Raw genomic sequence first — 71,689 nt, 5'->3', positions numbered from 1 at the left:
ATCTATAATATATTAATTCCAGTGAGTGAAAATTTAAGGACCAACTAGATATTTATAAAGTCACAAAGTATCACCACCCCAAATATTTATGAAATCCAAAGGGTAAATAAGTACAAGGATTATCATGGACCAAGTTGGCAGACACTTCTTAACCAAATAATTATCCAACACTAACCTGTGATGGAACAAAGTAACACTACATACTGCCAGTTTCTTGTGCTTTTGTTATTCAGGCTCCAGATATTTGCTTACTCATAAGTAGAGGCTAAATCTAGATTCTAGAAATTGTCCACCATCACCAGAGGATGACCATAGTGTGTGACCATGTTTGTCAGTGCTGCCAGAATATGCTCTAGTGTAATAACTAGGCATCATATGCATGATGGTCTTTCTCTAATGGCATAACCTAAATCCACTCATGAGAACACATCATGTGATTCTAAACTGAAAGAAAATTTACAAAACCATTACTGATATACACCATTCAAAGTCATAGATATCATAAATAGCCCAGAAAAACTCAGGAATTGTCCCAGATTAAAAGGGAGACAAAAAAAACAAGACCACTGGACACAGTGAATAATTGATATTAAAATTTCCCAAAATTGGATTTATTTTGGTTCAAAAACAATTGTTGAAATAACGGGCAAATTTTGAATAAGGTTTGTAGAGTAGATATTCATAATTTAATTTTTTTTTATTATGTGACTTTTTTTTTGAAATGGAGAAAAAGAGATAAAACAAGTTAACAAAATAATAACATTTGAGAAATATATCCTAAGGATTCTTTGCACTACTATTGAAAAATCTTTTATAAATCTGAAACTGTCAAAAGAGAATATTTCTGAAAGAAAAATATTTCTTAAAAATATTAACAAGTAACAGCATACTCAATTAAATAAACCATGGATCTGTATAGGTATAATTAAATAAAAAATTCAGAGGTGGATGACTACAAAGATATTTACAGTCTCAAACTTTCTCCCTACAAAAAAATTAATTGCAAAGTAAAATACTGTGAATACCACCTTAATAGTCAATATTAACATCAGCAGTAATGAGGATATTATAAGTCACATAATGTGACTCAAAGAGAAAATCAGGGAATTGATTCTGTGATACTCTTGCCAAAAAACATGTAATCTAGTTCCAATCATAAAGAAACCAGAAAATCCATCTTAAGCACATTCTACCTGCTTTCTCCCTGAAAAGATTCAAGGTCATGAAGGTAAAGAAGAGACTGAGGAATATTTGAATCTGAAAGCATCAATAAAATACAACGCTTTATTTAATTTCATGGATCTGAATGAAATATTTTCCTATAAAGAAAAATATGAGGCTACTAGCAAAAAATGAGAATAATTTGAGCATTAAGTGGTTGAAGGCACTATGATACAATGTATTAGTATTGATTTGAGATAAAGCAATTGCTTAAAGTTTTTCTTGCCTTTTCTCTTCATACAATCTTGAAAAATAATAGTAAAGTTTCAGGTTCTAATATAAAGTACTTTTGTATACTGAAGCATTTTAAAGTGAATTGCTGACATATGCCATCATTCATGATACATTTAGTTTTTACTATAAGTCAGAACATATATAAGAATATAGTCTTTAAAATAAAACTGATATGATTAACAAATATTCTGTTACTTTTTCAAATATTTTGATATTTGAAAAACTCATTCATGATGAATGAAGGTTGTATTTTAGTTATGTAGCCTGTTCTGACCTGTAGAAAATACTAAAACTATCATGAATGACAGTGTATGTCAGCAATTCACTTTAAAATTTTTCAGTGAAATAAAGTACCTTATATTAGAACTTGAAACTTCACTTTTATTTTCCAAGCTTGTATAAACAAAGAGAAAAGGCAAAAATAAAACACAAAAAACAAAACAAACAAACAAAAAAACAACCTATTAAGCAAATTCTGTTTTCTATTAGAAAGAAGTCTTAAGGCAATGCTTCAAATTAAAATTATAAAAATTTAAATGTTGTATGTTTGATGGAAGTATAAAAATTAAAATACATTAACCCATTAGTCAATATAATAACTTGCATACCAAAAAATGTTGCCTAAATCTCTGGGTCCATATTCAGGGATACATTTTTATAATACAAATAATTCATCATTAATGTGATATTTAGATTCACCAAATTAGTGTTGACCATTTGCTTGTTGAATGAAGTTTAAATGTTAGCATTATATGGTTTAAAAACATCTCAATAAGAACTGGTTTGCACTTGCACTTCAAATTTTCTTAAAGATGTAAATGAATCTTTATATTTTGAGATTTTCATCATATATATGATACACACTTCCATTTCAATAAAGTTTTTATATCATACATTTCAGCAAACAATACAAATATTATAACAATAGTCTGAAAAAAACACAATATTATTTTTCATATGATTTTTCTTAATATCTCTGTATATCTTTAAGGTTTTTTCAAAAGTTGATCTTGTCTTGGCTTATTAGTAATTGTTCAGGCAGAAGCTCACATAGTCATGATTCAAATTCTGTAGCAAGTGGAGAGAAAAAAATATAGTTTGTTTCAAAGATTTTGTAAGCATGAATGAGTAAAAAAGTTGAGAACTTTTCATTGCTCATAAGAATGCAAAATAGATATAAATGTCTACAATTCAAAATTACTATAAAATGCAATGTGCCTATATTTTCATACACAGTTATCATTATGACTGTTTCAGAGCTTTTGATATTCCACCCCTTATGCTTAAATTTGACAACCATAAACTAGGGTATTCTGGCAAGCACTGGAATGACAACATGAAGATGATAATGGACACCCATCAACAGCCATATTTCAGAGCTTGAAAAGCAGGCAAACAGACAATTTCAATACAGATTCATTGGCATTATGACAGGGATAAAAGAGGATACTACTGGAAAACTTCTAAGGCACATCTTTCGCAAATTTCTTTCAGTGTTTGAGGTCCTCCGTGAAGAAGATATGTAGAAATTGTGATGGAGAAAGAAGAGGTGCATGAAGACAGTGAGATAAGAAAAACACTTGTGGAATCACCTTGGGTTCAATGTCACTAGAATCTAGAGCAAAGTGAAAGTGAAGCAAGTGAGGGGAGAGAAAGGTGAATAACCTTAAAACAACCCAGCTGATTTGGTGTTTCAACTTTTTCCTAAAAAAAATTATACTTTTCTTGAGGGCAAAATGTAAACTAATGACAGAGTCATTTAAATGCTTGACTGTTACTAGGTCAGTCTAGGCTTTTGGCCATAAACCACAGAAAATGGGTGATGCTGTTTTTTTTTTTTTTTTCCACAGAAGACTTCCAGCATACAGGCTGAGAGTTTTATAGTGGGGCAGAAGCCATAAAAGAGGCAGTTTCAAACTTAAGATTTTTTATAAGTAGACTTGGAAGAAATTTATAGCTCTTTAATTGTAATTGATTTCTTCTCAGTAGTTATGATGAAAATTTTTGAAGCATTGGGCTCATTATTGTTGTGAACTTGATGAGAAATGTGTGAAAATACAACTAACTTTTTGTACATGGTCATCCAATTTCACGACTCTCAACACTTCAAATCTGATTCTCTCATTTTTTTCTGAAAGATATTTATGTAAGCTAAGAACCTGAAATACATATATGTATGTATGTTATTAAATTACATTGTAATTTATGTATTAAAACCTATTTCTTTGTGTCAAAATTATTTAACTGCACCATTGTTTTTAAATCTCAGATTTGTTCCCCTGTGATATTTTTAGGTCAAAATTCCAAATAAAAGATTAAGTTTGAGGCAAATTTAAATTAAACATGCACAGCTTTACTGTTTTTTAAGAAGATCATTAAAAGTTCATGGAAGCAGGGCATGCTGTTGCACACCTGAAATCCTAGTGGCACAAGAGGCTGATACAGGAGGATCTGGAGTTCAAGCCAGCATTAGGAGCTGTGAGGCTCTAAGTAACTCAGAGAGACTCTGTCTCTAAATAAAATACAAAATAAGTCTGGGCATGTGGCTTAGAGGTTGAGTGTCCCGTAATTCCTGGTTAAAAAAAAACAAAAAAAACAAAAAACATGGAAACTGTAAACCAAATGCCATAAAATGGGTATTCTAACAATAATAACACACAATGAAAGCAAGAGGCTATATATTATTGTTTTCATTTTCAAACAGATATTTCATTGTTGTAATATTTGTCCTGATAAAAAAATGATTAGATAATATAGAAGTATCTTCAAATGGGTTCAACATAATTGAATGTTGTTTTTTTTGTCATATCTTAAAAAATATAGCCTATCATTGTTGGAATAAGATTTGAAATTCCCAAATGAAGTTGTAATATGGAGTAAATCACATAGATATACTGAAACTGCAACCCTAACCCTAACCCTAACCTTTACCCCCAACCAACCCAGGGAGTTAGGGAAAGCACTCAATGTGGAATAGTGAAATGAATCTGATCAAATTTTTATCTGTATGCATATAAACGTACAACACTGAATTTCATCTTCATGTATACTCATAATCCACTAAAAATACAAATAACTATAAGATCAGAAGAAGAAAGAGATAGATAAAGAAGAAGAAAGATAAAACAAAGAGAAAGCAGGGGAGATAATGTGGAAGAACTGGTAACTAAATTAGAACACTTTTTATTTCATTCTTTTTCAATTATGTTGAAATTAACCTCAACATTATGTATATCTAAGTGCACTATATTTTTTATCAAATAAAAAAATAATTTACAAGTTGCCATAATAGTTAGTGGAGGGATTGTGGTGAAGTGGTAGTGTACTTGCCTACACATGTGAGGAACTGGATTCAATTCTAGCACCACATAAAATAAGTGATGATTCTAGGATCTGGTGGTGATTCTAAGATCTGATAAGATAAATTTAAAAATAAGCCTTAACATATGAAGGAGGAAGAGAATGAAGCATAGAAGGAGACTCACCCAAGGTGTCCCACATGTGGATTCCTGACAAATGACATAAGAACTAAAGTAAAAGATCCTGAAAGAGTGAAAGCTGAGCAATAAAAAAAAAACCTTTACAGTAAATTATAAGTGTAAGCAATAAATGAATATATATTTACTGATAAAACATAAATTACTTCATTGATAAAAAGTGATGGGAACAGACACATCTTTCATATAGAAGAGTTCAAAACAATGAAGGAGAATAGCATCCCCTCCTGCATGTGGAGGTTAGTATCCTTGTCATTTTATGGGTGGGCAGATTCAGTGACTTGATTGCAATAAATAGTGAATGAATAAGGCAAAAGTATTACATTACCAAAGGATGAACCTGATACAAACTACCTTGAAAATAAATGGACTGTAGTACTTTAAATATTTCAGTGACCATCAGATAACCTCATCATGCTCTGACAACAAGGCATTTGAAATCCATACTATTCCTTCCAAAATTATTTAATCAGTTCTTTTTATAGGTGACTAACAATGACCATTTTCACAAACAGGAAACAAACCATAAGGATACTCTTTCCCTCAGTGTTGAGTGAATACCTTTCAGTGATCAAATAGAATATTAGTTTCAATTTGTTTTTAACTAACACAGTGATCATATCTAATCATCTGTCTTCTATTTTCATCCCTTGCCCTGCCCCAGCACCCTTCCTACTCTCCATAAATTACTATTGTGCTCCTTTATTACTTCTAAAAAATCAACTCTAGTGTGTACGTGGCAAATATAGTAATAGAAAAGAAGATTTCTGCAGCCACAGAAAACCATTTGCAGAAATGAACTCTCCCCACATCTCAGAGATCATAAATGTTAACACCTGGCTGTCTCCCTTTATCTCATTGTACACAATCATAAAAACAATCTCCAGCTATTGCCTTCACTATGCTGACCTTAATTTTTCCATAAATCTTCCATTTGGCTTCTGTTCCCACCACCTGAGGACAGGGGTTCCACTGAGATCATCAGAAAGCACTATGGCACCAAATATCAAGGTCTATCATTTGCCACCCTGTAGTTGACTTTTTGTGGTTTTTAGAACAGAAAGTTCTGCCTTTTTTAAAAAAATCATCTCTTCCAGAAATCCATGTCATTACATTTTCTTGGTTTTCTATCTCCTTAACTGGGTGCCCTCATTCTCTGTCTCCTTCATATAATTTCCTTCTCCATTGCTAAATATAGGTGTGTCTCCATCTCAGAAAAATGCTCCCTGCACTTCTATATCTTCAACCACACCCAGTATCATTCTGTGTCTCATTGCAATATTTTCCACATTACCTGCCTTTCAAATATTAATTATCTTCCCAGTTCTCTCCACTCACATTCAGACATGTTCATGTGGATATCAAGGAGAAATCACAAACATCAACACAGAAGTGTTCTTCAAGACTAGCACCCTTTTCCCTGCCTCATGTGTTTTTTCTGCTCCATACAGGATTGGGTATCAACAACTATCCTAGTGTTCTCAAGTGAAAAATTCAGCAATTTTCCTTGATCTTTTCACCATTACACTCACACCAATCCATTCCCAAACCTGCTTATCCTAAAGACAATATTATAAACATATATGTGTGAAAGAGAGACAGAGAGATACACGTATTCAAAATTATTGTTTTATAAGTATATAATTATATGTACATTAAATGTTTATAAAATATATGATTTTAAACAAATAAATCAGGTTAAAGCACTTTTATTTCTGTTACCAAGTCATGCCATCATGTTATATAATACATATTCTATTGATAATCATATCATGGGGACAAGTTCTGCTAAATAGCCACAAATCTTCCTCATATTGAGGGACTTAAAAGATGCTTTTGCCAAAAAGCACTGAATTTTTACTTAGGCCTACAGATGCCCCATGGACAACGACAAGTGAGATAACACTTGGCATCTCTGAGATATATTTATTCTATGTAATGGCTTATAATTATTACAGCATAGAAAAGAGAAAGAAATACCTGCAATATTCGTAAGGACTCCTGAAGCATCCCAGGAACAACAGATGTAGAAAGAGGCCATGACTGAATTGAAACCCTTATCTCACTTCTGAATAAATTTAGGAAAAAAAAAAAAGAAATATATATATATATATATATATATATATATATATATATATATATATATATATACACACACACACACACACACACACACACACACACACACACACATACACTGGATAGTTAGTGTAATACACCCTTTCATAGATGTAGCATTAATTTCTACGTACAATTAATGAATATTTCTATGAAAAAAAATTAAAAAGCTGCTTGTAAAACAAATACTGAAGGGCTTTCTAAAATGTTTCTTAACCATGCTAGCCAATACGTAGGCAGATATTCTGGTGGACGCTAGAAAAAAGTCAAAAGTACAGTTCTGGCGCCATCTAGTGTCTAATTAGGAGTTAGCACTTCTAACAATGGGAAAGTACCCACATTAAGCTGAGCAGTAAGTACAAGTAGGGATGAGACAAGAATTCTTGAAACCTCAGAGAGAGGTGGGGAGATGCAACTGGAGAAGCCAGAAAAGGAGGGATTCTTAAAAAAGGCCTTTATCTCATAGGTAGCAAAGGATTAGGGCAGCTAAGTGACATGGTGAGGGGTGTGTTTTAGAATAATTGAGAAGGTAAAACATTGCCATGGATGGTAACATTAGATAAGATGCCTAAAGGGGGTCAGTACTCCATGTACCTTTAGTGCCTGAATTCTTGCTCCAGACCAGGGGAATGGTAGCCCCCACGAGAATGAGAGCAGAGATTCCTTGCTGTTTTGCACATGTCTCTGTCCTCTTTGCCTAGAACAGAGCCTGGCACTATAGTTTTATTATAAAATTCAAGGGGTTATGTTTCCATATATAAAACTAAATGAAGGCTGTGGTTTTTCATAGATGTAGAGTGTTCCCCTATTACCCATGAGACATTGGGTTCAAGACTCACCATCACATAAAAATAAAATAAATGTATTGTGTCCACCTACAACTAAAAATAAATGTTTAAAAGAAAAAAAACCTAAATGATAATACTGTCAAAATAGATCCCCTGCCCCATGCATGCCAAACTGCCTTTCAGGGAATTATGAAGCTGGATCATCCTTAGAGGCAGGCATCACATTATGTTCTACTTTACAGATTTAGAAAGTTTCCCAAAGTCGCCCCTGAAAAGGGGTAAGGACTCCTCCCCATCTATGTCTTTTTCACTGCCTAGGTGCTAGAAAACACTTCCTAGCATGAGTGAGTGAGTGAAGTGGGCCGTGCTATCCAAACTAGACTGCAGTAAATTATGGCTGCATCACAGGGTTACCCTCTCTGGACCTCCAAGTCTCAGTATGTGCACAGCAGGCACCAAGAGAAGTCTCTCTGAACATGCCAGAAAAATTTTGTTCCCTAAAAACAAAGTGTCTCACGTGATATCCCCAGGACCTCTTCCAGAAACCCCATGGAACCCAATCAACCTGAAAATATGGAAAGAGCACAGCATCCCATGGGAGGGAGAAACAAGAATGGCTGTGCTGTGACATCTTCAGCCTCCTTCCATTGCCTCAGTGTGTAAGAGGGGAAAGTGAGATCCCCAATGGAGCAGACCCTGAGGTCACATTTCTATCTCAGAGCCCAAAGATCCTATTTCCCCACTGGGTCCACAGTGTCTCCTGACAGAATTTTCAGATGCCTCACTTGACTCCATTTGCCTCCTGTTGACACGCCCATCATGCCCTCTACTCCTGCACCACTCCACCTCCTGGTTCCTAGGCTGTGCTTACCTAAGGATTCCTGGATGGGGTGCTGCCTCCCACATGCTTCCCCTGTCTCCTCCCCACCCACTGATCTTATGTCTTGGGCTCCACTCACTCAGCCTGACTCTGCCTCACCAGCTCTGCCCAACATTCAAGCCCCATTAGGTCCTCTCCACTTTCATTCAATGGGTTCCATCCAATATCTTCCCTTTTACCTTCTCTCTTATGCAGAGCCATGTCCACTTCATCCACTTGATCCTCTGCATTCTGTCCACATGGCTCATCCTCCACTGACATATTTAACACTCTGGGATTGCAGGTCTTTCCCTCTAGCTCTGGAACATTTGCAGTCTGGCTTGGCCCAATTCCACCAACATCCACTAACATACCAAATGGCTCTGCTCTTCTTCATTAGCCATGCTTTCCCATCAAGTTCACTCCTACGCCAGCCTCCCTGTGTCACCTAGCTGCTCCACTGCTCCTTGAAAACTTTACCTGAAAAGAAAAAAAGGCATCTCTCAGAGATGCCCATGGTTGTTACATCACTGAGTCAAAGGGACAATTACCTTTGGGCTCTGGTCACGGTTGCACCCCACATCTTTAATGTTAGACCTTGAACAACTCTGCTAACTTAAGTCAGAGTATCTCCATTTACAAAATAAAGTATTATTACAAAATAATACTTTATTTGCATAAAGGTGAGCATGTTCTCAGCACTATGTGTGTATTATGGATGCAGAAGAGGTACTGGCAAGCAACTATCAAGGTCCATGCCCTATATGTAAAAGAGCCCAGCCAGAATTTAAAAAGCATGTTTGCAAAGAACATGGCATTCTGCTTTTTTTTTTTTATCTATGTGGCCTTCAGCACCTTCTTTTACCCTTTCAGCAAAGGATGGGCACAGCTACTTGGCAAAAAAGAGTCATTGTGATCTCTTCTCCAGCCAGCCTGGGGCATCGCAGAATGAGGGAGCATATGTGCCTGATTATGGCCATCTTTCTCAAGGTTCAGTCTCAGAAGAAAAGCCTCTTTATGATGACTTATGTATTATAATAATATAATAAACTATAGTTATACATAATGACTTATGTATAACTATAGTTTATTCTGACAGCCTGACTCAATGCTGTAGAGATAAAGCAGCAGTTGGGGACTTGGGTTTCAAGCTGCAGAAACTGAACTGGGTGCTTTTGAAAAAATGCTCTAGATGACACTGGAGAGGTCAAGGGAACCTGATGGCAAAATTCAATAAAACCAGTGCCGCAGTCTGGCTGGGCACAAAATAACCGAGCCACCACAAAAACCTTGTAGATTCAAACAAATATTCCCGAACTCTCACTGACACTCTACACACACTACCTGGGAAATACTGCCTCTACCCGGCTCTGCACACCAATTCTCTCATAACCCCTTGAGAACTCAATGGGAACTCCAAAGGAGTGGGCCCCTGAGGCAACAGGATACACCCTAATCCCAGCAGGATCCACCCTAATCTTGGAGCCACCCTATTCCCAGCAGGATCCACCCTAAACCCGGAGCCACCCTAATCCCTGAGCAGGGTCACCTTTCAACCCAAAATGCCATGTGTCATTCCTACTTGGCTATGGCTCTCAGCATCTCCCCCCTTCTGATTAATTAAACAACAAGCAATGTGGCTTAGGGACTGTGCCTGTTAGGATGTCCAATTCAACATATGGTTCTTACCCATCATCGGATGAGCTGACCTCTAGGCGTCAGCCTCCTGTCTTAGGTTGGTACCACTGCAATTGTAGTTAATGCTGTAGTATCTCTTGAAGATGCTGGTAGAATTTCCCCCTTCTTCTACTGTTTTTTCTTTGTTTTCCACTATACAAAGTCTAATCTGGGACAGAAAAGATCCATTCTTTATAGGACATATTAGGGTACATACAGGATTGCCTGGAGCCCTTAGTTTGGGCAATGATTTAGCAGATAAAACTACACATGACATACATATTTTCTCTACACTAGAAGAAGCTACGAATTTTCATAAAAGATTCCATGTTAATGCTAATACTTTACAAAAGCATTTAAAAATAACTAAGGAACAAGCCAGACATATCATAAAACAATGTCAAAATTGTGTGACCTTTTTACCACAAGTTAATCTTGGAGTCAATCCTAGAGGACTGATACCTAACCATATTTGGCAGATGGACATCACACACTTGCCAGAATTTGGAAAATTAAAATATTTACATGTTACAGTTGATACCTCTTCCAGATTTTGATGGGCTCCCTTCATGCCGGAGGAAAAAACTAAAGATGTTATAGCTCATTGCTTACAAAATTTTGCCACTGTGGGCGTTCCTAAACAGTTAAAAACCGACAATGGTCCTGGTTATACTTCTACCTCTTATAAACAATTTTGCTCATCATTTGGTATTACTCATATAACAGGAATCCCATACAATCCACAGAGACAAGGCATAGTTGAAAGAGCTCATCAAACTATGAAAACGTACTTATTAAAGCAAAAAGAGGGAATTGGAAGGGGGTATATATCCCCCAAAAATAAACTTTAAAAAATGCTTTTTACTCTAAACTTATTAAATTTGGATTCATCAGGACTTAGTGTTGCGGAAAGGCATATGTATCCAAAAAATGTTCATAAGCCTAAAGTACTTTGGAAAGATATTCTAACAGGACAATGGAAAGGTCCTGACCCAGTGATTGTCTGGAGTCGGGGCTCTGTTTGTGTGTTTCCACAGGGAGAACAGCAGCCAATTTGGATTGCAGAGAGATTAACTAAAACAATTTCTACAGATCGAAAAGAAGATGATTTGACTCAAATCTATAACAGCTGATATCCAGAACTCCAGCTTGGCCATTCTTACATCTGCGACAGTGATTAACCAGGATGCTTTTTTCAATATCTATTTTATTATTGCATTTTTCCACATCATAAGGTTCTATTTTTATTTTTGAGCTCATACAAACCTAGGTTAATGTTTTTCTGATCAGTTTTATTTTTTGAGTGTGGAGTTTTTAAACATTGCAATGGAGATTTCACCTAGGTAAAGCTACAAGGCCTTTATTATTGTCTTATGTGTTGTACTCTTGTGTTTTGTGTTGTATGTCTGTGTGTGCGTATGTCCATATTTCATATATGAGGAGCGCTCATGAAAAAATGGATCCGAATTATTTAATTTTTATTCACGTGATTTAAATGGCTTAATTTAAATTAGGTAAACAGCTGTTAAGGATTGTTTTTAAAGGTGGTTAACAGATCTGTTTGTTTACTAATTTAAATCAGGTAAACAGCTGTTAAGGATTGTTTTTAAAGGAAGTTAACAGATCTGTTTGTTTACTTTCACCTTTCCTTTTCATTATATTTAATAATTCTTTTCAGGATAATGACTTTTTAACAACATTGCCAGAATTTCTGTCTTTATCCCAGTGCCAGTGAAGACAAAGATAAAACCAAACTACAGCTTCTATGATAGCTATCACAGTAAACCGTATAAACTGATGCATCAATGAATATAACTCAACAAGTAATGCTCAATCAAGGAGTCAACTTACTTTGGGAGGAAACGGACTTTGGGAGGAGACGGACATATTGATAGATTCCTCCACTTTGAACTGCTTGCAGAACTTGCCTGGGCTATGTAACTATCGTTTGGTGCAGCGAATTGTGGTAACGCTGGCATATCTTTGCTGATGGTGTCACCAGTGATGCAATTTTTATTTCCTTGTCAGCACACCCCATGTTAATTGTGGTATTGCTGGCATATCTTTGCTGATGGTGTCACCAGTGATGCAATTTTTCCAAAGGAGCCGTCAATTGGCTTGGTGTCGTGGCATTTCTGTATCCTCCTCCCTTCTGCTAGTAATGGTCTAAAATTTGGGGGCCAATGGCTATATGGTGAACTGGTAGTCAGTGACGGGTATGATCCAATTGCAGTTGTATCAACCTAAGACAGGAGGCCGATGCCTAAAGTTCAGTTTTCCAATGACGGGTAAGAACCATATGTTGAATTGGACAACCTACCAGGCATGGTCCTTAAGCCACATTAATCTCACTCCCCCACTGGCACCAAGGTCAAATTTGGGGGCCAACAGAGGTGAGGCAAAGAACCTCACCCCCCTACTGGTGCATAGACCTATCCACAAGTATGGCTGTATGCTGGACCGGTAGTCAGTGACAGGTATGATCCAGTTGCAGTGGTATCAACCTAAGACAGGAGGCTGACGCCTAAAGGTCAGTTTTCCGATGACGGGTAAGAACTATATGTTGAACTGGACAACCTACCAGGCACGGTCCTTAAGCCACATTACTTGTTGTTTAATTAATCAGAAGAGGGGAGATGCTGGGAGCCATTAGCCAAGTAGGTATGACAATTTCCTTGCCAGCGTACCCCATGTTGCTTAGTGGAAGGACTCCTGTAAGGTGACCTTGCTCAAGGACCAGGGCGGATCCGTGTTTAGGGCGTTCCCGGTTTAGGACAACCTGGGTTTAGGGCATTCCCGGTTTAGGAAGGTTATTCCTGCTGGGAATAGGGTGTATCCTGCTGCCTGAGTTCCTCTTGAGTTCTCACGGGATTCAGACAGTATTTTGGGGAGACAGTGGAGGTGTGGATTTGGGCAGAGAATGTGGATTTCCCCAGAATGTGTTTGTAGATGGCTGGTGTGATATCGGGAATAAAGAATTGCTGTTTGAATCTACAAAGCTGTGAGTGGCTCGTGATTTGTGCCCAGCCAGACTGCGGCAAACCAGGAGCTGGGTTTTGCCAAATGATCCCAGTGCCCAAAACCCCTTTATAGTCTTTCCTGGCTGGAAGCCTTTCTGCTCTTGCTTTGTTGCTGTTCAGAGAAAGGGTCTGATTGGCTGGGTATAGGTATTGGCTGTGAGTACTAATTCTTCACATTAAACTAGGTATTGAAGGATGAATTGAAGTATGCTAAAGGACATAGGGAAGAACATTACAGGTAAGAAAACCATTTGTGACCTAACAATGAAATTTGTGTCTTCTCAGAATCACACAACCACACTATGCCAGGTGCTTTTCTAATCATGTCATTCAATGTCCACAAAACTTTCAAAAATAGTGGCATATTTTGGGCAACTGTTTGCATTGTTCTACAAAAATGCTAAAGGCTCCTATAAAGAATTCAAAATAAGAATTCAAACTATAGTATACCACAGAATACTGCAAAATGGGCGAAAGGGTGGGAATCTTGCCAAAACCCAGTGCCCCAAACACCAGAATTAACATTAGGTAGTATCATTTCTCAGGCCTTTTTAGTCACATAGATTGGAGGGTGAATTAAAAAGCAAGGGTGGGTAGAAAAAAATGAAAAAAAATTGATTAACATGGGGTTAAATGTGGGCTGGGTTTGTGGCTCACTGGGAGAGTGCTTGCCCAGTGCACACGAGGTGCTGGGTTATATCATCAACACCACATAAAAATAAATCATAAAATAATGGCAAAAGTTATAAAAAAGTTATTAAATATAAAAATAAACCATTGTCACTTGAATTTAAGGAAAAAAAAGAAAATCAGTAAAAGAGAAGTAATTGATACCATGACATATTTACTTTGTGACCAAAGTGCTTGTTAGATATAAGAATACGCTAATATTGTGATTAACAATGTGTCTCAAAAGTTAAAAAATAACATTAAATAAATCTCAGAAGGAGGTTCAGTGCTATGTGCCCCTAGGTTCAAATCCTTGTACAAAAACAAAGAAAGAAAAAGAAAAAATGTGGTTCCTTTTTCTTATGTTACATATTGCAATTTTAGCATTCATTTTTACCTATTGTGGAGGCTGTGAAAAGTCAGTCTCTCACACATATGTTCATGCCCACACCTGACATTTTGCTGTCAGGCTATTGTTTTATGTCAAGGTCTATACTTTACCTGCCACCTCACTTTAATTGGAATTTTTTTTTTAAATCCTAGGTTTCTCTGGAGGCAGTGTTCATCTTCAGTCCTTGGACCCTGGCTTCTTCCTTCTATGTTCATTTAGATTCAAGGCTTTTTTGGAGAAGACCCACTTCAAAATTGAGAACAGTAAGGCGTGCTTAAAATCACTTTCCCAATGGTCCATCAGTGCAGGAACTGATATTGGGACCAGTGTTAGCCTGTTGTGGAACAGTTTTCAGGAGAGTCATGGGAGCCCTAAGATTTTGGACTTGAGTGTTAGCATCAAAAGAAAAGATACTAACTCTCTGAGAAAATTCTGTCCCAAGTGAGAGATCCTGGAGATGACTCAGGCCTAACTCTGCCCCAAGGGCTCAGATTTGGTAAAGTCGAGGTTTTGTGTTGTACTTTCTTTTCATCCCAGAGACCTGAATAATAATTGGTGACAAAGATGGCTGGTTCTCTTGTCTTACATTATTCCTGTACCTGAGGACAATGAACAGAAAGTAAAATAAGGGAGAAAAATCAATGCATCTGTCTTTTGACTACTAGAAAAATATACCCATCAAATACTGAAAAAGATTTCCTTTTACTTGAAAATCAAAAAAGCCCAGTGGTTGGTATTTTGGGTTGCTATGGTTATCCAGCTATGCCATCATGCCCCAGAACACTTTCTGGTTTTCATTCTGCCATCCATTCAATACAGCAATCAGGGGAAAGGGAAGAAGAAAAAACAAAGATCTAAGAGGCCCAGTGGCTTCCACTGATATCTCACTGGCCATGGCCAGCACAGAATCATAGAGACCGCTACCTGCAAAGAATATTGGGGGATACGTTTGTTTTTCACTTTTAGTTTGGGTTTGGTTCTGTTTTTGTTTGTGGGGACTGAATCTAAGATTCCTTAAACACTCAACAACCATCCCCAACCCTTTTTGTAGTTTAGAGAGAGTGTCTCTAAGATTTTTAGGGCCTCACTACATTGCTGAAGCTGTCCTTAGACTTGTGAGCCTCCTGCCTCAGCCTCTATAGTCACTGGGATTATAGGCATGTGCCACCAGGCCTGCCTGGCTTTTTTTTTTTACATGCTGAAGTTGGATCCTGTGGGAGGCCATCCTTACATGTGATTTGAGTTACCTCCCTGGCTGGGTGAAAGGCACTTAAAAACAGCCTGTGTTCAAAACCCTTCCCTATGCTTTCCCAGGTTCGAGGGCTTGTCCCTGTAGAGGTATGCCTGGCCACTGACCTGAGGACCCAATTCCCGGCCATGACCTTGGAATGCCACCCACCCTTATCCTTTATTGGATGAAAATTTTCCCTTGAATTTTTTGTTCCCCAATAAAAGCTCACTCCCTGGCATGCTTTCCCTCTCTTGCTAGTCTCTTTTATAAACCTCGCCACCGCATTAGGTGGCTGAAGGTGAGAGCTAGAAGAAGCTATCTTGGAGCTGTGTTAAAGTAATGAGAGCCTGTTTCTTTAATTTAAAACTCACTAGCAATTTCTTATGCACCAAATCTTCTTTCATGACGCTTGCGCTGGTCGCGTGGCAGAGGAACCCAGAGCCAGGCACATGTGAAACACTCGTTTTACTACTGAACTGTACTTTCAGCACTAAACCTGTCATTTTGAATTATTAGAAATCCATTTTATAAAATATAAGGTCCCAGTAGAATGAATTAGAGATACCTGCACCTGGACCTTAACAGCCAGTTGTGCTTGGGTGACTTAGTGAAGGCCCAGTGCATAGTCACACGGTGGCATGAAAGGACTGGCATCAAGTGAGGAATGGGTCCTCATGGGCTGTTAAAGGAGAAGTGCTGGATAGTTGGCCAGGCTGAGATATTGTTTTTTCATATGTGTTAGGATGGGTATCCCAGGTGCAGAAGGTACACAGGGTGAGTGCATTTGGGTGGTTACCCACTGAGATACATCACCTGTTTTTTACATATTTTTTTTGTTGATAAACCTTTATTTTGTTTATTTATATGTGGTTTTGAGAATCAAACACAGTGCCTCACACATGCCATACAATTCAATTGTGCTACCACTGAACCACAGGCCCAGCCTCATCCACAGCTCCTTTTATTTATTTATTTATTTGATTTGGCCCTTCTGGGATTGAATTCTTGGATATTCCACCACTGAGCAACAGCACCAGCCTCATTTTGTATTTTATTTAGAGTCTCACTAATTTTATTAGTTCATCACCATTGTTGAGGCTGAGTATGAAATCATGATCCTTCTGCCTCAGTCTCCTGAGCCACTGGGATTACAGGTGTGTGCCACTGTGTCTGGATCCCTTTTTCTTTCTTGTTTTTTTTTTTTTTTGTTGTTGTTGTTATTTTGATACAGGGTTAAATTGTTTCTCAGGACCTCAACAAGTTAATGAGGCTGGCTTTGAACTCTTAATAATCCTGAGAATGATAGGACTGTACCACTGAGCCAACTCTAATACAATTTTTAAAGTTATTTATTCCATGGTAATAAGGATCTATTTAAACTTACAATACAAAAACATACATAAAATATATTCACTTCTTATAAATAAATTTAGAAGAATTAGCATATGCCATTTTTATAAAAATAGATGTCACAAAACTTACTCCCATTGACCAATTGTGACCCATAAAATCTTGAAAACATATAGATATTTGATTTATATATTTTTATTCTTTTTCCAGGTTTATTATTGTAGACAAGTTCAAAACACTGAATGAGTGAATGCAGAGAATTATGCCAATTTCCCAAATTATTAATTGAGGATAATATTTTATTTTTCCTAGTAATGACATTTATTTTCCCACAAATATTGCATGTGACATCTATGTGTTGAAGCTAAAAAGTTGATGATACAGAAACTGAAAACAGAAATGCTTCCCAGATTTATGATAAGAATGAGAAAGAGACTGATTGTGTGTAAGGAGTGCCAAAAACAGTTAAGACCAGAAAGCAACTCTTAGGTTTTAAAACACAATAAGGTGATTGCATTCTATAATATGTTCTTAAATCAAAATAGCCAGAGATATGCAGGTTTCAAAGAATAATAATTTTAATGAGATGAAAATTACCCTGATCTAATAATTACACACTATATACACATGTTCATTTACAATAATGGCTCTCATATCCAAGTACAAATAATAGATTCCAGTTAAAAATTAAAATAAACAGAAATCAACTCTTTGATATTTTAACCAATATCTACATCACCTCAGATTTTAAAATGGTATCCTATGTTCATAAATGTTTCACTATTTTGGGTTCTCTTACTGTCATGTCTTTTATATCTAAAAGGTCTAAAGAGTCATGGAACGATTTAGCCTCATCCACATGGTTTTCTGATAACTGCTATTTTTTTCAAACCTTGTTTACACTTTCTTATATTATTTTATTTTTTATGTGGTGTTGAGGATTGAACACAGTTTCTCACATGTGCTAGGCAAGCACTCTACCACTGAGCCACAATCTTAGCCCTGATGACTGGTATTTTTTAATATGTGGCTTGAAACAATTTAAAATACATACCTACTATATCAGACACTTGACTTAAAACACAACATGCCTTGTATAGAAAATATTTCATCAGATTAACATCAAATTTTCTGTATCAATTTTATGTGTGGTTTCTTTACTGAAGAAATACAGTGCTTCCTTCAAGCAGATGAATATTGGGATTTTATGGAATTTCATCATTTAGGCTTGGGTCAAATTCCTGTTGTTTAATCAAAATCCTTACAATGGAATGACTTTGAGTTTATCTGAACTGTAACTTTAATTACCACCTTTATTCCAGATGACTTAGGAGAAGAAAATAATGATATATTTCTACTGATATTCAATAGCTGGACTTTGGTCACTTAAGATATTTTTTTCTGGTCATGATAATAACATATATGCAAGGTTGATAGCTACATTGGGGATTCAAAGACAGGCCTAAAATACAGCCAAAGAGCTTTCTACACATATTGCTAGAATATTTTAACATTATGAAAACAATTTGAAGGAACAGCATATGTAGCCATGATTAAAAGAAAAGATTTAAATCTATTAAATCACATATATGAGGAACTGCATATTTAAAATATAATGGCCATTATTAACCCACTTGAATCTAATGTATGAAATATGATATGTCAAGAGCTTTGTAATGTTTTGAACAACCAATTAAAAAAATAAAAAATATAACGGCCAGCATTTCTACTGAGGACTTTTTATATCAGAAATCCATTCATATTTGATACTTGTTCTTCTTTCATTCACAATAGCTCTATAATATATGTAATATGACTCCTTATATGTCATAAAAGATGATCAGATTTAGCATCAAGGTAACATTTTAACTCAATAATAAGATCATAAATATAAATTTAAAAAAATCATCTTAGAGGGCATGCTTTTCAGTGTCATATTAGATGATATATTAAAGGCATTAGGTATGGTAATAAATGTTAAAAGACAGCACTAAAAAATACATCTATGTGCACACCTACTACATTAAGATGCATTTTTGAGAAGGTTGCAATTCTTTACTTTTGTGCAACACTTCCATTTCCATTCACTGAAAATTGTAGAGTTTTCAATATATTCCTACTGCTTAATCAAGAAGAGAAAGATGAAATCAAAGTAACACACTACCCCAGAAAACTTCAAGATGAGATTATGCCAAGAACTATTTTGATAACATATGGTAATTCTGAATCTATGTAAAGTGGGAGCACTGCTACCATTACATGATCCAGACATAATTTGGTAATAATATTGGAATTGCACCTGGAGGATATTAGAGGGACTTGATAACTGAAGTGAGAAAAATGTGTGTTGGGTGAATCCACATATATTCCTGGTAATAGGATAGGAAGATGACACTATTTGAAACAAAGGCTTCTGCTTCATTTTCTCCTAAGATATATACTATTAATATGGAATATGAAAAAAAATATTAAAAAGATCAACAAACTATATTATTTTATTAGTTAAGAAAACATTTTCCTCTGAAGTTTATCTTGAGATTTCAGCTAACACCATAATTTTCTTCTGCAACTTCACATTCCTTTTCTAGCACAAGATCTAGCCCAAGAACTTTACCATTGGTATCTTGGCCCTAAAACCTCTAGGGAAGCTGATAATTATGAGGTTCATAGTTATAGATGTTTTTGTCTCAGAATTTTGGAGATGACATCAAATAAAAATTAATAATCTACTTTGACAGGTTTTTTGGGGGTGCTTCTCCATTTATACCACCTGCAAACTGAGTGTTCTCTATGATATCACCTTCAGTCCCAGAAGCTCCTGCTTGGCAAAGTTCAACCATCAATTCTCACATCAGAGCCTGTGATTCCTTGTTCCCTGTGGGTTTTCTACATGTTCTTGAATGCTTGATTCTCATTCTCTTCTACTGCCATCATCAATGTGACCTAACATGATCTTATATATATTACTGTATGCTGAAAAACTGTATGAATGTATTACATTCTAAGGCATTTATTTTCAATATTGGGGGTGTTCCTGGAAGTCTTTTTTTCTAAATCTCATGTCTTCAGGTCTTTCTAAAAGTTAATAAATAGATAAAACTCTAACTAAAAAATAAATGATTCTATCACTATTAATACATGAACATTAAAATAAATAAACAATATTTAAAACTCTCATCCCATAGGTATAAGGACTTAGATTACATAGATCAATTTGTTGGAAGACACAAACCACCAAAATGTATTGTATCCTTGGTGATTTTTTACTGGGATGAAATTATTGGTTTTAGCATTGGACTCTTACCAAGCCATGGGTTCATTTAGGGTAGGACACTGCTGTTTTCTTCTGTAACCATGACATGGTATCAATCATATGTAAAAAGAAAAAATATCAGAAATAGGAAATGGTTCTCTCAGGAAAAAAAAAAAAGAAATTACAAGCACATTGTGATAGTGCAGAGAATATCCAAAATGTGGCCTCTGTATACAGGGCATCTACAGAAAGCATGAACTTGTATACCTGCTGGGAGAAAGAAAAATGTTGCAACCCTCCAGCGAATTGGGCTTTATTATTTGAAAGTATAAAAAAATAGTAATTGATAAAGCACTATTTCTTGTAGGACTGAACATTGAATGTACATTTGCAATAATGTAAAATAGATTCCCAGAGCTATTCAATACAGAAATATTGTTAAGAAATGCCATTCAGAAATAGCCCTAATTCATTTGTTTAGTTCCAATTTTGGTCTATCTATACCATGGAAAGTTAAGATTTTTGCATATGTGGAGTGTTTTCCAGGTTACTTCATTGAGTGAAAAATAAGGGGCAGACAGGATATACAGGAGCACTCCCTTTTGGGTAAGAAAGAAATTTACATAATAACATATCATTGTTATTGCATCCTACCAGAACAAGAAACAGTAAGAATATATACTAGAAACAATTAAATCAGTTGTTCATGAAAGGTAATGGTTAAAGTTTAGTGGGCACAGAATATAGGTGAGTTTTCAGTGTATTTTAACATGGGTTTATATTTGAACCACATAAACAAAAAAACATGTTCAAAACATAGAATTAAATCAAAAGACAAAAATCAAGCCCAACAGTCAAAGAGTTTTGTAAGAACTGGCATGGGGGCTGCCAAGCCCCCAGGAGGAGGAGGAGGAGGCGTAGAAGCAGGGCAGGGTGGGGGGACACTTGGACCCTCCTCACACCTCAGACACTCACCGGGGACTCTCCCAGCACTCGGGGCCCATCACCCACATGCAGGGCACCCTTACGGCCGTTTCTCTCCACCAAGACCCTAATCCAAGAGCCCAGGGCTATGGGTTCCTTGCTCCTGTGAGGAAGAGGCTGAGTGAGCAGGCTGTGGGCTCTGCCTACCCATTGAGTGACAATGTCAGGAGCCCCAACCTTACCCCTGTCCAGTCCCAGGCCTCCAGGCCCTCCCTGTGGGCAGCCCAGGACAGAGCCCCCAGCCCTCATGCTTGCCCACCTGATGACTGCTGCCCCTTTGCCCAGGTCATAGCGGAATTCCAGGTGCTGGTCATGCAGGGCCAGTGACACGAAGTCCCCTTTGCCATCTTTCTTTTGCCCATTGTACAGGAGCAAACCACTGGGTCCTCGGGCCAAGAACACCACCTCGAGGGCCATCTTCTCCCTGGGTCACGTGGGTCAGGGTGTCTCACTGCCCCTTCCCTGCAGGCTGCCTCCCCTCCTCTGCCTCACCTACCCTACTGACCCCAGGTCTCTTTCAAAGGTGTGCAAGCCTCTCAGCTCCAGGTAGGAAAAGCCATGGAAGTCCGCCAGGAAGGGCTGGGCACTACCGTCCATCTCAGACACTGCCGAGAGAGGACAGGGCTCACTCAGGCCGTGTACCCCACTGTCCTGCCTAACTCGATGGAAACCCACAGGACCCAAATCCCAACTCTTCCTGGACCCGAAGACTGGGCCACAATTCAAACTGAACATTTGACCCTGACTTCTTGTCCCCTCCCGACAGCCTGGTGCCCCTACCTGTCTGGCAGAGCGTGCCTCTACGTCCTGCGGGGCACTCGCACTTGGCCCCGCCCTTGGGTAGCACGCGGCAGGGGGCTGCACCGTGGCAGGGGTTCGGCTGGCAGGGGCTCTTCTCTTCTGTACAGGTTGGGCCTGGAGGGAGATGGAGGTGAGTTCCAAGAAGGCAGGCCCCCCGACACCTGGTTCCTAGCCCTCACCCGGATCCCAGCCTGCCCTCGCCAAATCGGCCAGGTGGACACTGGCAGTGAAACATGTCATCTCCCAGGGCCTGGCATGGTGCCCCACCATAGGGGCTGGGCAAGCAGGGGTGCTCTCCACACTCTCCCACACCGGAGCTGCGGGACACAACCCCCTGCCAGGGGCCCAGCTCCAGGCGCTGATTGTTGACATCCAGCAGGCAGATGCAGCCCTTCAGGCCCACGCCAACGGAGGTCCCCTCATGGGCCCTGCCACAGGAAGGGGTCAGAGTAAGCTCAGGCAGAGGCCTCCTTCTCGCGGCCAGAGTCACAGGGTTACAGTTAGGGTCAGAAGTCAGAGCTGCTCCATCCCATCACCCTTTAGACAAAGCGGCCAGTCCCACAAAGAGGACCAACCAGAGGGTGGGGCCGAGGTTAAGGGTTAGGACTGGAGGTAAGGGTCAGCCCAGGCCCTCCTCACTCTGGCACCAAAGGTAAGCCACCCAGATGAGACAGGGAAGGGCCAGGAGCCCCAGCTGAGCTCAGGGTCCTAGCCACACCCACACCATTCTTCTGATCCTATTTGCTATCCAATGGAGGTTGCTCTGGTGGAGTCCCAGGCAAGATCAAGGTCAGAGACCCAGTTTGATGCATGCTCCACCCTCTTGCTCACACATCAGCCTGGTCCTCTGGGACTCCGCCCATAAAGAGGTCGGTATCTAGGTTGAGGCCATCTGTGCCACTGGGGCTCTCACCCAGAACTGGGGTCCCGCCATCCACAGACAGTGTGCCTTGGCGCCAATGCCGTGATAGTTGTAGGCGGTGCCACCGGCCTGGTTCCACAGGTACTGAGCTTGTCAGTATTGCTGGTCCAGAACCTGTGTCAAACCTGGAGACCCAAGCAGGTGCTTAGAGCACTGGCCTGGCTCCAACCACAGTCTGGTCAGGAACCACCCACAAATTCCTCCCTGGAAGGCCCTGGCCCCACCCTCTCTGCACCTGAGCTGAACGCGCCCACCGAGCAGCAGCTCCAGTGCCAGGAAGTCCTTGTCACGTGCGTTGCCATTGTATAGCAGCAGTCCCTGAGGCTACAGGGATCAGAATTCCAGCGCCAGGCCAGCGTGTGATATGCACGGAGGGTGGGGAAGGCCAGAAAGGAGGTATCCCCAAAGGCAGGAACAGAGACAGAGGGGCGAAGCACTGCAGGGGATAGGGAGGGTGAGCTGGAAGAGTACCCAGGACCCTGCCCCTACCACCTCCTGCTGGTGGCTTATCTCTGCCCTCCCTCCTTGCCCCCATCAGCCTCCCTGTCCTTCCAGAGAGGTGGACAGAAGCGCCTACCGTCCTCACAGAAGGTGCCTCCCCTGCCTGCTGGGCAGCTGCAGGTGAAGCCCCTGCCAGAGTCCTGGTCCTGGCAGGTCCCCCCATGCAGGCAGGGCTGAGAATCACAGGACCTTGGGTGCTGCTTGGGACTGGGGAGCAAAGGCTGGTGTCCAGCCACATGGCCGGGAGCTGTGGTGGGGGGCCGGTGTGTGTGTTGGGGGGCCGTGGTCCTTCCAATGGGCCTGCTGGTGTGACTGGGGTGGACCCGAGGGGTCACGGAGGAAGGTGGTTGGCCCACAGTGGTAGCTCTGGCTGTGGCCACTGCAGCGGTGGCTCCTATGGTGGCTCCCATGAAGAATGCAGGAAACCAGTCTGTGGGGCAGGGAGTGGTCAGGGTCTGCAAGGAGCAGGGGGCGGGGCAGTGGAGGATGGGAACAGACAAGGAGGCCCGGCCTGGTGCTCACCAAAGTCCATGAACTGCACGTGCTCTTGCAGAGGCCTCCTCACCACCAGGGCCCGGGGCCTGGAGGCCTGGATCTCCCAAAGCAGGGCCCGGCCCACGTCAGGTGCCCTGAAGGCTGTGGCTGGGGAAGAGGGGGTACTGAGCATGGCCTGGCCCTGTGCAGCCCCTACCCATCACCTCCTGGGAGAGACTTAGCGTGGGGATCTCACTGGGGTCAAAGTGCACATCCACAGTGGCAAGGACTGATCTGCCAGGCCCCAGGTCCCGCAGGTGGACACCCCGGAAGTCCTTTTTGATGTCTGAGTTCCGGAAAAGGTCATCCAGGGAGTGAGTGAGGATACTGGGCACCGCTCAAAGCACTGAAATCGGTCCCCTTACACTGTGGGGTTCCTGCCCTGGCCCCCTCTGGGTCTGACCTGGGGGGACGCCCCCACTTACAGTGCTCTCGATGCTCCTGGCTGTCTCCCCAAACAGCTCTGACTTGGGGTCGGCCATTTTGGGTGTGTAGAACAGCTCTTGCCCCTCAACCCCCTCCAGCTCCAGCACGCCCTGGTACGCCTTGGTGGCTGTGGGAGAAGGGGCGGTGAGGCCCTGCCTGGTACCGGCCTGGTGCAGGCCCCTGGAGCAAGCCACATAGGGTACAGGGGCAGGTGGATGTTAGTCAGATGGTCATGAGGTTAGTGACCAGGGCTGGCGTCAGTTACCAGGCAGACTCCTCAGAGCAGTTGCCCCAGGCTTGCTTGCAAGGAGAGAGACGGGTTAGCTACACGGTCCTGGGCACGCACAAGTGTTAGGGCTGAGACCACACGTGTGCACATGGGTGCCGGATCCCCAAGAACTCATACACATTTGAGACCAAAGACCATAAAACCTGGACCCACCTGCTGCCAGCGGGTAGGAGCAGCACCCATGGCTGCCCAGGCTGCTCCTCAAGCTCCACCTGCCCTGCCACCCACTCACCAGGACAGTTGGAGCCCTCTGCGTCCAGTGAAGGTGTCTTGCCATCTGAATAGCAGCCCAAAGGTGAGTTGTAGCAGGAGGCTCTCTCAATGGGTGGTCCAGGTGTCACCACACTGCTGTCCATGGAGAGTTCCAGTCCTAGGGATGCGAAGTCTGAGTCCAGCCACAGGTGGGAGCCTCTCTGGGTCGTGCCCCAACAAGCCCCTGCTCACTCCCCAGGCCTGTCCCATGTCCCAGAGCACCTGCTCACTCCCCAGGCCTGTCCCATGTCCCTGAGCCCCTACTCACCTCCCAGGCCTGCCCCACACCCCAGAGCCCTGCTCACCCCAGGCCCACCCACGTCCCCGAGCCCCTGCTGACCCCCAGAGCCCCCCCACTGGCCTCCTGGTCCCCACTTAGTTCCTCATCGCCACTCCCATCAGTGCTGCCAGATTCTCCAAAGGCAGACGCGGAGAGACTGGTTGCAGTGGAGGTTTCTATGAGGGGCATGGTCAGCGCGGGCCGAGCTGTGGTCTTGGGGAGGCTGGCTGTGGTCCGAGGTCATAAGGTGGGTGGAGGGGTGGGCCGGCTCTGGGGGGTACTGCTGAGAGCCAGGGGGAGGTCACTGGGTGGAGGCAGCAGAGGCTCACTTGGCAAGTGCCCCGGGGCTGTCGTGGCCCTGGGGGTTGGGTGAGCGCCAGGAACAGCAGCCTCTGTAAGGAGAGAAAAGCTGGGGCTGGAGTCGGGGAGGGCAAGGCCCTCCTGTCAGTGCTGGGTGGTGGCTCCCAGACCCTACCCTGGCACGGGCCGAGGCTCTGGGTGAAGATGTCCAAGCCCTGGCGGCAGGCGATGGTCTTCAGTTGGTACTCGCTGCCGTAGGTGATACCATCTGATCCACAGACCTGAGGCGCAAGGCAAGGGCACTCAGGCGGTTCCCCCACCCACTGCCCTTCACACTCTCCACCCTCACCTTGCTCACCTTGGTGGCACTGGCCTCTGGGCAGGTGAGGGCTGGGCAGATGCAGTGGGCAGAACCTGCCTCTTCCACACAGGAAGCGCCAAACTCACAGTGCATCTCCGCACAGGTCACCAGTGCTGAGGGATCTGGGGTGGACACAGAATCTGCACCAGCTCAGGCTGTCCCTCTGTACAGCAAACCCCAGGCCAGCCCAGATCTTGTCCTCACCTGCCTCACAGCCGGTGGGGCCCAGGGTGTGGCCATCAGGACACTGCCCACACTTGGGACCAGCAACGCCTGGCTTACAAGAGCACAGCCCAGTTATCTGCTCACAGTCATCCCGCACAGCGCCCCGGGGGTCACAGCTGCAAGCTGCGGGGAGGGGAGCCTGAGTCTGTACTTAGACAGTCTTCTCCACCTGCTGCAGAGCCTGCCAGGTGCAGTTCAGGCCAGGGCCTGAGCACAGGGATGGGGGTGGACAGGCAGGAGGACTTGAGTGGCAGCCAGCCCTGGGGCCCTGTCACTCACGAGTACAGCCACTCCGGCTGTCAGTGACAATGCCACGGAAGTTCCAGAAACCAGGCTCACATCGGTCGCACTTGAGGCCGCCCACGCCTGGCCGGCAAGAGCACTGGCCTGTGGCTGGGTCACAGGTGCCTCCGTAGGAGCCGTGCGGGTTGCACTGGCAAGTGCCTGCAAGGGAAGGGGAGAGACAGGGTCAGCACAGTCACACAGCTGTGCCAGGCCAGGGGTGAGGGTACTCAGGTACTCACTGGGGCAACCGGCCAGGCCCACACCCCGGGCAGCAGTGACATTATCCTGGCAGCATCCGTAGGGGGTCTGGGCACAGTGAGCAGGGGCTGCAGGCAGCAGTGGGGCCAAGGTGAGGCCTGCAGAGAGGGGTGTGGGGTCAGACTTGAGGCAGTGCTTATGCCCACCCCTCTGCCTCAACCTCCTCCACACCACCACTCAGCCTGACACCATGCCCCTCAGGTCTGGAATCTGAGGCTGAGGCCCTGGGTGAGGCCACCATAATCATACAAGGACATGCAAGTGCCACATGTAGGACCCAGCACACAGGAAACATACAGGTCCACATACACACAGAAACCCAAAGTCACGGACACAGCCTTGTGTGTACACAGAGCTATGGACACACAGATAAGTGTAAAGGCAGCACACACACATGAAGACGGACACGCACTCACATTCCTCCAAACCATGCACATTTATATACAACTGTACAGACACATCTGTGAACGTGCATGAGCATACCGTGAGCACTCGCGTGTGACATGTGGCATTTACAGACCACTGTCAGTTCCTGCACAGAAGAGCAAAAGGGCCAAGAAGGTGCCCTGTGGTTTTCTGCTGTCTCCTGCATAGAAGCCTGGCCTGACCTGCAGTAGGTAGTTGGCATACGCTTGCTTTTATGAGGCAGGATCTCACTGCATGGCTCAGGCTGGGCTCAAACTCACAATCCTCCTGCCCACCCTCCTGAGTGTGGTGCATACTTTGAACAGACGGGCTTGTGTCCACAGTGCACGTATCAGTGCTTTTACTCAGAAGAACACACAAGACCACAAGCATACCACAGCACACATGGATGCCCACGTGCCTAAACCAGTGCAGTCATACACCTTTGAATATGCACACACAGAAGTGCAGAGGCTGCTGCACAAGCCTACAAGAATGTGCCCTGGCCGACTCACCATGGCAGGGTCCCTGAGCTGCGACCTACAACTCTCCTTGAGACTCGAACCCGGCCCTCTTCAGGTCACACTCACTGCCATAGGTGAACCCATCTGAGCCGCACACCTGGAGGGGTGGGGTCAGCGTGGGCAGCCTTGGCCCCTTCCTCACTGCCCCCCTACTGATGGGGGAGGTGGGGGCTCACCGGTCTCCTGAGAACACCCTGGCAGCTGAAATCGCAGACGCATGGTCCATCCTCTGAGTCCTCATCCCACACCCCGCCACGCTGCCAGCAGAGTTCCTGCTCACACTCGCTGTCCTCCCCAGAGCCGGAGCCTCCTGAGCCACACTCAGCTGTGGGGAAGAAGGGCAGTTCACCCACAGGTTCTCCCCTGAGGCTGGTGCCCCACAGCTCAGGCAGCTGCCCAAGCCTACCCTGTTCACAGGGCCCTGCCCGGGCTTCCTCATGCTGTATCTGCTGCTGGCAGGCAGCCTCCCGTAACTCACACGCACTGCGGTAGGTGACACCATCGCTGCCACACACGGGGCCAGGCGGGGGCGCTCACAACGAGGACACACAGACTGCCCGGCTGAGCACACAGCCCCAAAGGCACACACTGTGTCTCCACAGGTCTCTGAAACTTATGGAGCCAGCAGGGGTCAGCAGACCCAGCCGGAGAGTGGTGGGACCCTAGCCCGCTGGCCCCCATGGCCCCACTCACGACAGTGTCCAGCTGATGCCACATGCAGGCTTATCTGGTGCGTGCAGGCGTGGACATGCAGCTCACACTCGCTGGCATACATGTGCCCATCAGAACCACACACGGGTTGGGCTGAGGCCACACACTCAGAGGGGCACACACAGCGCCCAGTCTTGGCCTCGCACAGGGCTCCAAAACGGCACTGCCCGCATCGGTCTGGGAAGGGGGCTCTGTCACCACTGTGTCAGGAAGGCCATACCCCCCAGGCCTGCTTGTCCACTACTGACCACAGGGTCCTCTGCGGGCCACCCGGATATCCCGCCCAAGGGCACAGGCCATGGCCTCCAGCTCGCAGGTGCTGCCATAGGTGACGCCGTCACTGCCGCACACGGGGTCATAGGCGCCTGCACACGCCTGCTGGCACTCGCAGGCAGCCTCCCGGTTCTTCACCGCGCACGTCGCCCCGAATGCACACTGCAACCCACGGCACGGGGACGGAGCCTGGTCTGGGAAGGACAGGGCACTCAGCCCACCTGCTACCCCCCATAATGGGCAGAGCCCCCAGCCCCACGCAGCAGGCCCTCTCCCAGGGTGGGGTGGTCAAGGAAGAGCTAGATGTGCAGGACATAGCAAAGAAAGGGACAGACACACGACAGAGGCAGATGGGGACACGGGAGCCTCCTGACTGCCCACAGCAGGCCACTGACCCCGACCACCAGCAGCCCTGGGACACCCATGCATGTGGGGGCTCTCTCCAGGCTAAGAGGAGTCTGCACCCCAGAGTCACACCCAGGGCTGCACGGGGAGGAGGTGTCTGTCCACTTGCTCTGAGAACCACAAGGCCAGGCAGTAGCGAGCCACCCTCCCCAGCCACACAAGGGGCAGACCTCGGGCTGTGGGCTCCTGGTGGGCAGGCGCGGCACCTCATCCTGCCAGCAGGTCAGGCTGGAAGACACAAGAGGAGGAGACAAGAGGGAAGGACTGAGGAGAAGACAGATGCAGAAAGACAGACCAGAGAGATGGACAGAGGATTGACCCAGATGGTCACAGGGTCACTGCAGCCCTGGTCCCCATGGGACATGCTGGCCACTTCCCAGCTGCCTCCACCCTCCAATGGCTCCTTGAAATCAACTGAGATCCTGCCTCTGAAGGGGCTGGTGACAGTCATGTCCCAAGAGTGAGGGACCCCGCCGCTGTATCCACTTCCTGCCCACCCAAGCAATCTGTACCCTCAGGCAGAACAGAGATGGATGGGCAGACAGACTAGAGGACCTGCAGCCTGGACTTGCACGGCCAAGTGCAGGCCCATCTCTGACCACCTCCCCACGTATCCAGGCACCCTCTCGCAGCCTCTACCCTCCACACCCTGCACCCTCCCAGGGGACCCACCCTGGCCCAAGACCCTGGGAGGTGGGTGCCAAGGAATGAAGATGGCATGTGATGGTGGGCAAGGACTGATGGCGGGGACCACAGGGTGCTCACCACACGGGCCCTGGTGCCTGGGAGGGATGGCTCACTGCTGCCGGCACTCAGCCTGCTGGCGCCAACAGTCGTTGTCATATGTGTGCCCATCCTGGGCACACACCGGTCTGTAGGCTCCATCACAGGTGACACGGTCGCAGGAGCAGCAGGGTCGGCCACGGCGGGACAGGCAAATGGCACTGAACTGGCAGGTCCCGGAGCACTGGTCTGAGGGTGGGCAAGGAGATCAGAGAGGCCAGAACCACACCAGCACCTCCACAGCAGGGACCCGACGGACACGAAGGCAGGGGGCACACTGTGTGCAGGGGAAGCAGCCCACCTCCAGGCTGGCACTGGCCAGAGCGCACTTTCTGGAGGAGCAGACCGCAGATAGCCCCTGAGCGACCCATGATGCAGTCATTTGCATAGGTGACCCCATCATCCCCACACACAGGCAAATGCCAGGGAGGGCAGGTCTCTGGGCGCAGGAGCATCTCTGGACGGCGAGTGTGTGGGTTCACACGGCAGACGCGGTTCGTGTCAGCATGGGCTCCCTGGCAGGGGTCTGGGGGCGGACAGGCAGGAGTCAGGGTTATTGCCTGCACGCCCAAGGAGAGGAGCCTCACATGGGGCGGACACTCACCACAGGGGCCGTCGAACTTCCTAAAGATGTTCTCCTGGCGTGCACATGCCTGGCGCAGCAGCTGGCATTCATCGGGGTAGTCCATACCATCACTGCCACACACGGTGCCCTCCGGGGCCCCGCGGCAGGTCGTGGGACACAGGCAGGAGGCGGTCTGCCCATTGGCGGAGGGTGCTCAGGTACTGCCGAAGCTGCAGGTCACATTGGAGCAGGGGTCCCGGGAGCCTGTGGATGGCAGGGTGGGGTCACCCTGGCTGTCTGTCCACCTCCAACACCTGGCCCACCCCCCCCCCCCGCCCACGCTGGGCACACTCCCTTACCACAGGGTCCGCGGCGGAGCAGGCGGATTCGCCGCTGCAGGCGGCACTGTGCACGCTACAGCTCGCACTTGTTGCTATAGGTGGAGGCATCTGAGCCGCACACTGGCGCCACAACAGCAGGACAGGCGCTCTTCTTGCACACGCAGGAGGCCTGGCCTGGATCCTCTGCACTGGGCTCACAGACCGCGCCAAAGCCACACAGCATTCCCCTGCAAACTGAGGTTGGGCACAGGGAGGGGTTGTTGAAGCCAGGTCCCAGGGCTGGGCACTGCTGCAACCCTCACAGGCACATCCACACCCGGGTGTGCAAGCATGTTCAAGCCCACGCATGGCCACAAGTGTCACGGACACTCTATTGTGCATGTTCACCCAGGGACCTTTCCTCACTGGAGAACACTCTCTATACCCTCTACCAGGGGAGAGGGGCCTCCTGTCCCCACAACAGGACAAGCCACCCACTCCCATCCCACCTCAGCAGATTCCCCAACACACAACAGGAGAGGACCCCAGGCCAAGTCCGAAGCAAGCAGTCAGGCCCCACTCTGCCCAAAGCCCTCTCCCACATCAGCCCCAGAATCCATCTGGTTACCCCCACGCAGGCCAGGCTCATCCCAACTCAGGCCGTAAGTTTCTGGGGCCTCATCTGGGAGTGCCTGGGTGTTCCCCATGCCTGACCCGGCCTCTTGCCAGCTCCTAGCCTTCTCCCACAGCCCCTCCCAGGGCAGCTGCTCTGCAGAGCCTCACACAGCTGTTGGCACAGCTGGGCCTGTCATCGGAGTCTGCCATTTCAGCCCTTAGTTCTGCAGACAGCAGGGTGCAGCACACGCCCCATCACCATTAGGCCTCCACTGTGTCCCACCGTGTGGGCACAGGGAAAGGCTGGTCCTCTGTCACAGTGTACAAACGAAGAGAGCATGGGGACACTGAAACCCAGAGTCATTAGGGATAGCCCCAAGTAGCCACCCTGAGCCCAGCACTGGGACTGGGGATAGGTTGGCTCCTTAGGTCAGTGTACCCATGGGGGAGGTGGGTCCATTAGGGGTTGCAGCTGCCTGGATCTAATAAATGTTTAATCTGGCTCAATTATCATTAATAAGTCATGGTGTCAGGGCTCCCATCAACTCCCGCAGGTGGTGGAAATGTAGCAGAAGACCCCTCCCCATCTCCTAGGAGAGGTGCATAGCCCAGGAGCTAGAGCCAGCTGTTGCCATTCCACCCCAGGCTTCCACCTGCCTGACCCAACCCTGGAAAGCTGAAAAAACAGAGGCCACAGCCTGCCTCCCCTGCCCCCACCCATGTTCCCATTCCCCCCACCTCACTATGCCTCAGTGTCCCTTTCTGTGAATGGGACAGTAGGAACTGCTTCCAAATGACTGCAAAGCTCAAGAGGCACCGGGCACAAGCACCAAGTGGAGAATGAGCTACACCTATAATAATGGATGGTCACCACCACTGGCCTCCTCTCTGTCCTGGCTCAATCTGGCTCAATCTATGTCTGCCAGTGTCCCCTCTTCATGCCAAGATGTAAGCTCCCTCCATTTCCCCTTCTCTCTCCTAGTGGCACATCCCTCTTTCTTGCCCAGGTTCCTTGTGACTCCCAAGCCAAGTCCAATAGGCCCATGCTAATGCCCAGCGGTGCTCTTGGGCTTCAGCTGGACCTGCTGATCAAGGTCTCCAGGGTTGAACCCCAGGGTCAAGGGCCCAGTCACCTCCCTGCCCCTGGGCTCCTTAGCTTCTGCTATCTGTGCCCTGGGCTTTTCCTCTCTCTGCACCAGGTCACCTGAGCCACCAGCTCTCTCCCAAGGTCCTGACCCCACAGCGGGGAAGAGCTGTTCTTGGGGAGCAGCACACTCCTCCCCACCACAACCTGGTTCTCACTCCACAGTCCATCAATGTTTCCACTATAAAGCCACAGTTAAGAGCACACCACGCTGGTCCCTACTTCTGTCCCCTGCCAGGACAAAGTAACTTCTCTTTTTCCTTGGTTTAAGGTACTGGGGATGGAACCCAGAGATACTTAGGCATTTTCACATTTCTTATTTTTGAGACAGTCTTGGTGAGCTGCCCAGGCTAGCCTTGAACTTGTGACCCCACCAAACTCCCCATAGCAGCTGGATCACATGTGTGACCACCAGCTGGTCAGAGCAAAGTAACTTCTCAAGTTAATTCAGGAATCCCCACTTTCAGGATGGGCCCCACTTTGTCCCATGCTTAGGCTGGGAGAGGGGCTGCTCCCTGGTCCCCTGTTGGTACCTATAGCATGACTGCCCCTTTATGTGTCTCCCTGGCCCATGGGACCAGGAGATCGGGAGGGCTGAAGATAAGTTTCTTGATTGAACTTTCTTGAATCATACACACAAAGACGACCCACCCCCCCCACAGGGCCACCAGCAAGCACACACACAGGCACACCTGCGCACAGGTGCAGGCAAGGCCTGCCACAGCAGCCAGGCCCTCCTAGACGACCCACCCCCCCACAGGCCCACCAGCAAGCACACACACAGGCACACCTGCGCACAGGTGCAGGCAAGACCTGCCACAGCAGCCAGGCCCTCCTAGATGACCCACCCCTCCACAGGCTCACCAGCAAGCACACACACAGCAGCCAGGCCCTCCTAGATGACCCACCCTCCACAGGCTCACCAGCAAGCACACACACAGGCACACCTGCGCACAGGTGCAGGCAAGACCTGCCACAGCAGCCAGGCCCTCCTAGACGACCCACCCTCCACAGGCTCACCAGCAAGCACACACACAGGCACACCTGTGCACAGGTGCAGGCAGGGCCTGCCACAGCAGCCAGGCCCTCCTAGATGACCCACCCTCCACAGGCTCACCAGCAAGCACACACAGCAGCCAGGCCCCCTTAGACGACCCACCCTCCACAGGCTCACCAGCAAGCACACACACAGCAGCCAGGCCCTCCTAGACGACCCACCCTCCACAGGCTCACCAGCAAGCACACACAGCAGCCAGGCCCCCTTAGACGACCCACCCTCCACAGGCTCACCAGCAAGCACACACACAGGCACACCTGCACACAGGTGCAGGCAGGGCCTGCCACAGCAGCCAGGCCCTCCTAGACGACCCACCCTCCACAGGCTCACCAGCAAGCACACACACAGCAGCCAGGCCCTCCTAGATGACCCACCCTCCACAGGCTCACCAGCAAGCACACACACAGCAGCCAGGCCCTCCTAGATGACCCACCCCTCCACAGGCTCACCAGCAAGCACACATACAGCAGCCAGGCCCTCCTAGACGACCCACCCTCCACAGGCTCACCAGCAAGCACACACACAGCAGCCAGGCCCTCCTAGATGACCCACCCTCCACAGGCTCACCAGCAAGCACACACACAGCAGCCAGGCCCTCCTAGACGACCCACCCTCCACAGGCTCACCAGCAAGCACACACACAGCAGCCAGGCCCTCCTAGATGACCCACCCTCCACAGGCTCACCAGCAAGCACACACACAGCAGCCAGGCCCTCCTAGATGACCCACCCCTCCACAGGCTCACCAGCAAGCACACATACAGCAGCCAGGCCCTCCTAGACGACCCACCCCTCCACAGGCTCACCAGCAAGCACACACAGCAGCCAGGCCCCCTTAGACGACCCACCCTCCACAGGCTCACCAGCAAGCACACACACAGCAGCCAGGCCCTCCTAGATGACCCACCCTCCACAGGCTCACCAGCAAGCACACACACAGCAGCCAGGCCCTCCTAGATGACCCACCCTCCACAGGCTCACCAGCAAGCACACACACAGCAGCCAGGCCCTCCTAGATGACCCACCCTCCACAGGCTCACCAGCAAGCACACACACAGGCACACCTGCGCACAGGTGCAGGCAAGACCTGCCACAGCAGCCAGGCCCTCCTAGATGACCCACCCCTCCACAGGCCCACCAGCAAGCACACACACAGGCACACCTGTGCACAGGTGCAGGCAGGACCTGCCACAGCAGCCAGGCCCTCCTAGATGACCCACCCCTCCACAGGCCCACCAGCAAGCACACACACAGGCACACCTGCGCACAGGTGCAGGCAGGACCTGCCACAGCAGCCAGGCCCTCCTAGATGACCCACCCTCCACAGGCTCACCAGCAAGCACACACACAGCAGCCAGGCCCTCCTAGATGACCCACCCCTCCACAGGCTCACCAGCAAGCACACATACAGCAGCCAGGCCCTCCTAGACGACCCACCCCTCCACAGGCTCACCAGCAAGCACACACAGCAGCCAGGCCCCCTTAGACGACCCACCCTCCACAGGCTCACCAGCAAGCACACATACAGCAGCCAGGCCCTCCTAGATGACCCACCCTCCACAGGCTCACCAGCAAGCACACACACAGCAGCCAGGCCCTCCTAGATGACCCACCCTCCACAGGCTCACCAGCAAGCACACACACAGCAGCCAGGCCCTCCTAGACGACCCACCCTCCACAGGCTCACCAGCAAGCACACACACAGCAGCCAGGCCCTCCTAGACGACCCACCCTCCACAGGCTCACCAGCAAGCACACACACAGCAGCCAGGCCCTCCTAGATGACCCACCCTCCACAGGCTCACCAGCAAGCACACATACAGCAGCCAGGCCCTCCTAGATGATCCACCCCTCCACAGGCTCACCAGCAAGCACACACACAGCAGCCAGGCCCTCCTAGACGACCCACCCCCCCCAGAGGCCCACCAGCAAGCACACACATAGGCACACCTGCGCACAGGTGCAGGCAGGGCCTGCCACAGCAGCCAGGCCCTCCTAGGCATACTCCTTCACACACATAATGCCCCTCCTCAAGCCCACTCAGCAGAAGAGGAAACTGAGGGCAGGGTCTCCTGAAAGTCACTACTAAGGAATGGAAGAGCTGGACTCAAGACACACCTGCTGCCCATGACCCCTCATAAATTTAGGTGACATGGTTCCCTAGTGGGTCACCTCTGGGGGCCCCACCATGCATGCCCTGCTCAGTCCCCATTGGAAGCCTCTCCCTTGCCACTGAGCATCCCACCGGAGCACCCTCTCGCTGCAGTGCAGAGGTGGAAGGACTTTTTATAGCCACAGATGCCGCTGATATATTTAAATCTCCTCCTGGTCTAGGGGCGGTTGGGGGATGGAACCACCGCCCAGAGCCCTGCTTGTGGCCACATGTGTGTCCTGATGGCTAGGGTGTGCACAGGGACTCAAGTGGGCAGCTTCGGGAAGGGTGGGTTAAATCGAGGGACTCAGGAGAGAGGCTGTAGACACTCAGGGCTCAGCCCCAGCCCAGTGCAGATTGGCTTCCTCCTTAGTCACCCCACTGGAGGACATGGACCCCTTCCTGGAAGATGTGGGACCTGTCTGGGTCACAGCCTCCTGCCCCAGGCCAGAAGGGGGACAGTGGTCTGAGACAAATGGGATGTACCCACATCCACTTACCCCATCAGCCACTGGTCCCCTCATTACATGCAAATACCAAGGGTCACATACCATGAAGGGGTGCTGCATTGCTTTGACCCCAAGGCTCCTTTGTCTCAGGAGAAGGACTGCAATCTCCCAGAAAGAGATACCTCAGAGGCCACAGACACCCCTCCCACAGCCCAGGTGGGGCTTGGACCTCTGAGGGGCCTTCAGGTCTGGTGGGAGCAGTGTGAGGAGGGGCATTGCTGTCAGAGACATGGGTTGCCCAGCAGAGCCCAGGTCCAGGATGTGTGTCCCCACAGCCACTATCACTCATTCCTACTGCCCCACCCTAAATGCTGCCCAGCCCAGGGACTCTGGTACATTTGAAAATACGCTTGTGATACCAGCTACTTGGGAGGCTGAGGCAGGAGGATTGCAAGTTCAAAGCCAGTCTCAGAAATTTAGTGAGACCCTGTCTCAAAATAAAAAGTAAAAAGAGGGTGGAGCAAGGGCTGGAACTCAGTGGTAGGTCCTTGGGTTTGATCCCCAGCATCACAAGAAAAAAAAGGCAGTCAATAATCCTGCAGCTTCCAGGAATAAAGAACAGCTGGTCACAGGTGACCCCTGCCCAGATGGCCACTGAAGGACAGCAGAGCCCCTTCATCCTGTACCCATGAATCCAGCTCCTGCTTCTGGGTGCCCCATGATTCAGTAAGCAGCCCTGACTAATGCAACCCAGGGGTGCATCCTGACAAGAAGGCCCAGGGCCATGCCCCCACCCCAGGCCACCCAGGGCTCTCTCAGGTTGTCCTCCCCACCCATGTCCTGCCTATGTCAGACAGCTCTAGACATGTGACTCTGTGACACTGGACAGGCATCCGCCTGACAGAGAATCCAGGGATGGGGCAGGACGGAGAGCTCCCACCCGCCTGCTGAGGATGCAGGAAGGGTGAACAGACCATGGCGACCCCTTGGTCCTTGTCCTCTGCAGCAATAGAGCCTTCTTTTCCCCTCTGACATTAACCTGATTACAGAGGCCCCTGCTCCAGCAGCCTTGTGGGAGGACATCCCAACCCATAGGGATGTCAAGAAGGCCAGCCCACCCCTCCATCACTTGCATCCTCCCAGAGACAGATGCCAGCCTTTCTGACTCCTCATGTCATGCTGAGACACCCCCCTCCCCCCAGCCCAGGTTCCCCTCTGCCTGGCCCAGCCCTTCCTGAAAATGGAGAAGGGAGGACAAAGGAGAGGAATCCCCCCACAACCAGCCCACTCCACTGCCCACCCCCACCCTGCCCACACCACCTGCCAGCATCTCACTTCTTATGGTTCCTCCCAATCTTGAGGCCCAGGGAAACCAGAGTCCTGCCTGAGCACTGCCAGGAGCTGAGACCCCCGGCTTACACTCAGTGGATGCCCCAGGAGGAACCCAGGCTGCCTTGCCCAGCCTCCCGTCTCCAGACACCTGGCACCCCTGGAATACACACCCTAGAATGAACCCACCCTAGGAGTTCCCTGCCCACTTGCTACCCCAAGCTGTGCCTTCCACCCAGGCTGCCCACTCACCGTCAGGAGGCATGGGAGGTGCTGGTGTGAAGTGGGTCCCATGTTTGTCTGGAATAAAACAAATCTCCAAGTTAGGGCCCTCTGAGCAAGGCCTTCCAGAGACCACCACTCCCACTCTGCCCTTCCCCCATAGGCTGGCTCAGACTCTGGAGAAGAGGGCAGGGGACCTTATTTTCCTCTGCCCTTCTAGCTGCATGCATGGTCAGGGCTTTACACCCATCACCTGCCAATGGGTCCCCAGTAAAGTCACCAGATTTACCAGATAAGTCCAACCCCCCCCCATTCCTAGTGCAACTGCCCCTTTCTTACTCCCACAGGAAGTTGTTTCTGCCCCATCAAGATGGGGGTCAGCTGGCCAGGAGCCCAAGGACAGGTCTCAAGGGGTCCAGAGCAATCAATTCCATCCCCAGAAGAATGTGTGGCCCATTCAAGCTAGTTGTGGCCCTTGGCCTGGCTGTGACCCTGCCTGCCCTGTACCCTTGCCAGCAGGGAAGCAGGACTTGGCCAGCACAAGCTGGGCCACTTGGGCCCCGCCCAGCCGCCACGTACAATTGTTGAGGAAGAGCAGCACCGCGAAGCCCAGCGTAGAGGTGGCCAGCAGGATCAGACAGACGTTGCAGGGGATCATGAAGTACTGCACCACCAGCGAGGCGCCAGGCTGCTGCGGGGGGGGGGGGGGGGGCACTCCAGCGGCAACGGAGGCATGGCCTGGGGCTTGGCCTCTGTCTTGGGGAGTGGGGGTCCTCACGGAGCGCCCTTAGGCCTCTTCGGGGCTACTGCCCCCATTCTAGGACCCCTGGGGCAGTGGACAGCTGCTGCGCTCTCAAAGTTCAGCCCCATTCACCGCCTGGGGCACGCCCTGCCTTTCCCGGCCCTCCAGGCGAATAATCCAGGAGCAGAAATCCCGAATGCGGGCTCAGAAGCAGGCAAAGGAGGATGGAAGAAGGCCAGGGCCACCCCTGCTGCCGCAACCCTTCCGCCCGCCAGCCGGCGCTGTCCGCCCAGCGGGAGCAGCAGCCGGAGAGACAGAGGCCGGCGGGACCGCGGGCGGGGCCTGCTGCTCGCGCCTGGCAGAGGCGGGAGCGCGATGGCAGCAGCGGGAGGAGCGACAGCACCGGAAAGAATAAAGAGCCGGCCGCGGAGGCGCTTACCCGCCTCCAGCAACAGCGGCTGCCCTTACCCTCACGAGGCTGGGGCGGTGAGTGAGGGGCCAGGGGCGCTGCGGAGGGAGGGCGGGCAGCAGAGACAAAGGAAGATGCCTCGGGGAACCCCGGCGTCCGTGGGGAGTCGCAGCTCAGAGCAGAGGATGGGCGGATGAGGGCCCACGCGAGTCACAAGAGATGGAGGAGCAGCGCTGATGTGGGGTTAGGGCATAGACAGGGGCAGGGTGGTGCTAAAAAGGGGATGGGGCCTAGGGAGGGGTTGGCCAGGGGCAGGAGGTAGGGGCTGAGGCCAGGGGAGGGGCCAAAGGAGAGGCTGAAAAAGAACTGAGGCGGGCCAGGTGCTGGCGTGGTGGCTGGAGAGGAGGCCGGTGCTGGCCCGGGGATGGGGAGCGAGAAAGATGACAACCGGAACCTCACTGGGGCAAGGGTGATAGGAGCTGGGGCTGAGTCGCAGGCAGAGGCTGGGCTGGTGCCCTGCGGGGCGGGGCGGGGCAGTAAGGTTTAACATACCTATAGGGGGCTTGGCCCTGCACACACGACCCGGTTCTAGGGTTCTGGGATTCGTTTGTGTGTGCCTGAAAATATGTCTGTTCTGATGTCTCCACCCTGATGTGTGTGGGCAAGGGTCCCCAGGTAGGGTGCAAGGTGGAAGGAGTGTTGGTGTAAAGTGACGTGCCCAGAATTTGCTTTGCCCACTTCTCCCCTAGGAATTGGAAGCAAACACCTCAAATCATCAGTGCAACCTTAACTCCCTTCGGTGCAAAGAGAAAAAAATGCAAATGAGCCCCAAGCAAATAAGCCATATGCAAAAAGGGAGGCCCCCCAGCGGCCTCCCTTGGAACTCCCAACCGGAGAGGAAGGCAGCCAGTCTGGAATCCCCGATCCATGATAGGGCATCTACACACGGGCCCCAACTTCTGCTCCCTCCAAACTTGGGGGCACCATGGGTTGGAGAGGTCCCATAGCCTGGACCCCCACGCCATCCTGACTAGCCACGTCTGTCCTCCTGAGGCCAAGGTGACCACCTCCCTGGCTAACACCTTCACTACCCTGGACAGATCTCTGAGCACCCATGCCCCGACCCTTCACGGGTCCTGCTCACACCCCACCCCACAAGCTTCCACGAGTGCCATGTCCTTTCAGCACTAGGGTTCTCCTCCTCTAGGCCAGGTTGTGCACCCTGCCAGAACCTGGTGCTCACTCCCCATAGCACCACCCAGGGGTACCCATATGCTCTGCTGTCAGCTCTATATGCCCTCAGAAGGTCTCCCTTCCAGCCAAACTTCTGCTGCCACAGTTACCAGTGCCACCTTGTGGTCACTTGAGCTCATGTCAGTCCACCTTGGGAAAAAAGCACTGATCACACCCACCTCCCCGTAGTCCCTGGTCTGTCTGTGGGGCTTTTTCTGCCCAGTCCTTGAATGAGTCCTTCCCAGGCCCAGAAATGGCCCCACCCCCACATGGCCTCCATCCCACAGGTAGCCTGCCTGAGCCCCCAACCTGCCGACTGCCTCCTGGTACTCGCACTCCACCCTGTCCCTCTGCTCCTACTCCTTCCACTGCCACAACCCACTTGGGAGTCACCCCTGCCCATCACCTGTGTTAGGGACCTTCCCATCTCTTGTGGCCCTGAAACCCATTGTTCTAATGAAACTTTGCAAGAAGTCTCAGTCCCTGGCCACCTTCACTTCTGCTCTGGGGAGCTCCTGCCCCAAACACCTCTGGACCCCTCACACTGTCCATGACACACTAAAAAGTGTCCAGGCGGTGCTGGCAACTTCCTGCCCAGGGCAGGGTCTGACTCCTAGAGCCAAAAAGCCGATGGAAGACTTGGTGTGGGGCCTGGCTCCCCACCACACCACTTGCAGCCTCCTCATGCAGTTTCAAGCTGTGCCACATCCTCCCTGTCCCTCTCAGAAGACATAGGGAGCTTCACAGCAAGATGTCCCTGCTGGGCCTAGGCCAGTCACCAAGGGTTGGCCTTCTGTGGTTCCTCTTGCCAACTCCAGGTGAGGCCAGGAGGTGTCTGGGTCAAGCCTGTGCCCTTTACCTGTCCCCAAACAGGTACTCACCACCCTGAACAACCTGCTATTCAGGGTGGTGAGTAAGTGAAAATTAAGGGACAGAGGCACAGAGGGCTAGCACACAGAATAGCGACACTCCAGAAGCCTGCAGTTCTTGACCCCACCCCTTACTTCTCAGCTGGCCCCACCCTATCACAAACGAGCCCTAACCAGCCAGTCTGCGTCCCTGGCAGGGCTCAGTGTCCCAGGCACAGCCTCAGGGAGGCTATGTTGTAGCAGTTTCTAACAGCCCAGACAGTAGTGTGGCCTCTGGGGTGACATCTGCACACAGCCCAGGGACAGAAAGAGGGCTTTTCCACAGATTCAGAAGAAGAGCCCCAGACAGAGGCAACTGCCAAGGCCCAGGATGGGAACTAGCTCAAGAAGCTGCAGGAGAGCAGGAGGCCAGTGTGGTGAAGCCTGGGGAACAGGGAAAGTGGGAGGGGCAACAGGCACTGGCCGACAGCTTCTCAGGGCAGATCTGGGAGGGAGTCCGACCCTGGGCCTCTGCCACAACAACCAGGGGGTGCCAGGTGAGCAAGGACTATACAATATGCCCTTCCTCTCCCAGGCAGCTCCAAACCCAACTCAGCCAGGCCCTGTCCATCTTCAGGAGGAAAGAGACTGTGTGGAGATAGGTGGAACCCAGATGTGGGTCAATGCCTCTGAGAGTCCAGCTGTCCTGAGCTGGGCAAGAGGCACCAGACATAGGGGAGGTGGGCATAATAGGGCTGGTACCACTCCATGGCCAAGGGCTGAGTTTTAGGGAGCTTCCTGGAGGTGCTGGCCAGCTGGGCACTGGGGTGTACAGGGAAGAGAGAGGTACAAAGGACCAAAGGTGCAGGAAGGAGAAGGCAGAGGCAGACCCTAGAGGGGAGAGCTTTGGTGGAGGCTGTCAGGGAGGAGCTTCCTCATGAAGGAGTGCAGGATCAGCAGAGGAGGTCAGTCAGGTGAAAAGGAGGAGGATCGGCTTGTTCTCCCAGCCAGTGGGTCCTGGAAGCATGGCTGGCTTTCTGTCCTCTGTCCTCCCCATGCTGATGGCACCTTTCTCCCACCCTCATCCAAGGCGCAGGGTGCAGTTGCTGTTCGCTGCTTCCCTGAGTATCAGTGCTCACTCTCCCCAGATTGCACTGGGACCTCACACCTGTGAGCACGATGCCCCACAGGCCAGGCTGCTTCTCCAAGGGCCCAGCGTGTGTGGCCAAGGGAAGGGTAGGGAGGGTTCAGGCCAACCTCAGGCCTGACTGCCCTGCACCCTGTCTGGCTGTGTGGGGAGGGGAAGTGTCTGCATCAGCCTCAGGGTCAGGCAGGCCCTGAGGGACTGTCCTCACTGCAGCCCCACCATGCATGCCCTGCATCTCACCACCTCAGCTACTCCCACAGGCAGAGCCCCCAGGAGAAGGTGCTGGGCTCCTGGCAGGCACAAGGCCCAGCTGGACAGGGCAAAGGGACAGACTGGACCATAAGCAGCGAGCAGAGGTGATACATGTACATGAAGACAGAGGCCTCTCAGACCCAGGCAGAGGGCGCCCACTGCCAAGACTTGAGCGTCCTCCTCCCAGGCTGAGCCCAGGGACACTATCTTCTCAGGTGCAGATCTGGGAGGGAGTCCGACCCTGGGCCTCTGGAGATGGGTTCCACCTCTCTCCACTGTGACAGAGCATCAGGAACCACCACTGCCAGCCAGGCCAGTGGAAAGTACAGAACGACTGCACACAGCTCGGCCCCAGGCACACACCAGCACAGCTGGAACCAGCCTGCTGGTGAGCAGCTCTGCTCCCTCTCCCACGCTTCCACTCCATGGAGTGGGGTGTGTGTGCAGGGAAGCCTGGGAGAGGCCATCCCCCTTTCCCAGTCAAGCTGTTAGCCCCTGCAGGGGGCCTTCCTCACAGGAAGTTCTCAGGATCTGAGCTGGAGGGGGGGGCCCTTCTCTGGGGAGGGTCTCTCTCCACTGGAGGCTTCAAGGAGACCTTCCCCAGCCTGCGCCCCAGCAGCAGAACATTCAGGGGGCAGAGGCCTCTTCCCAGAGGGAACTCTCCCTGGGAGGATCAAGTCTGCTAGACAAGGCTACCATAGTGACTGCAGCAAGGCCTCAGAGCTGGGGAGCCCCATAGGGAAGAGCTGACAGAGGCAGGAGGGCAGCTCCCACCCCATCCAGCCCCCCCAGCTCTGATGTGAGCAGCTGGCCTGGGTCCCACCGTGGAGACAGTGGAAGCTGCCCCCCACCCCCTGTCGCCATCGGGTAGGCTTTGATCATCTAGGTTTGGGGGAATCAGCCCTTCTGAGAGGAGCAGAACAGCCAGGTGGGGAGAGGCAGGGAGCTGGCAGGAGCAACCTTCAGTGTGGGAACAGCCCCATTTTGACCTCCAGTCTCTCCACCTCAGCATCTGGGCCTGGGAAATTGGCCTCTGACCTGCGTGGGTGTCCCGAGTAGGTGGCCTCTAACCTTGAATGCAGCCCCCTGCAAAGTTTCCCACCCACAGGGGTGCTGTGAAGGTGCAGGCAGGCCCCAACAGAACAGACTCCCTCTAGCACCCACGGGGGCAGCCCAGGAGAGGGAGAGAGGCTGGCTTCAAAGCAGACTTTTCCACTTCCAGTGGGGGGTGGGGTGGACGGAAGGAGGGGCTCTTCTCTGGGTGGGGATTAGGGGAATGGGTGGGTCTGGAAAAAGCCAAGAGCTGTTTCCATCCTGCCCTCCTTTGCCTGTGTAAGGTAGATCACCCCACAGAATCCAGGGCATTCCCCACCCATCCCAGAACTGCCCCAGAAACCCCGGGAAGCCAAAGACAAGACAGACCCACTCAGGTGCACCAGCAGCACCAGCAGCACCAGCACCCGGGTGGGAAGGAGACAGCCCCTCCCCCAGCCACACAGGCAGCTTGCCTGTGGCAGGCAGTCTCCTGTGCCAGCAGACTCCAGCCTGGACCTGCCTGGGGGAGGGGCCTTGAGGGCACTAGGTGTGGCCAAGGGGTAGGCTGAGAACCTGGAGTCTAGAAGAGGGAAGCAGGGACAGGGAGAAGGGAGTGAATTGGCCCATCTGGGAAGGTCTGCGACATGCTCTCCTGGTGGACAGGGTAAACCACCAAATCCTGGCCTGCTGCACTTGGCCTCTTCATTAGGCATATCTCTGGAGGATACACATGCCCCCTTAATCTATCCCCACCTCACTACAGGCAGGACAAAACAGGTGGGCAGGTTGCAGCCCCCAGTGTTGTGCAAGAGGCTCCCTTGCCCTCCCACCCACAGGTCTAAGGACCCACCCTCACTGCTTCCAGGGCTTTGGGAGGGGCTGATCCCATGGAGCCACACACTGTGGTCTGTGGAACCTGACCTGGCCTGACCTGTTCCTCCCTAATTCTGCCCACCCAAATGTGAAAGTGGAGCCATTGTGAGTCTGTGGCTCAGCCTGGCCAGGCAGCCCCAGCAAATGTGTCTCTTTATCATTCTTTAGATATGACCCCTTGACCCCAGGAGGCATGGAAGTATGTCTCCCTTCAATTTCTGGGAGAAGAGTCACAGTGGAGACCACTAGGCTCTGTGACACCTGGTCCCTTGACTTCTAGCCCAGGCCTGTCACCCAGGCCTGGTTCTCTCTCAAACCTCGTCCCTCCTAATTCATCAGCAGAGAGGGGGAGATCAGGCAGACAGACAGAAGGCAGTTCGTCCTTTACATCATCTTTATTCCTAGCACTTGATCCTGGTTGGGGCTCCTCTCTTCTTCTAGGCCCCGCCCCCACGCAGGCGCAGGTTCAGAAACACAGTGCTCTGAGGGGTGAGTCCATACTCCCCCAGCAGCTAAGAGTCTTCCATGGGCCTCCCCTCGAAGCTCAGCCAGAACAGATCTTCCTGGATGTGCTCCTGCTGGCCCACCTGCCACTTGAGCTCCGCCACGTTCTGCGTCAGCCTGATGCTGTAGGGTCTGATGTGGCCCTTGTCGTTCCTCACCAGGATGCTCAGGGGGCTGTCACAGTTCTGCACCATCAGCAGGACTGTGCTGCCAGAGGCCAAGCCCTGGCTGATGAGAGGGACCCTGTCCTGCAGCACGGGGCCACTGGGCAGGGCCAGGTGCTGCTGGAAGGCAGGCACTCCAGTCTTCTGGAAAATCTGCTGCTTCAGTTCCAACAACATTGTGGAGTCACTCAGGGACACATGGTGCTCCTCGCCCCCCAGCTTCTTCACCTCCAGGTTCCAGCCCTGGGGGCATCACCAAGGTTGGGCTCCCACACTGGCCACAGGTCCTGGGTGCTGTTCTCTGCTGGCTGCCTCCTCCACCCACTCGGCCCAGGAAGGCCAGTTTCCCACAGCCTCCATGTTCCTCCCATCACCCTCTGTGTCCCCCTGTGGGCCCATCCCTTCTCCTCACACTTGGGAACCCGGCCAAGCTCAGGGCTTGGCAGTGGGTGCTCTGCTGCTGGGAGACCCCAGCAAGGGGAGGGAGGAAAGTGGGCTGGAGTAGCCCAGCTGCCCCACTGTGCCATCTGCCTCACCATGGCCCTGGTCTCCAGTGCTTGGTCCACCTCAAGTGCTCAGGAGTTGGCTTCCTCTCCCCTCTAGCTGCTCCACAGTCCATTTATGAGTCTAAGCTACACACGTCAGAGGGCGGTGCCTCCCACAGCCCTCACCAATGGCTGGTAGCCTTCAGTTTCGGTTTCCTTTTCCCAGTGCGTGCCCCAGCATGAGTGAAGAAACAAGACAGAATGACAGGGAGATACTCTGGAGGGCCTGGCTCTCAACGGGACCTGAGGGCCAGGACCCCGTCCCTGCCTCCCAAGGCTCCACCAGGGTGTGCATTCAGAAGTTCGTAAATGTCCAGCACTCAGTCTGCCTACAAGATGCACAAAAGTCATAGTAACATGAACTAATGACTGATAACTTTCACTTTCCATTTACCAGTTTACAGATTAGTTAGCTTGGAAATTTTCACCATGATTAATCTGGAAAAAAATCATAAGATAGGGAAAATCCAAATTACCCAGAGATAACCATTGGTTTAGGACAATATTTGTTTAAATTATTTCTTAGTGAAAGAAATGTATCTTGGGGCTGGGATGTGGCTCAAGTGGTAGAGCGATCGCCTGGCATGTGTGCGGCCCAGGTTCAATCCTCAGCACCACATACAAACAAAGATGTTGAAAAATAAACATTAAAAATTAAAAAAAAAGAAATGTATCTTATTTTGTACAAAAATAAATTTGTGGACACTATTAAAAAAAAAGAAAAGAAAGTTAAAAGACAACCCACAGTCTGGGATGAAATGTTTCAAATCATTTATCTAAGAGTCCACTATCCAGGAAATATAAAGAGCTGTTACAGCTGGGTGTAGTGGTACACAGCTATAATCCCAGTGGCTTAGGAGGCTGAGGCAGGAGGATCACGAGTTCAAAACCAATCTCAGCAATTTAGCAAGGCACTAAGCAACTCAACGAGATCCTGTTTCTAAATAAAAAATTAAAAAGGGCTGGGTGGGCATAGTGGCACAGGCCTGTAATCCCAGTGGCTTGAGAGGCTGAGGCAGGAGGATTTCGAGTTCAATGGTAGCCTCACCAAAAGCAAGGCCCTAAGCAACTCAGTGAGAATTTGTCTCTCTATAAAATACAAAATAGAGCTGAAAGGCTGGGGATGTGGCTCAAGTGGGTAGTGCGCTCACCTGGCATACGTGGGGTGCTGGGTTCGATCCTCAGCACCACAGAAAAGTAAAATAGAGATGTTGTGTGCACTGAAAACTAAAAAATGAATATTAAAAAATTCTCTTTCTCTCTATTTAAAAAAAATAGAGGGGCTTGGGATGTGGCTCAAGGGGTAGTGCACTCGCCTGGCATGCGTGCGGCCTGGGTTCAATCCTCAGCACCACAGACAAAGATGTTGTGTCCACCAAATACTAAAAAATAAATATTAAAATTCTCTCTCTCACTCTTTCTTAAAAAAATAAATAAATAAATAAAATAGAGCTGAAGATGTGGCTCAGTGGTTAAGCACCTCTGAGTTCAATCCCTGGTACCTCCCCACCAACAAAAAGTGTTCCTACCATGAGGTAGCTACAGCCCCATCCCTAAATTGAGGGACATCTACAGCCCCAGCCCTAAATTGAGTCTTATTAGGGGGATATGGCTCAGTGGTTAAGTGCCACTGGGTTCAATTCCTGGTACAACAAACAAACAAACAAACAAAAACAACTCTTACCACACACCAGCAGGACAAACAGCTCAACTCAATCTCCAAGCCAGCAAAAAGGGCTGGTGTGTAGCTCAGTGGTAAAATGCTCACCTAGTCTACATAAGGCCCTGGGCTTCATCCCCAGCAACACACATACACAAACATGTGTGCACACATACACACTCATTAATTTTTAGGGAAATGCAAACCACAACCAGTCTGAGCCAGACATGGTGGTGTGCTGGCACCCACCTGTAATCCTAGCTACTCAGGAGGCTAAAGCAGGAGGATTGCAAGTTGGAGGCCAGCATGGAAATTTAGCAAGACCTGTATTAAAATAAAGAGGGGATGTTGGGATATGGCTCAATGGTACAGCGAGCCGACACCAGTAACAGAAGCAGTGATGAGCACTGACAAGCACCTGGAGAACCGGGAGCCCTGGTACTGCTGCTCCGAGTGTGAAAGCCGCAGTGGAGAACAGGCCGGTTGTCCTTCAAAATGCCAGACAATTATCATATAACCTGGCAATTCCATTCCTGAGTACGTATCCAAAAGAATTGAACACCAGCATTTTTTTATAATTGGTAACAGGTAGAAACAACTCAAATGTCCATCAACAGAAAAATGGGCAAGGAAAACGTGGTGTGTGCACACACATGGAGTATTACTCGGCCAGGACAAGGAACCAGCTTCTGTCACACCACACCACAGTCCTGAATGAAATAACCCAGACACAAACAGTCACCTGCTGTGAAACTAAGGATATCAAAAGTCCAGAACAAGGCTGCTAGGGTTTGGATCTGGAATGGCCACACATTGACAGCTCAGTCCCCAGCCCATGTCACTACTGGGAGGTGGTAGAATCTTTTGGAGTTGGGCCCGGGTGGGAGGAAGTAGGAGACAGGGCTGCTTTGGAAGGGCCCTGGTACCCTGGCCCCTCCTCTCTCTGCTTTGCACTACCATGAGGTGAGCAGCTCTCCCCCATGCCTGCCACGATATGCTTCCTCAAAAGCTGCAGAGCCAAGGGACCATGGACTGAAACCTCTGAACCCTGAGTCAAAATAAACCTGTCTTCCTTTTAAGTTGACTGGGTCAGGTTATTTTGTCACAGTGTGCAAAGCTGAGGACCACAGGGGGGTCCATAGAGAAGTGGTTTACCCCAGTTACTTCTCTTCTCCTGTACTTCTGCCTGTGCCTATGGCCTTCAGCAGCCCTGTAATTCATTTCTCTGTGGCTTGAGCCTCTCCTCCCTCTATAGCCTGCTCGCTGCTGTGCCTGCCCCTAGCCATGCAGAGGACACTGTGTGAAGGAGTGGAATCCCTAATACATCTAATTACATCCAATATATTTATCTTTGTTAACCTATACACATGTGCTGGATCTTATGTTCTCAAGATCATTCTGATTTTTACTCAGTGTGAGAGCAAGCACCATCCCGACTGTCTGCCTGAAAGCATAAACCTAGATATTTTATTGACCATAAATTAGCATTTAGAACCTCAAGGCTCATCTGGTCTGACATGGTGTTCCTGTCATGGCAATGGAGAGCCCTGACCATGTGGCGAATACTGTCTGCACAGCAGGCACCAGGAGTCTGCTTTTGCTTCTTCCTCTACCTAATCCTAGCTGGTTTCATGCCCATTAAAAAACATTCCTATCTGAGATGTTGATGTGCCTCTGGCGGGTGAGCCTCACCAGGGCTGGGCTTGGGTCCTGATGCACAGACTGTGTCCCTGAACTCCAGGGGGGGCAGAGCCTTCTTCATAACAGTGCCCGGACCTAGCCTCACCGAGAGTCTAGAAGCACAAGGGACCAGATTCTTTCATCTAATGCAAGTCTGCCAGCGTCAGATCCAGACCCCTCTCCCTGTCTCCCTAGTGGGCTGGTCACCACCCGAGGCCACCATTCTGGATGACATCTGGCTGACTCAAGACACCTGACCCTGTGTCCCTTTGTAGCCTTTGGTCACAGCTCAAAGGTCACCCCATGTCCCTGGGCAGATGGGCTGGGCCTTCCCCACAGGCCTCCTGATGCAGGGGCGACAGGTATGCTATGGCTGCAGGACTGGAGCACAGGGCTTTCTTTTTAGCCAGTGGACAATGACCAGGGAAGGTGTCAGTCAAGACCTGGGTGGGGCTCCCAGGCCGGGCTAATTAAACAGCAGCCAGGAGCTCACCAGACCCTTCACCAGGACCAGGAGGACTGAGCAGTTGCAGCCAGACCAGAGCCCTCCTTCCTCACGGCCCCCTGGGCTGGCACAGCCACTCCCAGAGGCAGCCCTAGCAATGGGCCCCTTGGGAGAGCAGGATGTAGTACAGGGCAAGAAAGAGACCTCTTTTAACACTGCTTCTTAGTAAAACAGACCTGGGCTGGGGACAGGGCTCTCAGGACAGGGTGGTGATATCTGTGGAGAAACCTGGAGGAGGAGACAGGTCTGTGACCAGGGCTGTTGTTCTAATCTGTGAAAAGCAGTTGGCAGGAGCAGGCATGGGCAGTTCAAACCCACCAGGCCCGTGAAGGAGGAGGAGAAGGAGCTGCAGGTCTGATGGGAGAAGGGCCCCGCAGTATATGACACCACACGAGGTCAGCTGTCTTCTAAATCCATACCCGTGTGCAGACCCAGGACTGCGGGGACTGCCACAGGCAGTTGAGACTTGGGCTAAGGCCAAATCAGGCCCCCTCATGTTCCTGCCACAGAATGACATGTCTGGCCTCTGGTTCTCAGACACCCAACCGACAGGGGAGTGCTAAGGTGGGGAGGCTACCAGGACAGAACCACCACTGCCCCCTGGGGTCAGAGCTCTCTAGGAGAGAGGCTGCCCTGAGCATCCAGCACAGTGCCCTCTCAGTCCAGTTGACCCTCAGCCAACAGCAACTTTATGAGCGAGGCCTCAGGCAGCCTGGGCTCCCTCAGAGCCCCCAGGTGAGAGGAAGATGGCAGGTGGTTGTTAAACCATGTGACAGTCTTGAGGCAGGTGGTGTTGAGTGTGGTGGAGCAGATGGGCAGCGCAGCAGCAGCCACAGGGCTGCAGACAAGTGCCCTGGACAAGAGAGGAGAGGTGCCCAGCATGAGGATACTTCACTGGGGCCTCTGCCAGGACCTCACCTCTCAGGGCTAAAGGAGAGGGAGGCGGCTGCCAGGCTGGAGGTAGTGGGGACCCCAACCCTAAGGCTGGAGTGGACCTTGGCCAGCATAAGGCAAGCGAGGAGGGCACCGAGCCAGGAGGGAGGGAAGGTCATTGTGAAGACTGTGGAGTCCCCGAGGACTGTGACAGCATGGCTGGGAGAGCGGCGGGAGCCAGGAGTAGTATCTAGGAAAGAGCAGCATGGCGCAGGGTAAGCACTGGCCCCTTCTACACAGGTCTTTTCAGGAAGTGGCCATGGGGAGGAGCCTGCCCGCTGCACCATGGACAGAAGGCTCTGCCCGGCTCCAAGCCCCCCACAGCGTAACAACAGCAGTCCCCAGGCTGTGCCCACCCTGAGTACTCCGTGTCATGAAGCAGTGGTTGCCATAGGCTGCTCTGTTTTGAGTACAAGGACTGAAGCACATGACTCCACACCTTGTTTCTACAAGTAAACAGCCACCATCTGCCTGGCACAGCCATAAGGCTCAAAATAATAAATAAATGAATTAACCATGCTTATGAGAAGGACCCCTGTGAACTTATCAAATTGATCAGAAGCACAGGGGTGCAAGGGTATATCAAACATCAGAAAAACCAGGCCCATGAGCTTATCGAACACCCCAGAGCACCAAATGACATAATGCCCTCACCTGAGGCCCATAAAAGGAGGGGCACCCCAAGACTGGACATGACAGCACCCTGCCCATGTCACCTGGTCACTTTTCAGGAGCCTTGCCCAGGAAAATCACCACAGCAAGGAACTTCCAAATATCTGTGCTCCAGGGTTAGCATAGTGTGGTTCCTCCAGACTGTGATGCCCACACACGGCCCCCTCCAAGCTGAACAACTGAAGTTGACATCCAAGTGGACACTGTGAAGCTGCCTCTGTCAGAACCTTGGCCTAGAATAAGTGCCTACACTCTGACAGCTCCAAATAGCCAGGAATGATCTATTTGGCTGGTTCATAATCCTATCTGACCACTACAGACTCTTTGCATCTTATCTCTCTCTACTGGAACAGGAAGTAGGGAGGAGGGAAAGATCACTGACCCTGGGTCCAGGATTCAGTCCATCCCCAATGTCCCAGTCATAATGCTACATAATCAATGACCCCCAAATACTGCCTTTTTCTGTGGGTTGATCCTGGAATGGGCATGCAGGGCCTCTGCTTTGCCAGGTGGGGGTCCTGGCTCAGTACGTGTGAGCTGGCCACTCACAGCTACAGCTGGGACCATGTGGTGTCCTGTGGAGGTGCATGTACAGAGCTGGTGTTGGCTGTCAGCTAGGCCTTTATGATACCGTGAAGTACATATTTGATCTCTGTCTCCTTGCACACAAGTTGAAAAATACCTTGTAACTTCAAAATAATGTGTCTTGGGCTGGGGCTGGGGCTCAGTGGTAGAGCACTTGCCAAGCATGTGTGAAAGACCAGGTTTGAGTCTCCGCACCACATATAAATAAATGAATAAAGTAGGGCTGGGGATGTGGCTCAAGCTGTAGCGGGCTCGCCTGGCATGCGTTGCGGCCCGGGGTTCGATCCTCAGCACCACATACAAACAAAGATGTTGTGTCCACCGAAAACTAAAAATAAATAAATAAATATTTTAAAGAATGAATAAAGTAAAGGTCCATCAACAACAATAAAATTTTTTTTAAAGAAAGAGTGAGAGAGAGTGAGAAAGAGGGAGAGAGAGAGAGAATTTTAATATTTATTTTTTTTTAGTATTTGGCGGACACAACATCTTTGTCTGTATGTGGTGCTGAGAATCGAACCCGGGCCGCACGCATGCCAGGCGAGCACGCTACCGCTTGAGCCACATCCCCAGCCCAATAAAAAATTTTTAAAGAGTGATGTGTCTTTGTATATCAAGTGCTGGCTAGTAACCCCCTGGGTAACTTCAGGAGGGGGCCCTGAGGAGCTGATGAAAGTCCGGTTGATCAACAGTGACCAGTGATCTAACCCATTATGCTTACGTGAGAAGCCTACATTAAAACACAAAGAACAGCCAGGCATGGTGGCCCACGCCTGTAATCCCAGTGACTCAGAGGCTGAGGCAGAAGGATTGCATGCTCAAAGCCAGCTTCAGCAAGTTAGCAAGGCCCTAGTAACTTAGGTCCCCTCTCCCTGAAAACAAAGGGTCTGGGGATTGGCTCAGTGGTTAAGTGCCCCTGGGTTCAACCCCTGGTAACCAACCAACCAAACCCCCAAGGTCAGGATTCTAGGAGCTTCCAGATGAACACTTAGAGGTTCCTGAGGACAGTGCCCAGGGAGAGCATGGAAGATCCAGGATCCTTCTCCACCCTCTTCCCCTGTGTCTCTTCATCTGCATTGCTTAGAGTACACTTTATGATAAACCAGTGAATGTGATTTCCTGCATTCTGTGATCCACTGGCACAAATTAACTGAACCAAGGAGGGGGTTGTGGGAACCCTGAATTTTTGCCAGTGGTCAGAAGCATAGATAAGACCCCTGGAGCTGGTGGCTGACATCCAAAATGGGGGCAAATCCTTAATCCATGCATGGGGTCTGATGAGATCTCCAGGCAAACAGTGTCATCTGAGCTTGAGGACACCAGCTGCTCCATTGTTGAATAAGAGAGTAGGACACACTGATTTTCTGTTGTTGTTGTATCATCAGACCCTGGCAGGGTGCCCACTGCAACACACACATGCCAGGGAAGCCTTCCTCATAGCATGGGGCCAGGTCTCAACAGCAAATGTCCCAAGGCAGCAAGGTGGGTGTGTACAGCACCTTTAAAATTAAGCCTTAGGGGCTGGGGTTGTGGCTCAGTGGTAGAGTGCTTGCCTAGCATATGTGAGGCACTGGATTTGATTCTCAGCACTCTATATAAACAAATAAAATAAGGAACTAAACATCAACAACTAAAAAATATATATTAAAAAAAACCCTCAGCCTTAGAAGTCATGTCTTGCCAGGCCCCTGTCCTCACCCGGACACATCACAAGGTTATGGAGCAAGAAGTCAGTGCCCCTTTTGGAAAACCCAGTCTGCCACACAAGGGAATCACCACCATGACCCTGTACAGCCAAGGACCCTCCCTTCCTACTCATAGTGGAGGCCCAACGCCCCCAGGAAGATCCTTTAGAGGTCAAGTTCATATTCAAGAGGCCATGAAGGGATAGTAGAGGGACAAGGGAAGAGTCTCAGAGAGATGCAGCTGGACAGCAGGCTCAGCCTGTGATAAAGCTGGTGCTCATGCACTCTTGCTAGGGACTGTTTGCACAGGCCCCTCAGTCCTCGGGGGGCTTTCCTTCAGCAGGAGGGGGCACTCAGGCAGAGCAGAGGTGAGAACAGGCAGTGTCCTCTCTGTTCAGCTGGGTGGCCAGACCTGGGGAAGGAACAGGGCTGCAGCTGGTGAGAATCTAGTGCTCACTGTGTGCTGGGCACCCTCAGTGTGTTCTGGGGATAAGATCTCATTTGTCTTTCCCAAGAACTCTAGGGTAAAAAGAGAAACCAAAAGTTCAAAGGGCAGGAACCTTGTGGGGAGAGGTGGGGAACACAGAGAAACCAGGGAGAACCTTGCTCTCAGGCTTCTGCTTCACTCTGGGTCCCTTTATGCCTGATTTCTTTCTTCCCAAGGTGAGGCCCAGAACACAGGGACAGGCTCAGGCCCTCAGAGGAAATTCCCTGCAGGAGAAGGGGATACTGTGGACACTGGGGGTACTTTCCAGATTGACAGCCAAGCAGAGGGTGCACCTCATGTAGACTTCAGGGGTTATAGGCAGACTCTCCCCCGCACCCTACCTCAGTGCCCCTTGAGAACAGGAGGACTCTCTGCTCAGTGCTGGGTTCCAGAGGGCTTCCCCAAGGTGAAGCCAGGGCTGTGTTTCCTCTAGACTAGGGCCAGACTAGGGTTGACCTCAGAGGGGCAGCTTCAGATGGGGCCCCAAGGACAGGCTCTCCAGACCTCTCCCTGGGCCAGAAGCCCCCAGGACCCTGCTGGCCCTACCTAACACTTCCAGTCTTCTCTTGGCCCCCGTGACCCTTAGGATTCTGGGGATGCCAATCCCTCCAGCTGGACCTTGCAGAGCTTCCTTCCCATGAAGAATCCATCCTGTAGGCTTCAGGACCACCCAGAGGAAGGAGAGGCTTCTCTGCCACAGCCTACCCCTCACTTTCTGTCTCTCCAAAAGTGTGTCTGCTTTTTGTTGGTGTGTGGCAGGCCTCCTCCACTGGACTGGGAGCACCAGGAGAGTCTCCAGCCGTCGGGGCTCCAGGACCTCAGGAAACCTCCACCATGGATGCAGGACGTCTGTCAGGCCATGTATGCTGGGGACCCTGAGTGCTAAACAGAAAAGCAATGCCCATGGTGTGACCCAAAATGAAAACAACAGCAAGCAACAGACAGAAACTTTTTAACAATTGCCCTCAGAAGAAAGGCCCATCACCATTACATCCTTCTACCTGGCTTGTGTCATCACCCTGTGACACTGCCAGTCTGCCCACATCAGATTGCCCTATGGTGTCACCCAATGCCACCAACTGCCTGCCGAGCTCAGCCAGTCACCTCTCTCCAGCCCAGTGACTGGCGTTGGTTCTTTCGTCCCAGCAAAGCTTGGTTCACGTCCCTAGAGGCCCAGGCTTGCACTAAATGCTGCACACGTGCAGCCTGAACAAATCTGGAGACTGAGGGGCTTGTGAAATTTCCTCTCAGACGTACTGCACCGGCGCGACAGACCGCATCCCCGTGCACTCCGGCTTCCACGCGGCGGGTAGGTGAGCCTACATCCCGAGCACCCTCCTGGCTCGCGCCGGGAACCTGCCAGAGCGGGGCATCGCGGTCCCACTGTCCGGGCTGGCGGAGCAGGTGCGGCAGCGAGTGAGTGACAGCTGGGGAGGCGGGGTCGCACGCCCGCGGAGCTGAGCTGGAGAGGCGCTTTGCCCATTGGCCGACGCTAGTGTGGGAAAGGACGCCTGGCCGGGTTCACAGGCCCCGCGGCGGTGCGGCCTTATATAGCCGGCCACTGTCCCGGTTCGCGGGCTTTTGGCCGGAACCCACCAGAGGGTGCAAACGTTCTGCCCGGCACCAGAGCGCGGGCTGAGGGATGCCGGCTGACACCCCAGAGAAGCCGAGCGCCTCGCCGTTGGCAGGAGCGCAGGCCAGCGCCAGCCCGACCCCAGATAAACCCCCGCAGCGCTGCAGAGCACTGTCACGTGGGTTCCCGCCAGGCGTGGGGTGTTCGGTGGTTGGGGGAGGGGCGGCCGAACGCGGGACTCCGCGGCTGCCCGACCCGCAGTCCTCCAAGCCCATCATGGAGAAGCGGCCCCGAGCGCGCATCAACCAGAGCCTTGCTCAGCTCAAGACCCTCATCCTGGACGCGGTCAGGAAGGATGTAAGTCGGGCGGAGAAGGGGGAATCCAAGGACTGAGGCTAACAGAATGGGACATGGCTGAGTTACAGACCACCACCCTGTCCCTGCCCCCAGAGCTCCCGTCATTCGAAGCTGGAGGAGGCCGACATCCTGGAGATGACGGTGATACATCTGCAAAACCTGCATCGCTTTCAGGTGACAGGTGAGGCGCGGGTGGCAGAGGCTAGGGGGGCGGGAGGCGCACAGGGCCACCGCCCTAGACACGACAGCTGGTCTCTGCTGCTCCCGCAGCCGCACTCAGCTCGGACCCTGCTGTCCTGGGCAAGTATTGCGCAGGCTTCAACGAGTGCCTGGCCGAGGTGACCCGCTTCCTGGCTGGCTGCGAGGGTGTCCCAGCCAAAGTTCGCTCTCGCTTACTTGGCCACCTGGCAGCCTGCCTGCTCCAGCTGGGGTCTTCGCGCCGCTCTGCCTCGCTGCCCGCCGCTGCAGACAAACCGGAGTCCGAGGTCTATGCTGGCCGCCCGCCACTGCGGTCGTTCGACGGCCCCTTTCCCCTGCTGCGCACAGGGGCCGCGTTCGCGCCGCTCCTGCCACCTAGGCTGACCCTGGCGCCTCCCGCCGCTCCCAGGATGGGGTCTCAAGGCCGGAGCGGACCCTGGAGGCCGTGGCTACAATGAACTGCAGCGGGTACTAGGGCCACGGCCTTGGCCAAGACTGTAGCAGAGAGTATTTATTTCCAGAGGCTTGGGGTGGTTTTTGTTGTCTTTGTGAACAGCCTGGTTCAGGCCTGCAGAGCGCTCAAGTTGGTGGTCTCCTGGCGGCCCAGCAGCCGGCTCCGGGCAGATGCGCCAGTTGGTGCCTCTTTTCCGAGGCCCCGCCTATTCGCAGACCCAGCCCTTTCGGAGACTGGGCCCTCTTCCGGCCAGCCCCGCAGTCCGGGCCTGCTATGGGGCCGCCCCTGCCTCTGGAGCTTTGAGATTGCTTTGGTCCACGGTAGTGCGGGCGGCCCGCTCGGCATGTGAAGCGTGCCCAGGAGGCGCAGGCAGGAAGGCTTCCCGGAATGTATCTCAGTACTGGAAGGCGGTCGCATGGCCTCCCTGGGCAAGTTTTCTTTAAGGGTACTTAGCCCACCTTCTCCCCGGACCCTGGGAGGTAGAGATCTGCCTTTTCATGCCATTGTTTCCCCAGGAGTTGTCCTTCGCTGGGGTGAGGACTGTCTTCTTCCTTTTAAGCTCAAGGTTCAGCACAAAGCCGCCCGCGTCCACCCAGGCCGACCCCCAGGCCTGCACTGGTAGGGGTCCCAACCGGGAAGGGTGTCTGGGAGAGGCTCGCAGATGGTAATCTGGACTCAGGAGACATTCCTTCCATGAATCCTGAGCACCTGCCTTTGGATGCAACTAAGGTCACCAAGCAGAAATGCCAGGCCACCCTGGGCACGCACCCTGTGCACCCCCTCAGCCACTGTCCTGCTACCCTCAGAGCTGCTGCTGGAGGCTCCAGGTGCTTGAGGGAGTGGTCCGGGCCACAAGCTGAGACCGCAGGGAGTCTTCCAGAGCCCTGCGCAAGGTGTACCCAGACCCGCTTCCCAGTGTGGCCAAATTCATCAGACACTTTCCTGGCACCTGCCTGGATGAGCCATCAGGGAGGTGAGTCCCTCTACCACAGGCTTATCTCGCCTCTTCCCACGGGTTCGCCTGGGTCCTCCTGGGCAGGACCATGGAACCTGGCAGAAACCTCCAAGTCTCTACCAAGACAGTCACCCTACTCTCTGCCTCCCTGCCTCCCTGGGCTCCCGGGGGCTGGGGCAGTGCCCCTGAACAGCAGGTCACCTTGTGGGCCAGCTGCTGTACCCTTGGGTGTACGTACATGCAGGGACCCTGCTCCCTTTAGATCTGGGTGGAAGGAGAAGGTGGAGGCTGCCCTTGGCAGGAGGGCTGGAGGGATCTGCAGAGGGGTGACAGGAGGAGGGGAGATGATGAGGGAGGGTAGGGCCCCTGCTGGGAATTGAGACTGGTGCGTGGGTAGGGGGGGCCACTTGCTCAGAGTTGGGTTCCAGACACACTGCAGGGAAAGGGGGACACTCTGCCTGGGTGTCCAAAAAGAAGAGGCCAACCAGGATGCCACCTGTGAGGTTGGGCTTCAGATGCCCCCTCTCCCCAGAAGCAGCAGTGTCATCCACCCCTGCCCCTTACTTCTTGATTCCTGGATCTGTTATGGGCACTGTTGCCAAAGGAATCTCTGTACTGGGGACCACTTAGCCCTCGGGGACTACTCTGGCTCCACAGGACCCTTACTCTCAGATGGGCAGACCCTCCTGATCTCTATTCCTTGAACTCAGTCTCCTCCCCAATTTTCTCCCCCCTCTCTATGTACCTCAGACCACTCCCCTGCTGCAGGCTTCTTCAGCTGTCTGGGTCCTGTGGGACTGTTCTCCCACCAGCCACACCTGTGTCCTTTCAAACGTAGCACCTCCTTAAAACAGTGGGCTCAACCTCAGCCCATGCTGAGCTGATCGATTGGTGTAAACAGTGTGCAGAATGGGAGTTGGGGTCTCTCTTGAGTCGATAGGGAGGTCCTAGGAAGCATAGCCTGGGCTGTAGCTAAGTCCCCAGCAGGGGACACTAAAGGGGTGGTTCTGGGTCTCCCAGGCTGCCCCCTTCTTGGCAACTGAGAGTGGCTGGGGCTCAGGAGCAGTGAGTCCCCTACCTCTGAGTCTCAGCCTTTCTACACACTAGCCAGGACAATGCTTGACCCTGTTTCCTACCACCACTGTGTGGGCTGAGGCAATATAGACCCTCATCAGGTGCTTTTCTGCAGGGCTGCCCTTATAGTGGGAGCAGCGCCCCCAAATGCAGGGTGTTCCCACTCTCAGGGGGCCTCTTCCTGTCCTCCCTACCCTTCTATATATTTCCTGTTTCTGAAGAGACCCTTGGGTCTTTCCTTGTCCCTCCCCCTCCCCCAGCTGTTCATGTCTTTGCTCTTGTCTTGAAGAGGCTTCCTGCTGAATAACAGATGGAGTCCCCTTTTCTGGGTGGAGGGGCACTGGTCACGGCCCTCCCAGTTCATCTCCAACAGCCCCCCTTCCAACCCTGTGCCTGGACTGGACCAAGGGTCAATAAGTGCTCAATTCATGTGCACTGTCGGCAGGCTACCTGCCTGTGTGGTGGGACTGACTGGGTCCTCTCCTGTGGCTTGGGGACTGAACAATGACAACAGATTATAGGTATTTGAAATCTGGAGAAGAACTTATCCCTATGGTGACAAAAGTCAGTGGCCAGGCCCATTAAACTCCATGTACTGGAAAACTGGTGCAGGGTCCGGGCAGGGACTGCTTGGATTCCTGGCTTATTAGAGGTGAGGCCCACTGTTCCCCCGCCCCCTCCTCCCATCACCTAGCATCCCTACTCCAAGGCTGTCTGTTTCCTACAGTCCTACCTGTGCCTGGATGCTCTCCCTCTGCTCCCTGGAACCCCTGGGCTACGTCAAGGAAACTGGGGCCCTGGCCTGGCAGCCTCCTTGGCACCTCCAATAGTCTCCTCCATGGGCCACATCCCATTGCACCAAGGATGGCCTATGTGACAGGGGGGCCCTGGAGAGGGGACGGGCTGTCATTCAAGGCAAGGCTGCAGGCTCCTTCCTGTCTGCTTTGGGGAAGCCAGCTGCCCTTTCCATGGAGAGAGCAACATAATAGATGAATGATAGATGAAGTCTCCTCTTCTTGCTGGAGGGGCACTGGGCAGCAGTGGCCTCCTGCCAATAGCAATGACAGTGGGTTTAGACATGGATCCCTTGATAGGACCACAAGCCCTGTGCCAGCACCTCAGCATGAACTCCTGTGCACAGAAGCTGTGAGACCATAGCATTTGTTGCTTTGAGCTACTAATTTTTAAAATATTTATTTTTTAGTGTAGTTGGGCCTTTATTTTATTTATTTATTTTTATGTAGTGCTGAGGATGGAACCCAGGGCCTCACACGGTGCTGGGCAAGTGCTCTACCACTGAGCCACAACCCCAGCCCCAAGCTGCTAAATTTTTGTTATGCAGCAATAAGTAACAATATTGATAAATTCTATGTAATTTACTGAATACATGCAAGTAGCATTAGCAGTACAGATCCCAGGGGTTAGAAAACATTCCCAAGGGATTCCAGAGGCCATGGGAGTGAGGAAGAGGTTGCTGGGAGTGAAGTAGGAGCAGCCACTGTGGCCACTGTGATGTGCAGAACTCAGGTGGTGCTACCACCTACTCTCACCTGGCACAGATTTTCCAAGTGCCTGAACAGCCTGGTGCCCTGGTGGCCTCGCCCCTGCCAGCATTGGGGGTCCTGTCTGGCTGTAACCGAATGGGCATCCTGGATCAGGGCAGATGAGGACTCAAAGTTCCCAGGTGAATGTGTGTGCACAGATATCAGTTGCTGTGATTACTGTGCCTACTACCCTAGGCAGACAACCTCTCAGGTGGTCCTGCCACCCTTCTGCACAGACACACTTGAGCACACTGCCTTGCCCAAGTGGGATATGGAGGCCACAGTGATAGAAGTATTAAAACAAATGTCCAGGGCTGGGGTGTGGCTCAATGGTAGAGCACCTGCCTGGTATGTGTGATGCCCTGAGTTCGATCCTCAGCATTGCATACAAATAAAAAATAAATAAAAGATCCATTGACAACAATAAAAAATATATTTAAAAAAAAAAACACCTCCATGGTCACCTCAGAGATGTTGCTGACATCCTGCCTGGTCTCAGCACCCACCTGGTGGCTTCAGGCTCACCTGCATGGCCCTACTGTGAGTAAAGGACCTGAGGCGTGTGTGGATGGGTAGGAGAGTGTCAGGGTAGGACACTCCCAGGAAGAGGGTGCACCTCCATGTCAAGGGCCTCCTGTTGCCACAGGGGATCTTGCCTTTAGCTGGCAAAGCTTCCCCTGCTCAAACAGTCCCCACCTGTGTCGTCCCCACAGCCTAAAGCCATGTCTACATGGGGGCAAATGTTTACCAATTGTTCATGACAGATGCAGGATAAATGAGGGATGGAAGTTTGCAGCAGGAAGCACGTGTCAAACAGGAAACAGACTGAGGGGTACTTGTCCAGACAGACAACTTAGTAGTGGGGCAAAGAAGATACGAGATGCCCATGTGGTACCCTGTATGTGTGTGTGTAAATGCAGAGAAACAATTCTAATAAAATGCCTACATCTTTGCTAGTCCCACCAGGAACAAAGGAAAGGTAGTGCTGTTCAATACAGAGATTATCTAACAATATTTGGTTTTGAAAATAGGCACATGAATACACACAGATGTATACATTAGATATATGTTTTGCTCAACAAACTCTAATATCTAGCAGATTGCTGGGCACATAGCAAGAAAAATTCCAAAGAATACATAGCAGATAGTAAGAATAACTGATGCTTAAATCTTTAGTGTTATGAATTCTTTCTTTAAAACTTGCTTATACACCTGAAGGTCAGGAATTCAGATCCATGCCCATGACTATAAAAAAGGTCACCACATTTTGCTTCTCAGCACAGGCAGGTCACATCCCTGAAGAGAGGCAGTCTTCTTCCTCAGGGCAGCTGATCTCTTCATGTACATCCTTTCCCGCCACCTGTGGCTCCAGATATTCACATTCCTCTTCCTGGGTCCTGACACCTTCTCACTTTGCTTCCAAGAAGTAGTTGCTTTTCCCAGTGCCTGTTATTGTCTCTGAGCCAACTGCTTTTGACAGTCCCTTCGGATCATTCTCTTCCCCTGCTGGCTTCTTGAGGATCTCCTGGCATTTTCTCTGTCATATGCCAGAAGTGCTCTTAGGCGACTCATCCTGACTCCCACGGTTGAAACATTCATCAGAATCATGGCTCTGGGATGCTATGATCTGTCCATTAGAACTCAAGACAGCAGGAAGGGTGGCTCTGGGACCTCAGAGACAAAGTGACAGCAAAGGGTGCACCCTCAATTCTTGATCCCTTCCCATGACCTCTCAAGGCCCCAGGTACAGTGGAGCCCTGGCCTTGGTTCTTCCATCCAGCCCAGGGTAAGGCCAAGCTTTTTCCTTGAGGTGGACCAGGAAGAAATGAAGATAAATGGAGACTCACCTGGGCATCGTCTGGTTGAGCATGAGTGACTGCCTCCAGCTCAGCCTTAGGAGGAGATGCACCGTGGAAAGTCCAGGCCCAGGGGAGGAGCCTCCCAGACACAGGATATGGTCTGTCCTTGCCATAAAATAGTATGTGACAATAAGAAAGTGAGACACTGGCACTCCTGCAGACTGGGTGAGCCTGAGAATGTGCCAAGGAAAGAGCACTGGACATGAAGGCCACACGGCGCTCGCCCATTTACATGACCCTTCCAGTTTGCCAATGATGGAAAGTGAATCTGTGCTTGGCTGGAGCTGGGGGGGGACCCCTGCAGAACCCATCCTGATGGAGCTGCACAACTCGGACAAGAGAGTCAAGTGTAAGTGGAGGAATTGTATGATGTGCCATCAAAAGCAACCAAGAGAAAAAAAAGTGCAACTAGAGAAAACAGGCACATTCAGGAGGAATAATAAAACAACGGGTGACAGCAGATTTCTTGTGGGAACAATGTAAAAGAGAAGACAGTCACCTCTTCATAGTACTTGAAGCAGAAACTGACCCTTATACACATATGTTCAGAAACTGACCCTTATACACATATGGACAGAGGTGGAAACTGACCCCTCTATAATGTGGTCAGCTGACATTGGACAGGGGTTGAAACTGACCCGTGTACAATGTGGTCAGCTGACATTGGACAGAAGTGGAAAGACCCTTCTGTGGGAAAGGAAAGTCTCTTCAGGGAGAGACTCAGGGACGACTGGATGTGCATGTCTGAACCAGTTAACCCCACTTCATGCCACCACAGGTTAACCCAAACAGAACACAGCCCTCAGTGCAAAGTCCAACTACAAAACTTTCTGGAGAAAATTTAGATACAAAACCAGAACAGTGCATGGGGAAAAAAAAGCTGAATAACTGGCTTTATCAAAAGTAAAAATTTGAAGGCTGGGAATGTAACTCAAGGCAGAGCACTTGCCCAGCAAGCTTGGGTTTTGGGCTTGTGTGCACGCGCGCACACACACACGCGCACGCCTGCACGCACGCACTTGCTTTCCAAGAGACACTGTTGAAAATGAAAACATAAGCCTCAGCCTGCGAGAAACACACGCAAGTCACACGCAGGGTGCTGCACTTTAGACCGTGGCTGTCTCCCCAAGGCCCGTTGCTAAAGGCCTGCGGTACTGTTGGGAGCTGGTGAGGCCTGCAGGAGGTAGGGCCCCAGGGGAGGAAGGGTCTGCTGGAACCCGGCCCTTTGCTCTGTCTTCTTCCTGGCCGCCATGAGGTAAAGACCTTCTCCAGCACTTGCTCCCTTCCATGGCAAGCTAGCTTGACGTGGGTCCAAAGCAGTGGGTCCCAGTAGCCGTGGACCAAAGTCTCTGAATAAGTCTTTCCTCCTTCTCAGTTGGTTCTCAGGTGTTTGGTCAGTGACAGCTGATTCCATATGTGGAGATACACTGATAGACAGAGTGTGCACAGAATCCTCAAGCTGAATCAAAAAAAAAAACAACCTAAATAAGAAAATTAGATTTGGTCAGTTATTTCACCAGAGAAGACGTATGAATGGCAAATACATCCAGGAAAGCACACAGGATGTCACATGGAAGGCAAATTAAACCTCAAGGAGACACCATAGCACACCTGCTGACATGACCAGACAAGACTGGGCATGCCACGGTCTTTGCATCTGGAACATTCCATCACCGCTGGGGGACCGTGGAACCATACAGCCATCCAGGATGGCCAGTGGGGGTGGCTCAGTGGCAGAGTACGTGACCAACTGACCTGGACCCGGTTCATCCCTAGCACCATTACAAAACAACCAGGGCTGAGGTTGTGGCTCAGAGGTAGAGCACTCATCTGGCACATGGCAGGCACTGGTTTCAATCCTCAGCTCCACATAAATAAAGAAAGAAAAGTATTGTGTCCATTTATAAATTGAAAAAAAAAAAAAAAATATATATATATATATATATATATATATATATATATATATACACAGAACAAAGCAACAAAACAAACCTAAAAGCGAACACACTGGATATAGTTGGGCAGTTTCTTTTTTTTTTAAAGAGAGAGTGAGAGGGGGGAGAGAGAGAGAGAGAGAATTTTTTTAATATTTATTTTTTAGTTCTCGGCGGACACAACATCTTTGTTTGTATGTGGTGCTGAGGATCGAACCCGGGCCGCACGCATGCCAGGCCAGCGCGCTACCGCTTGAGCCACATCCTCAGCCCCTGGGCAGTTTCTTAAAAAGATAAATACATAGCCACTACATGACCTACCCATTCCATTCCTAGGTATTTACCCGAAAGAAACAAGAACTTGTACTCATACACGAACTTTCACACAAATTTCAAAACAGCTTCATAAGTAATAGCCAACATTTATAAATACCCCAAATGTTCACCAACATATTAATTAGTGGGAGCAAATTGTGATATGTCCAACCATAGAATATTTATCATTTAAAAAATTTGATATAGGGCTTGGGTTGTAGCTTAGTGGTTGAGCGCTTGCCTTACATGTGTAAGGCACTGGGTTTGATCCTCAGCACCACATAAAAAATAAAAAAATAAAACAAAGATATTGTGTCCATCTACAACTAATTTTTTTTTAATTTTGATATATACAGTAGTATGGGTGAGTCTCAAAATAATACTGTATGGCAACGTCAGGCATACTGTTCTCTTTTTTACTGTATGAACAAGCATGTGCCACTTCATAGTGACGAAAAGCAGACTTATGGTTCCCTAGGAGGGAGGAAGGAATCACAGAGGGGCACAAGAACCTTTGGGCAAAGGAGATGTCATCTCTCTGGATTATGGCAATGATTTCTGAGTATATCCATATGTCAAAGCCTAGCACATAGTACACTTTAAATATTTACAGTTTATTATGCATGATTATGCCTCAGTAAAACTATTTCAAAACAACAGGAAGAAGCCTACCCTTTGCCAAGCTTATTTATTTATTTATTTATTTATTTAGTGCCAGGGATTGAACCTAAGTGTTCTTAATCACTGAGGCACATCCCCAACCTCTTTTAATTTATTTATTTTATTTATTTTAAAAATTTTGAGACAGGGTATTGCTAGGGCCTAAGTTGCTGAGGCTGGCTTTGAACTGGAGATCCTCCTGCCTCAGCCTCCCCAGTCACTTGGGTTACAGACACGCACCACTATGCCCAGCTTTAATGAGCATTTAAGACAGCATGGAATGCATTAGTTGCTCATTGAAAGTTAGCTCTTGCTTTTGAGAGCTGTCTCAAGTTCAAGGGCTTGAAAGGGACCACATGGTTTCAGGAAAGGGCTTGGCAATCCCCCCAGGAACCTCCATCTTATCCCTTTCCTATCTGGATGGCAGGGGTCAGGACCAAGGGACCCCAGGCAGAGTGGCTTTAAGATTGTCTTTCTCGCTGAGGAGTCCTGATGCCCTCTAGTGGTAGTCAGGGGTACAGCACTCTTTCTTGACCCACTCCCTCCTGTGCAGTAGGGGACGCAGCTGCTTGGATAGGTCTGGCCATCTCTTCTTCACCCAATCACTTGGCCCACTGAGCAGGTGTCTCTGCCAGTAATGGAGGCTCCACAGTAGAGCTGAGTTGTGAACGTGGCACATTCTTCCTCCCTATGTTGAGGGAGGCCACCACCAGGAAGGTTCACAGGGCATGGGAATGAAGGAAGGGCCTTCTTCTGAAGGCTCGGTCAGCTCCACCTGACCGACAAGGTTTGTCCTCATCAAACCTGCTGACCCTCTCTTCTCCAGCCCTTCCCACAGCTCCCCTCCCCAGCTTGGAGCGGCCTCCTGCCTCCCTTGGGCCCTGTGTTCCCTCTCCAAGGGACGGCCGGTAGTTATCTAAAAGCCTATGATAGATCCTGCCATCTCCTGCCCCAAGATCCCTGCAGTCTTTCCATCTCCCTGTGGGCCGTGTGGGACTTGGTTGTGTGCTCCTTCACACACACGTGGTGCCTCTGAGATGTGACCAAATGCCACTGCCCTGCCTGGCAGGACGTGGTACTGGGCCCCAGGGCCATATGGACATGAAACAGTGTGCCATGACCCAGGAAAACCAGTGCCAGGCAGCTGCAGATCCAAGTGTGGAAGATAAAGCGATGAAGATTTGTGTAAAAGCAAGAATATTCTGTGGTTTGGGGGCAGGCAAAGAGTTCTTTAAAAAATGAAGAAGTGGAGCTGGGGTTGTAGCTCAGTGGTAGAGCGCTGGCCTTGCACATGTGAGGCACTAGATTCAAACCTCAGCACCACATTAAAAAAAATGAAATAAAGATATTACTTAAAAAAAATGAAAAAGTACTAAGCAACAATTGTTGGCAAAAGTACTATGTTAAATTAAAAACTTCTGTTCATCAAAAGTCAACATAATTGGGCTGAGGATGTGGCTCAATGATGTTTGCCCCACATTGCCGGCCCTGGCTTCCATCCCAGCGCCCAGCACAAAGAAGGTGGAACAGGAGACACTGCAATCCCACACAGGCACAGAGTGGTATGGGCGCGCCACAGAAGCACGTCCATGCAGCAGCAGTGATGAAGTTTGACCCTCACAGTAACTTGATGGCGTTGCAGAGACAGATGCCCAAAGGAGGCCACAAAGCCCCTGCCCTGTGATTGGGGGATGTGTCGGCACACTGACTGGGGACTCCCTGGGCAGAACCTTCTACAGCTCACCCAGGGCTCCTGAAAAAGCTCCAGAATGTTCACAGCAGTCATGCCTGCACAGCCGCCAGCTGGGACATCTCACCCACAGGCAGACAGCCACACGGCAGATGTGCACGTGGCCAGCCCTCGCTGGGCGCTCCACTGCAGCCCCTTCTGGCATGGCTGGCTCCTGAACCATGAGCAGCCTGGAGGTGGGGAGCAGATTCGAAGCTCGGTGGGGTAGGGTCCTCTCACAGCTCCAGCCAGGCTAGGCTGGCCTGCCCCAGGCAGCTGGTGAGAGGCAGAAAGTTTGAGGTCCATTTTTGGAATATAGTATTTAGTTTCAGACTAAATAGAGACCCAATTGTAGCCATTTTTAACCACAGCCCTTCTTTCGACTACCCCAATGTCAAAAGTAGCTAGTTGCATAGATTGTAACCCCAAGGCACTCCTATCAGTGCAAGGGTACAGCACTACATTAGGGATAAAAGCAGGTGGGCTGCTTACGCAGGTGTGTCTGCTCAATGCCACACCCTTCTGCAGAAGTCTGCCTTGCCAAACACTTCCCAGCACCTCCTGCAGGCACACACACTCAGATCAAAGGGCCAACCCTCCAGCTGGCCTGCCATCAGCTTCCTGCCGGACCCTGCAGCCTCTTGGCTCATCGAGGCCTTGGGCTCCTCTGGGCACTCCTGCTCCATCTCCTAGAACATGCTGTTTGTGAATGAGCTTGTTCCCTGTCTGTTCAGATGCATGTTGTCTGGCTCCCCTGCTTTTCCTTTTGTCCTCTGACTTGGGTCCTGTCTGAGAATGGCCACCAATCCTGCCCTAGAGAACCTGGAGGGTGCCCCTGCTCTGCAGCTGAAGCAGGGTTAAGGACAGGGTCACATGACCCAACTCTGCCACTGACTTTGTGGCTGTGTGCACATTACTCACCCTCTCTGTGCCTCATAACCTTCAGAAATAAGGGTCATCCTGATTCCCCTCTCAGAATGAATGAGTTTCAGAGAAGTGTTCAGGGGCTTGCAAAGATTCTGTATCACCCTGCCAGACTCTTCCTGAGGAAAAGGCCACCCCATCCTGGGTCTGTCCACAAGAGTTGAGTCAGGAATGAAACCACTTTTTACCCCCAGCCCTCCCGGACCTTCTCTGAGGCCCATTATGGGAGGCCTCCACAGAGAGCAAAGAATGCCCCCACCTGCTCTCAAGTCCATCATCAGGTTCAGCAGTGCCTCGGGGGAGACTCTGTGATCCCAGGAGGTAGGCCAGGGAGGCACAGTCCTGCCCTGGGTGGGTGAGGGTTCATCTGAAAAGCTGGGCGGGAGACACTCTGGGGGCAGGGTACACATGGGCCTGAGGCTCGTGGTAAGATGGAGGTGCAGGCAGCCTCCTGTCTTGGAGAGGGAGGCCTGTGCAGGGCTGGTCACTGGTCAGCACTCTCTGGCCAGAGTCTGCTGTGACCCTTGCTGGCACCAACTCTGGGCCTGGATCTGCACCAGGACGACGTCCATCACGTAACTGAAGGCTCCTCAAATGCCATCTATTTGTGGCCTGAGCCCTGACTGGCACGAGTCATGTGTGCACAGGGATAAGGTATTTTGGGCAGTAGGGGTGGAGCCTGCAGGGAGAGCATAGCACCATGCTGTCCTGGAACGGGCTGTGTGAACTCCCAGATCCACTGCCCGGCTGGCTGCCTAGATCAGGTAGGATGTGATCAGCCCCACACTCCTGTCCAAGGCTCCCATTAGCAGACAGCCCCCAGGCCAGAGAGGAGGGCTCGAGTCAATGGGCAGAAAGCCGCCGTACTCTGGTCTCCAGACAGCTTTGGCTAAGGACTGTCCCAGCCAGTGACCTCCTTTCCTCTGGGTCTGGCAGAGTCTCACCAAGAGCCTAAGAGCAGCCCCCATGGAGGCAGAGGCTGGCTCTCACCAGCTAAGGTGAACTCAGCCAGGGGTGCAGATCCTGAGGATAATGTGAGGGGGCCATTGGGGGTCAGGGATTCAGCTCTGTTCTGTAACATCCAGCCCAAGGTTTTCCTGCTGACCCCTGAGCCAGCTCTGACCTTGGTGAGCTCAGAGGAATCTTGTCCCAGCCAAAGCTGATGAAGGTCATTGCCCAAGGCTGGTCACCTCCTAGACACTGCAGCCTCCAGTCTATGACCTGCTGTCAACTAGAGCATGCTGGGACCTCCCAGGGCTGACCATCTCCAGGGGCCCTGATCCTTGGCCGGTTGTCCTGGTGCAGTCTGCTCTGAGGGAGCAGAGGCAGTCAGGAGGTCAGAAAGGCTGCTGAGCAGGGGTCAGGGCTGCTGGGGGTGGGGGGAAGGCAAATGCCATGAATCCAGGGTCATGTTTGATTGCAGGACAGTGGCAGTGTGTTGTGATAAAGTTACCATTTAGAGATGATTAGGAGACAAGGCAAGTGGGAGCCGAGGAATTTTTTAATTCAGAAGAAAGGGTTTTGCTTTCTTTCAGGGTGGAGATGGTGTACCAGGGAGATGGGGGGCACCCCTGGGGTGGGTGGGGTGGTAGCCAGGTGAGCAGGTTGGTGCCCAGAGCCTGGACCTGTGAAGACTCCACTCGGCCCCAAGTTCTGCTTCCTCTCCAGCACCTCTGTTGACCCATGATGGACAACTTCTAGTACAGCGTCCAGCTCAGTGACTAGGACTGGGCTGAGTTCTCTGCCACTGCTGATGAGTGTGGTCTCCTGCAGGCTGTTCTAGCCTCTGGAGATGAGCTCTTGTCCAGTGACATTGACCAAGGGGACAGCAGTGGCAGCAGCCCCCCTGGGCCCCCACCCCTGGGATGGCATGGCAGAAGACCCCCCACACTCATGACTTATGGCAGAGTTAGCCTGGGGGACCCAGTCCCCAGGCCCCAGGCTGGCCAGGCCTGAGGCCTCCCTGGGTGTGGCAGCAGGACAAAGGGCCATTGTACTTGTGTCCAGGCCACTTCCTGCATGGCCGCCAGCCACAGCCGGCACCCAGAACAGGCTGGTGGAGGGTCCCATGTTGGGCCAGGGGCTGTCTTCCTGCTGGGGTAGCCTGGGGGAGGGAGGAGATCCCTGGAGCCACACTCAGGACTGAGACTTTTCCCAGGCAGGGCCGGCTCTGGGATCCAGGGCACAGGCTGGGAGCCATCCATGGGTTCTTGCACTCTGACCAGGGACAGGAACCTTCCTGTGGGCTCCGCCTGGGCTTGGCCATGCTGGGCCACTTCTCCAGCCCTATGTGGGCTGGACTCAGCCACCCACCCTAGGGCCAGCTCCCAGCCCCAGGGGCCTGACTCCATCGGTCACCAGTTCCTAGTCCTCTGCTATGTCGGAGGAGGACACTGTGAGGCTCCACCTTGGGGCTGGGTCTGCCGGCTAACTTCACCTCTGCCTATGCTGGGTGGATCTGGGTGGGACACAGACAGGCCTGCTTTCTGGAAACCTGGGAGGAAAGCCCGGTCTTGCAGGGTGGTGCTGGTGGGCAGCCCCAGGGCCCAGCAGAGTCCAACCCTAGCATTGGGAGTTCAAGCAGGATTGGAGACTCTGCCTGCGAACTGGAGCCTGGCAGTACTTCCTTGGGCCCCAGCCCTGCCGGCTCCTGCTCTGAGCTGCTCTGTAGCACAGACTGCCGCACCCTCACAGGAAGGCCCTGGGGTGGGGCGCAGAGCCTGAAGCTCCCTGGCCTGCCCTGGACCTACCTTTGATCTTCAGGCAGGTGCTTCCCATGCTAGCCCCTCCCTCCTGAGAGCTGCCAGATAAGCCCCAGCTGTAGGGTGGCCCCATAGCAGTTGGACACTCACAGAACAAAGGACCCTCCTGCACCCATTTTGTGATCTCCTGTCCACCCTCTGGCTCTGGCTTCTCCCCAAGGGCCCAGGAACCCAGTGGGCAGAGCAAACCCAGTGCAGGAGCCTCCCGGCCAGGATGGCCAGCCTGAGCGAGGCCCTCAGCAGCCTTGTGAAGCTGTCCTGGGGCCGTGTGTTGGTGAGGCTGTCTCTTCAAAGAGTGCCCCAGGGCAGACTGGCCCAAGCCAGAGACCGCCACCAGGAAATCCCAGCAGCCTTTGAGCCAGTCCTGATGCATCTTTCCCCAACTTTCTGTCTGGAGCCAAGCACTGGGGCCAGCCCCAGTATGCAGCCAGGGCCCAGCAGGACACTCACAGGTTCTGCTGACCATGCGCATCTCATCTTGGCCTGGACCCCCTTCTGCAAGGCCACTTGCTCCTGTGTCCTCCAAGGATCCTCACACGCAGCCCTGGTGTCTTCCAAATCCAAAAATGTGAGCAGAGAGCCCAGAGTCTGAAGGCCTTTGTCCATCTCCGCAGATGTAGGAGGAGGCACATGGTCCACTGCAGGAGCCCTGGGGAGGTCCTTGGACCCCTCAGTGAAATCAGCCCCAGGGCTCCCCCACCCAGTTGGAGCTCGAAGGGTTGAGGAGCTGGTAGGGTTCCCGGCAAAGGGAGCCACTCAGAGAAGCCAATGCACCCCAGGCACGGCTTCCTGGGATTATCAGATGTGAGCGTCTGTGCTGATGGCCCTGAGAGCTCAGGACACGACCAACCTCAGGGCCCCACTGAGCGCATGTGGCCGTCTGACAGGAGTCCCACGGTGCACCCACAGTGGGCACAAGGCCAGAGAGCCCCACGCCAGGACTTGCCGCCCAGGTCCGGCCCCTGGCTGCCAGGACCCCCAGGAGGGCTGGCCCCAGGAGCCCAGCAGGACAAGCCAAAGCAGGACAGGGCTTCACTGGAAAACAAAGCATCCCTGCAGATAGTTGCCCAGTGCAAGGGCCACCACACAGATGACCGTCACCAGGCAAACAAGGCCTCATGGGCACAATCTCCCCAGAAAGAAGAGGGACTCCAGGGAGTCGGGCCAGCGCCTCCGCCCCAGGACTATCAGGCGCAGACCAAAAGCCAGGAGCACAGAACAGCAAGTTCAGTCTTTGTCGGGAGCTCGAGCCCGTGACAGTGTATAGTAGAGTGGAAGAAAGACCAAGGGAACTCCTGCCTGAAACACAGTGAGCCCATTTAGAGCTCATGAGAGTTGCCGGAAGATCAAAATTGCTGAAGAGAAACTGGGGAACTGGAAGCTACGCAGGAATAAATCATCCAGAATAACTAAGACAGATAAATAAAAAGATAATGTGGATAACAGGAGCATAAAATATAAATTTAAAACACAGGGAGTTGGCAGGAGAGGGAATAAAGACTTTTTTTCTTCTGGTATTGAAGATTGAATCAGGGGTACTCTAACAAATCTTTAAAAAAAATTCCTTTTTAAAAAATTCTGAGACAGGCCCTCACTAAGTTGCCCGTTCTGTCCTCGAAATTGTGATCCTCCTGAGCAGCCGGTGTTATAGGCGTGGACCATTGCGGCTGCCTGTTTTTGTTCTTTAAGATGGGGCCTTGCTGTGTCACCCAG

General features: G+C 50.6%; 1 protein-coding gene and 2 pseudogenes across 1 annotated transcript; 1 reads left to right on the top strand and 2 right to left on the bottom strand.

Annotated features, from left to right (window-relative positions):
• Window positions 1-21,271: 21,271 nt before the first annotated feature.
• Window positions 21,272-38,367, bottom strand: LOC143641035 (agrin-like). Its single transcript, XM_077108475.1, is given in 31 exon segments — window positions 21,272-21,395; window positions 21,552-21,716; window positions 21,798-21,897; window positions 22,073-22,207; window positions 22,295-22,521; window positions 22,925-23,140; window positions 23,251-23,368; window positions 23,371-23,451; window positions 23,593-23,946; window positions 24,039-24,158; window positions 24,247-24,363; window positions 24,478-24,603; window positions 24,998-25,135; window positions 25,348-25,689; window positions 25,773-25,878; window positions 25,956-26,080; window positions 26,163-26,306; window positions 26,463-26,627; window positions 26,708-26,824; window positions 27,647-27,752; window positions 27,832-27,980; window positions 28,062-28,187; window positions 28,190-28,261; window positions 28,349-28,543; window positions 28,615-28,833; window positions 29,810-30,016; window positions 30,129-30,353; window positions 30,432-30,656; window positions 30,752-30,967; window positions 37,710-37,757; window positions 38,259-38,367. Coding segments are annotated over 31 exon segments (4,887 nt in total). The 5' UTR covers window positions 38,338-38,367.
• Window positions 38,368-44,730: 6,363 nt separating this feature from the next.
• On the bottom strand, window positions 44,731-45,063 carry LOC143641049 (ubiquitin-like protein ISG15 pseudogene; annotated as a pseudogene).
• Window positions 45,064-55,280: 10,217 nt separating this feature from the next.
• LOC143388658 (transcription factor HES-4-like) lies at window positions 55,281-56,224 on the top strand (annotated as a pseudogene).
• Window positions 56,225-71,689: the final 15,465 nt, after the last annotated feature.

Source organism: Callospermophilus lateralis, unplaced genomic scaffold (genome assembly GCF_048772815.1).
Source record: "Callospermophilus lateralis isolate mCalLat2 unplaced genomic scaffold, mCalLat2.hap1 Scaffold_83, whole genome shotgun sequence".
Taxonomy (NCBI): Eukaryota; Metazoa; Chordata; class Mammalia; order Rodentia; family Sciuridae; genus Callospermophilus; species Callospermophilus lateralis.
This window is presented reverse-complemented; position numbering and strand designations above follow the sequence as displayed.